This window comes from Artemia sp. Qi Xiang Cuo, chromosome 18, assembly GCF_049724085.1.
Source record: "Artemia sp. Qi Xiang Cuo chromosome 18, ASM4972408v1, whole genome shotgun sequence".
Lineage (NCBI taxonomy): Eukaryota > Metazoa > Arthropoda > Branchiopoda > Anostraca > Artemiidae > Artemia > Artemia sp. Qi Xiang Cuo.
This window is the reverse complement of record NC_142811.1, coordinates 50,320,878-50,392,966: the sequence shown is the minus strand read 5'-3', so window position 1 is coordinate 50,392,966 and position 72,089 is coordinate 50,320,878. Positions and strand designations below refer to the sequence as shown.

The 72,089-nt window shown below is 36.2% G+C and overlaps 1 protein-coding gene across 1 annotated transcript; it reads right to left on the bottom strand.

Annotated features, from left to right (window-relative positions):
- Positions 1 to 19,929: 19,929 nt before the first annotated feature.
- Spase25 (Signal peptidase complex subunit Spase25) lies at positions 19,930 to 48,984 on the bottom strand. The gene is made up of 5 exons (XM_089104545.1): positions 48,932 to 48,984; positions 33,061 to 33,132; positions 30,700 to 30,833; positions 22,092 to 22,253; positions 19,930 to 20,209 (listed from the first exon to the last, which is right to left on the bottom strand). Exons 1-5 carry the CDS (start codon positions 48,944 to 48,946, stop codon positions 20,047 to 20,049), a joined length of 546 nt encoding a protein of 181 aa, XP_088960671.1. The 5' UTR covers positions 48,947 to 48,984; the 3' UTR covers positions 19,930 to 20,046.
- Positions 48,985 to 72,089: the final 23,105 nt, after the last annotated feature.

Sequence of the window (72,089 nt, the reverse complement as noted above, 5' to 3'; positions counted from 1 at the left end):
TCCAATGAGCCCTCCCACGATGTTCTAGGACCACTGGTTTGATACGATAACCCCTGGGAAAAAAAAACAAATAAACAAATAAACACGCATCCGTGATCTTTCTTCTGGCAAAAAACGCAAAATTCCACATTTTTGCAGATAGGAGCTTGAAACTTCTACAGTAGGGTTCTCTGATACGCTGAATAAGATGGTGTGATTTTCATTAAGGTTCTATAGCTTTTAGGGGGTCTTTCCCCCTTTTTTTGAAAATCAGCCAAATTTTCTCAGGCGCCTAACTTTTGATGGGTAAGACTAAACTTGAGGAACTTGAACTAAACTTATATATTTGACATTCTCATTTAAATCGGATTCTTTTGATGTACCTCTTGGTATCATAATTCAATTTTCTGCAGTTTCGGTTACCATTGAGCCGGGTCGCTCCTTACTTACAGTTCGTTACCACGAACTGTTTGATACTGCATTGGTTATAGTTAGATTGTTATACATACAAAGTTGCAGTAGTCTGCTCTATTATTGTCATCTTTTCCTATACCAAATTTACCTAGGCTAGGAAACCATCTTTCCTATTCTACCAACCGTGATATCAAAATCTCCTAATAAAACACCATATTTCTGCCTGGAATCCTGTCTGTTCTTTCCTGTAGCTACAAGTAAAATTCATCTGAGTCATCTCTATCTCCGTCAGTCAGGGCAAGTACTGTTATAACTGACACTCTGTACTTTTTAGTCATAAAATGACCAACTATTATTTTATTAGTAATACCTACCCAACCTAAGCAGGACCTAGCAGCTTCCTTATTCATCATAAACACTACTCCCTGTCTGTGCGCCTTATTCTTGCTGCCTGAGTAAATAAATTTTTATCATCAAATTTCATGCTTCCTACCCCTATGATCTGAGGTTCTGAAACCCCTAGTAAGTCCAATTCGAAGTGTCTGAATTCGTCAGTCTAAACTTCGATACAATAGTTTTTAACGTTGTAAAATTCCAAGTTGCAATTTTCATATTCTTTTAATCATTGAAATTATTTTAGCAGGAAAAGCAATGGTCCCAGAACCAGTGCATGACAGGGATTACCACATCTTCACAAATCTACACGAAGTGCTTAAGCCGACTTAGAACCGGACAGCAAGAAGTCCTTAGGACCTCCAGTGGAATAGAGGTTTTTTGCAATCCTGGGCGCATGTTGGTCACAACATGGTTATTCACACTTAGCGATGCTCTTCTACGAGGGCTATTCAGAAACTAGGGAACGTTTTGATATAAAACAAAAACTAGGTACAGGAAAAAATTTTTATTATATACATCTGAAAGAGTGACTAAAATGCTACTTTTCTACATAGTCACCAAACAAATTAAGGCACTTATCGTAGTGATGGACAGGCTTCGAAATTCCTTCATCATAGAAATCCACCGCCTGCGATCTCAGCCACTCAGTGACGCACGCCCGGAGCTCGTCGTCCTCATCAAAACGCTGTGTCGCTAGCCAGTTCTTCATCTTCGGGAACAAGTGAATATCACTCGCTGCTAGGTCGGAACTGTAGCGTGGACGTGGGAAAATCTCCCATTTGAATGAGTCCCATGAATCCTCTCATCAACTTTGGCGAGAAGATCGTCTGTCACAATGCTCGGGCGCCCACTCCTCTCCTCATCATGCACGTTGGTTCGGCCTTTTTTAAACCGGATACACCATTTTTGCACTAAACTTTCATTCATTACGTCGTTGCCATACACTTCGCTCAGTTGCCGATGAATTTCTATCGATTTTTCGCTACAAAAACCGTATTACGGACCGCACTTCATAACCGGCGGGATTTGAAATTGCAGCGCACATTTTAAATTGGAATATTGGGAAAATGCGCAGTACAAAGATGTTCTCGTTCTCACGGCTGGATGCCGACTGAAACTACGAGCACGCGCATACCAAAACATACGTGATCGCCGCATGTCTAGCGGCGTTAGATGGAAACGTTCCCTAGTTTCTGAATAGCCCTCGTAAAAACAAGAATCGAAATCCTGCACAGACAGTCTCAAGCCTATTAACTCCGACTCATTATATATTCACGCCTATAAATATTATGCTACTACGGCGAGGCAACGCATAATAGATAAATAAGCTAAGAAGAGGTTTTTCAGCCGAAAAGTGCCCCCAAAAACAGACCAAACCCAGAAGAAGTATCCGTTAATCAGAATCCAGTGGAAATGCTGTGTCGTTTACTAGGCTTCGATGGGTACCACTCCTCATGGTCACCCTGCAGTACTGTTATCAGTCACAGTTTTCGTTAGGAAAACTAGTGAGAGGTCCACCCTAATGGCACTATAAGGCGACACAAGCAAGAATTTCCCTGTCGCAGATAGGAACGGAGAAAGGAACTTATGACGGAGAGGAAACCCCAAGCCATTTCGCACCACCGGAAAAGCTGGGGAAAAAAAATTGGCTCTATTTAGTAAGAAAAGAACGGTAGCCTTCTGAAGATTTTTTTTTCGTTTTACTACTACTATTAAAAACTCACTGCAGCACCAAGCCACTTGAGGATACCACAGCTATGCAACCTGCTTCTCCATCCCAATCTATTCAAAGCCTCCCTCTTTACACCCTCCCTGGAAGTTCCCATTTCCCTAAAACCTTTCCTTAAGTCATCCTCCCATCCCAATTGGGGACGACCTACTTTTTGTTAGGCTCTAGACGGTTGGCCAATAAGGACAATCTGTCATCCTTCATCTACATAACGTTCCCCAGCCCTCACAACCTGTCTCTCATTACAGCCTTAGGAAGAACGCTCGAACTACGCTTTTTGTACAGCCTACTGTTTGAGATACGGTTAGGAAGCCGGGTATCTAAAACAATCCGTAGGCAATTTCCCTGGAAAACATCTAGTAAATTTCCCTGGAGCCATACTTGACACTGTCGTCACTGTCGCTTCCAATATTCTAATCTTGGTTCGCAGACTTGTCTTCCTGCTCTTCCGAACTTTTTTCAACTGTGAAAAAACAGCCTAGACCTTGACTATTCTACTTTTAACATCTTCACTGCACCCGCGGTTTTGACTAATAATACTACCAAGATAAGTGAAGCTGAAAAAAATTGGTTTAATTTAATAAGAGAGGAACTCACTATACATCATTTATCTCTTCAATACACAATAGTTATAGATGGCAGCTATGAGCAGTGTTTGTGCTTTGATCTCTGTGTCGTCCTTGAATTTAGGTAAAGATTTAGCTGGGTAATCGCTTTATATGAGGATTTGATTATATCTAAATTTGTAAAAATGGCTATATTTAATTCAAATTAAAAAAAAAGCAACAGTTTTCCTAGCCCCTTATCAGCGAAAGCATGTTTGAAAACTTGCATTATCCTAGCAAAGTACAAGTTCAAAAAGTAAAATACAACTACCCAATAGACCACTGGAAAAAGAACAGGTAAAGTAAAAACTATGATTCAGCGTAAATAGCGGGAAAACGAGGGGAAATGGTAGCTTATTAAAGGCACATCTGCTATCTCTTCAATTTACAGAATTTATAGATGGCAGATATGAAGAGTGTTTTAGATTGTGCCTTCCTTGAGCTTCGATACCGATTCCGCTGGGTATGCACTAAGCGCGAGACGTTGATTATACCTAATTAAAAAAAAAAATGATAATAAATTCCCTAGCCCCTTATCTGCCAAAAAATGTTTTTAACGTGTATTAATCTTAGAGAAGTACAAGTTAAACTTCATCGTAAATTGTAGAATGACTGATATATAGACTAATTTATTTTATTTTTGCTTTTAGTGATTTACTGTCACTCATGGCTTCCACGGGGAAAGCCCTTTTTTCTCTATTTGGTGAAAAACTAATCGCCGCTATACATTTAGTACTACTTTCAATATTTAGTAGTTATACATAGCAGCCGGAGATGGTGACTGTGCTTTGCTTCCTCAGCCTTCTTTGAATTTAAATAAGGCTTTTTAAAAGCTGAAAATGCAATGAAAACTTGCCAACTAGTCAAGTAATTCTTTTCAAAAGCGCAAGTCAATTGAATTTTCAGTCATTGCATAGTTAAATTAATTAGAAAAAGAAAGTGCTAAACTTTGTTTTTTGATAGACCAAAAATAGAGGAAAAAAAATGCTGCGTTGTAAACATGAAACGAGATAAAAAATCAAAACTTGCTAATTAGTCTTGTAAAAGCGCATATTATAAAGGTGTTTAAGTCATATTATAAAGGTATAAAAGTCAGGTAAAATTAAAATTTAATAGACCAAATATATATATATATATATATATATATATATATATATATATATATATATATATATATATATATATATATATATATATATATTCAATTCAAATTCTCTCTTCGTGTCTTCCTCGAGTTTAGATACCGATTTAGTTGGGTATGCACTAAACCGAGAAGTTTTCAGTCAGGTAAAATTAAAATTCCTACCAACTTTTTTTTTTAATAGACCAAAAATAAAGAAAAAAAAATGCCCCGTTGTAAACATGAAACAAGATAAAAACTCAAAACTTGCTAATTAGTCTTGTAAAAGCGCATATTATAAAGGTGTTTGATATTAATAATTAGATTAATGGGAAACACAGGACGTGCTAGGGTGCTGTCTTGAAACAGTATTTAATATTTGTATTCTAAAGTGTGGATTCGTTTAGCTTTACTCGTATTTACTAACAAATTTTCGTGGTAATGTAAATTGGAACCAATCATACTACTACTACTAAAAACTCACTGCGGCACCAAGCAATCTGAGGTCAATACAGCTACGCATACTCCTCCTCCGTCCCATTACATAGGATTATATACCATTCAAAACAAAATTCTGTGCTGCTCCATATACTTCAAGGAAACAGAAAAGGGTAAAACCCTACTTTTTCAATATTTAAAAAAAGATTAGAACAAAAGAAAAAAAAAAATCTTGCTTATAAAAAAAAAAAAAAAAAAAAAAAAAATCAACAACAGAGCCACCTATTTTTTCCTTTCTTTGCAGAATATTATTAATATGCAAAGCTGCCTAATATGAAGCTTCTTATGGTTTTAACTTAAAATAAGCCATATCTTTTCCTTATCTGACGAAGAAGATTACATTTATGAAAGAAACAGAAAGCACCTAACATAAAACGGTCACAAAATAACCTGCTTTTTAGTATGATAGTTTCAGCACAAAAAAAATGTACCAAGCATCAAATACAGAATTATTAAATACGCTGAAATACAAAATGTAATTTAGTACATAGCTTTCATTTGAACATTATAAAAGCACCAATTTGCTTCTTTTTGCCACAACATTCCTGCAAACGTCTCACTACTGACTGGGTACCAATTTTTTATAGTTTTACTTTGTCTACAATTGTGCTCATTCTTTTATTCCTTTTCTGTGTTCTCAATACTCCTACTTTCCCTTAATAGAGGAAATAAATGGATCTAGTAAAGTTAAATATTTGATTTGAGAGCTATGCATCTTAGATTCATAGCTCTACAGACTAATGTCTTGAGTTTGCTTCTCACTACATCCTGCAAGAATATAGGAAGGTTGTTGTGCGAAATCTACAGAAGCTCGTTGCTTAAAAAAGACAAAAATTATAAATATTTTTTTAATTTTCTAGTATGATAATTTCTAGCTTGGCAAAAAATATAATTTTAAATTTTAGACTCTAAATGCAAAAATATAAAATACAAAATATAATATAAAATATAAATATAAAATAATGAAACGCACTAATTTGCTTCTTTTTTGGAAATATAACTTTAAAAAAGTCACACGAGATACTACCTTAGATCCTCCAGTCATTAAAGACGTCAAAGCCTCTCCAGTTGTTCTGCAGTGGTGACATCTTCCCATTCTGGTACTAGGGATGTTTCACCTTGCATTAGATCTTGGTGATAAGTTCAATGTGAGGTGTTTTTTACGGCGTTGTTATCTTTGGCCACCTGTTATCCAAACATAAGCTATTACAGTCTTAATGCTTTCTCATTTGCCACATATGTTCTTCTTCTTTTGAACAGTAGTAATAACAGGCTGGCTCATTCTACCACAAGGCTTACAATTGGTGACTACTTTTTTCTACGTTATATTTAGAATTTTTCTCAGGCATATATATTCAAACGAGGTGATCATATTTTTGAGAGGCTGGTTTATTACCCAGCCCTTACCATGGAGAAGTATGGAGGGTAACCTACTCCTGAAGATCTAACTTCAATTGTAGGGAATATTTCTTGCTGCTTTAAATGCACTTTAATCTTTTGAAGGTTTGAGTTATCTGCCAGATTCTGCATTTTATCTTGGTCATTATTTTGCCATTATAATAAACCCATCAACCCTGGCAGGACCGGGTAAAAGGCTATTAGGACCATTGGTCCCAATCGGGCCCCGCATTTGAAAATGCCCCGGGCTGCCATCAAAATGTTTTTTTTTTCATAATTCTGAAATATTCTCAACAATTCCAGTAAGCGTTGCTTCTGGAGAAAGATCATTTTCCAGGTTAAAACCAATAAAAAAACTATCTGATGTCAACAATGAATCAGGAATAGATTGAAGAATTTAGTAGTTATGTCGATTGAAAGTGAAGACGCAAGGAAATTAGATTTTAAACAGTTTTCGAAGAATTTGTAGAACAAAACTTATAAACATATACATTCATTTATTCATATTCGATTATGTTAATTTCAAAAGACATTTTCAGCAGTTTCATAATATCTAGATGACAAAAACGTAAATTAACGTAAGCTCAAAAATGAGGACAAAAACGTAAGCTCAAAATGAACAAACTGGACCATCAAATGAGACAAGATAAAGAGGACAACCTGAGAGATGTAAATGCACGGGTGAAAATGAACAACCTAGACCATCAAACGTGACAAGACCAATCCAAGGAGCTACGGCAAGGGGCATTGAAAAAATGTCTGAAGCAATGATGAACGAAAATGAAGAATAAAGAAATATGCAATTAGAATACTTGCGAAAACGACAATTACGAGTCAACAACGAAATTGAAGAACAAAGAAATATGCTGTAAAAAGATAAGTGGCAGCGAGAATTACAACGAATCAAAAATGAAAATCAAGAACAAAGAAATGTGTGGTTAGAAGATAAACAACAGCGAAAACAAATAAATACGGAGTTAGAAGATAAGCGGCAATGAGAATTATAAGCAACAGCGGGAATCAGATCGTGTCAAAAATGAAAGTGAAGAAGAAAGAATTGTAGGGTTAACAGAGACGTGAAACCAAGTATCAGAACAAGCAATAGCGGTCAGAATGAGTAAAAAATGAAAGTTAAGAAGAAAGAAATATTATGTTAGAAGAACAACAACGTCGCAATTTTCGACGCCAATAAACTGTGGCGCAAAACCTAGTAAAAACGAACAAAAATGGTGTAAACTGCGCAAATGTTAATTACAAGTCATTGGGACCCTTCAACGTTGTATGTGTCCACTGAGGAGTCCCCCATGTTCCCGCAGGGAAAAGTAGCCAAAAAAGATAATTTATTTGATGGCTGCTGCCTGCTTGGTTGAATTGCATTGCTATCTAAATAATTTCCAAAAGAATTGATTTGGCCTGTTATAGGACATCTTTTGCTCTCTAAAGAGATCCACAAACAAATACGAAACTATAACTCATGTTTTGCTTTAGTTTCATTCAACGTAAGCGATGATAAAATCACAAATAGTCGTAAGTTTTCAGCTTTGAAGTAGCTGGACAAATTTATCACAAAATCAATTTAGTGGGACATCCATCACAAACCTCTGAAACTGATTTTGAACCACCTTCATATTGCCAAATGTACTTTTTAGACCCCAATGAAGCTACTAAAGAGCACCTTGCACATTCTTTAGATCACGAGATCCTTCGTAAACCAATAGATCTTTTGGAAGAAGCATTGCGAGACACAAATAACTAAGCTAAAGGTTACATGAATATGCGAGAAGTGAAAGATGATTTAAATCAACCTGCTGCTTCACAGGGACAACAGCCTCGGACAGAAGACAAATGACAAAGATAGTCAATATTTAAAAGTGGTAATATATATGTATATATATATATATATATATATATATATATATATATATATATATATATATATATATATATATATATATATATATATATATATATGTATATATATACATACATACATATACTAAATTCGAATTTTTCTTAAAAATTTAATATATAGAGGGCCCCGCAAAAATTCCAAACGGGGCTCCCAACTAGTCGATCCGCCCCTTTACGCTGGTACAGGTACTTGAAATCCTGGATCTGCTCAGATTTCTTATTCTTGCAACGCAGAACAAGAGGTGAGACATGTCTACATTAATGGTCAGTTTGGTGTTCACTGAATTTCCAAGGAATGCATAAAGTAGCTGGCACAACCTCTGTTTAGATTCAACAACAAGACTATATCACAAGGACAGTCTAAATCAGAAAGCTGCTTACAAAAATTGCTTACTTTTATACCCTATTCAAAATTGGTTCTCAGTATATAATCTATTATAATCACAGAAAGGAAGAAAGAATGTCTGCATTCCTGATGGACACCAGACATGGTATTTAAAAACCTGATTGAACTTATTATTGGTCTTAATAAAACACTCAGTCCCTTATCTGTAATCATGCTCACTAGTGTTTCTGCTATTAGATATGTATTTGAGGACCCTCCTCAAGCAATCTCAATCAACTGAGTCACATTTTTTTTTTAAGTCAACAAACAGAAGTTGCAGCTAATTGCTCCATTTGTGATTCCTTGACAAGTATTTTCAATGCAAATATAAAATCAGAGCAGAGTGTACCATTCTTGAAATTATGCAGCATTTCTAAAAGATGTCAGTGAAGCGCTTCTTATATTGTGCTTAATATAAAAAAAGCCTGCAGTGATAGTGAGCATGGTAGTGATCGAAGGTTGACATCTATCCAGTTATCACACACCAATATGTCTCCTTTTTTGAAAAGTTTTGCTGATATTTCCTTCACCCATTCACAGGGAACCAGTGGCGTAACTAGAGGGTCACGGGGGCACGGACCACCCCAGGTGGCATTTGCTAGGGGATGACACGGGCAGAAGAGAATAAAAGGAGTGGTGGGTCACTTTGAAATTAAGAAAATTTTAAAGGATGCGGCACTCCAGTGTAGAGTCCAATCAGGCGCTACTGATCTCGGTTTCATGGCCCTTCAGCAAGGAAGTGCAACGAGGGACTGGGAGCCAGCCATCCTGTGTTATTGCACACCTTTCGTGTTTACCTTCCCCAAATTTTTCCAGATATCCATTGACCCCTGGGTCGACTCTGGCTGAGCTTACAGAGTCACGCCACTGACCCCTGTTCCAAACCAAACAGTCAGCGACACTAGGACTCAAATCCCTGTCCTCACAGGGACAGGTTTTCAACTTTACCTCGCTAACCACTCGGCTGGGACGGCTTCAAACACTTCTAAAGAATTTTACTATCAACCAAAATCTATCTCTGATTATTAAAAACGTCCAAACAGCCGTTAAAGACGTTGTGGGGAATAGTTCGCATTTAGAAATTGGAATTGTTGGTACCAACGTTGAATCAGCTACTGTGGAATCCTTGAGCTCTCCTGACCAAGCTTTTCAGCTGAAAGCACCACTCAGAAGTATGAATCCCCAACTAATTCTAATACAACTCTAGGGTTCGAAGCTGAATAAAGCAAAGGACCTTCAAATCTTGAGGGCCTGAATGTTGGACAATGGTCAATAAAAAATCTCAGCAATGGTAGAGCCTGCTCAGGTTGAAATGCGTCACTTAGCTGTCCATAAAGCAAGAAATAACCGACGAACTCCATTTCCAGAGCCTATTCTCCATCGTTAATTTTGGCTACTACTGAGAGCTTAAGGCTTTTGTAGTAGAAGGCTAAAACACAGGAGGAATTCAAAATTTACAAGTATCTAATATCAGCTCCCAACCACCTGCTTAAAGACCAGATACACTTCAAATTCCACGCAATCCGACGCACTAACTCACAGAAAAGAAGAAAAGAAGAGACCAATAGCAACTAAGGCTGACGATGAAGAATACACCTCTAAAACGTTGGTCCCATACTCAGTGAGTCACAATCCAAAATTTCACAGTATTACTTTATTTTCATCTGGAACATCATGGACGTATTCCAACAAATTATTATCCTTTTTATTTGTGTAAATAATTGCTGCCATCTAAGCCTGGAGCTCATCTGTTCTTAAGCTTTTTTTTTGCTGCTACATAATCAACACAGAGTGCGATAGTTCTGTATCGACTTCAAGCTACAAAAAGGGAGCTTTTGATATATTTTCTTGAATCTTGGTCTGTTTATAAGTTTTTTAAAGTAGAAATCCCACCTCGTGTCATTTTTGTCAGGATCTGATCAAAATCACTCCAGTCTGGCCTTTTAAGAGGTTAGTATTGCAGCCTCGTTTCCCAGCCATCTCATTTGTCTGCTGGTAAACAGTTTTAGTATCACCATTTTTAGCATATAACTCAGCTAAAGCAGCTTCATTTTAATGAAATGTCTTTCGTCCTTCCAAGAACCCTCTTTCACTTTTTGTCCTTCTCCTTATATAGTTGTCGCTAACTGTCTGTAGTGCGCCAGTGGATAAGGGGGACTTCTTGAGTACCTTGCAGTTGCCAGTCGCCTTCCATGTTGTGAAAGATATATTTCTTTAGTTTGTTTCTTAAACCAAGAGTTTCTTCTCCAACGGCTTTATTTACGATTTTAACGTTTTCACTTCATTTTAATGTTTTCTGGTTTGCAGCACTTCATTGCTAGGCAGTGCTACCAGACGTCTTCCTTTCGGAGGACATGTCCTCCTTTTTTAGCATTGTGCTCCCTCTTTTCAAAAACAATTGGTGATTCCATGATTCCCCAAAAAACATTTGGCGATTCCCAAATTTGGTGATTCTATGATTCCCAAACAAAATACTAAATAGTTGCGAAGATATACATTTTTAACTAAGATTTAGAACAATTTGCTTATTAGAACAAGGCTTTTTGTCGTGGAATATTTAGAAATGATCTATGGAAAGCGGAGGTGCACCGCAAATAAGTCCCTTACTACCAGCACTGAACTAAATTGGCAGAATATATTTATGGAGCCGTCTTAAATGAATAATTATTTAACTAAGTTTATCTCTGCGTATATTTCTGCAAGTTTGAAGGACATTATATTATCAAAGGTAATTATACCAATATTAATGACACTTGATGTGACTTTTATCTTAATAATACACGTTAACTGCCAGACCTTCAAGGCATGTAGATCTTTCCATCCTTTGCTAAGGTAATTCGAAATGAATTTATACTTGGTCAGTTTAAAAAAAATAGAAATAGGTCAGTTTAGAAATGCCAAATATAGGAAATGTCCTCCTTTTGTTTAAACAGATATCCTCCTTTGAGACTTTTTCAGATAGTAACAATGTTGCTAGGGCTTGGCACTCATCCTAAAGAGTTAGGCGGGAATCCCTCCAAACCTTTTGGTCAAGCACATTATCTGTAATATAAAACTTCTTGAAGGTTGAAGTCGGTTAATGAAGGGTTCAATGTTTGATCCGTATTTGGGGATTCCAAAGCGTATGATCAGACTTTACATCAACTGCTCTATATTAGAATACATGTAAAAGCCTCAAAGGCCACCTTCAGGAGATCAAAAAGTGATCTATCTGGTTTCAACTTGTGCTGTCTGGTGATGTCCATTCCATGTGTACTTAAAAGGTCAAGCAATGACAAGGTCATTGCTTAGTTCATAATGCACAATCTTCAATAATTAGGCCTACACCAAGTCTATGAGGTCCTAAAACTTCAGGACAACCTACTGGCAATCATTTTCCATCTTCTGCCTTTGAATAATCAAAAACACACAGTATATCACGATTAGGGTGTCCTTAGTAGCAGACTGCAATGTTTCATAGGAACTGTCTGTAGTGTCTTCATTAGCCTCATTTGTAGGGGTGTAACATACAATCACTGAGAACTCTGTCGGCTCTGTTGCAAACCTTGCTAGCATAATCCTATCCTTTGCAGGGTCTAATCGAGAACAATTCAATGCCCTTAGGGGTACACGAGTACTTCAACCCATGCCCTGAGGTAAATATCATAATGTCCTTTGTATGTTGCTTAGGATCAGTATACCAATTTTTTACTACTTCATCTCTCCATGGTCATTTTCAGCCTTTGATATCTGACTCATGGCTATTACATTCCGAAACACAATTGTTGTTGGGTGTTTTGCAGTCAAGAATTGTGTTTGGAAGCATGCTGGATTTGTTACAAGGGAGGAGGATGATTTAAGGTTCGTGTTGATATTTCTATTGCCAAGTGTTCTTTACGAGGACAGGTACCAAGCTAAGACAGGTCCCAAGATTAGATAAATGTTGCAAACAAACCTGTACAAGGACTCCTTAATTTTTGTAATACATAAATTAAAATTAACCAAGGAGACAGGTAAAGGATGCAGCTCTAGACTTCATAGTACACATCAGCAGTGGTGATCTTCATTTCTTGGTCCTTCTGCCAGGAAGTGCAATAAATTGCTGGGGGCTGGCCATCCTGTGCTTCCGCACGCCCTTCCTCTTTCTAAATTGTAACTACAGAAATAATAGATAAACAAAAGTATTACCTGGGGCTGTAACAAGTCCTGAAGTAACATCTTAATAGTACTTCTTATTGAATATGTTCAGCAGACTGCTGGGATAGAAATTGCAAAGATGAATAAGCAAGCTACCTCTACCTTTTCTATATAAAAGGATTTATATTTTATTGGGTATGTGCCTCCATGATTAATGATCTGAGTGCACTGCATTCTTGGATCTGTTTTTTTTAGCTGCTCTAATGATACAGTTCTTCTGTTTTACTTGGTTTTCGAACACATGGAAAGTTTTGCTATAAAAAAAAATGCTATTCCCGCCAGCAATTTTGCAGGCAAATTGGGCGTGATTTTTCCCCCTCCCTTAACTCACTCTGCTTGCTACGATGAGCAGTTTGGGTTCATGTTCCTAGCTCCGCTTAAGAAATCATCAATATAGCTCCAGTTTAAAACTGTCAAAAGAACATAAATTATAGTTGAAACAGCACACGATGGGACATTTGCATACACAGACACAAACGCACACCACACACGTGCACACACTATTACGAAAGCACGTGCACATACGCACATTTATAATCACACAGACATAGACAAAGATACAATCACACAAAGACAAACACACACATTTACAGTATTTATGTAAATTGTTCAATTTACTTGTTTTTCTTTTTCTTGTTCCTCCTTTGTTCTTAGGCAAATTTACCAACAGTATCTTCAGAGGAGAAAGTGCGTTTATAGTCTTAACAGCATGAGTCCAATCTTTCATCATCAATATGAACTTCACGGTTTTATAAAGATACAATAACGTGTAATAATACACCCAGTAGCGGCTTTAGGCCTCATAATCTGGGGGGGGGCAAGGTATAGCAGAGGAGTATAAAAATATAATAAAAGGAATTTAATGTCAAATATCAGAAAACTCGGAGGGGGGACAGCGGCCCCTCCTGTCCAGGCTTAGAACCACCACTGCATACACCTTACCACTGTAACGTATAATCATAGTACATTCAGGATAGGGGCTCGTCTGTTTCACTGCCCATATCCTGAATGTAATATGATTATACTTTGTTTCCAGCATCATCAATCTTAATCCAAAACATTAATTAAAATCTATATCTATCTTGAGGAATTTTTAAGAATTGGGTTATCAGCTAAGAAACTCTATAAAGTTTCATGATTTGGTTAGGCCAAGAATGGACATCCGAACTCCTAATTGACTCTAGATAATAATTGTGGAGGATGACAATATAACTAGTCAAGGGAAACTTTGACTGCGACAACTCGCGTCTGTAACTTTGACTATTTGCGATTGTGACTACAGAAGTAACTACCTGTGGCTGCAACTACATGCAACTCCGATAGAAACTACTCGCAACTGCTGCGACCATAATTACTTGCGATAGACTACAACTGTTACAACTGAGACTGCGACTGCTACTACTCCAGTTGCGACTGAGGCTGTTACTGCTATGATGAACAAAAACGAAGCACAAAGAAATATGCAGTTAGAAGACATGCGACAATCTAGACCATCAAACGTGACAAGACCAATCCGAACAGTTAAAGCAAAGGGCATGCAAAAAATTTTTGAGGTAATAATGAACAAAAATGAAGCACAAAGAATTATGCGGTTAGAAGACATGCGACAACCTGGACCACCATACGGGACAAGACCAATAGGAACAATTCAAGCAAAGGGCATGGAAAAAATGTCTGAGGTAATGATGAACAAAAAGAAAGCACAACAAATTATGCGGTAGAAGACATGCGACAATGAGAATCAAAACGGATCAAAAACGAAAATGAAGCCCAAAGAAATGTCCGACTAGAAGATATGTGACAACGAAACAAAAACGAGAATGAATCACAAAGAAATATACGGCTAGGAGAAATGCAATAACGAGTCACAACGAATTAAAAATGAAAATGAAGCACAAAAAAAATATCTTAGATTAGAAGCCAAGCGAAAAAAAAGAAAATGTTGAGTCGCTTCAGTTTTCCAATGTCATTTAATTCAGTTACATCTCTAACTAAAGATGAAAAACCAAAATATCGTATCATCGTTATGACCCCATAAATACAAAGTATATAGGATTAATATTATATTCTATTTTTCTGAAATTATGGAAGAGTGCCAAGAACACAGGGAAGCAAACAGAAGAGGATCTTTGAAGCTTTATTATGAATGGGATAAGAATTAAAAGCGACTAGCGCCAGTGACAGAATTTAGCTAAATTATGAAAGCGAAAATGTCTGCAATAAAACCCCGAAAAGCAGAAATTGTATTATTGACCACTGCGAGATATACTACTGGCACGGTAAAACATCAAAAATTACACACTGGTTAACATATTTTAAGATTTTTTTTCGAAGACTAATTGAGTTTACACTTTTACTAATTATCATACTTTTTCGGGATAGAACATTTTTTTAACGGCTACAATGAGCAATGATACATTGCCTTCTAATTGTTATAATACGATTCTACGAGATATCTGGTTGGCAATTGCCTTGGGTGGTACTATAAACTTCAACCTAACACCTTCAGGAGAGCTCACTTTTTAAAAGGGATACCTTTAGAATTATTTGGTTCATTAACAAGAACACGTATAATTAACACGAAGAAAACATCCTAGAGTTATAATTAGGCTATGATTAGTTCAAGCTCACCTCAAAATTTGGTTCTATTTTTTTTTTTAAACTGTATGAATTTATGAAGCTATAATAATTTTTATGAGTAAAGCTTGTTCTGAATCTTTTAAGTTACAATCAATAATGCTATACATTCTATGTACCTCTTGATTCTTATAGGGCTCCCTTGACTGGCGTTCTTTTTTTGAAACATTGAACGCGTTTTCACATAAAAATTTGAAACTCAAAGAAAACGCAATTTAATAGAAAAAACCTGAACACAGCTCGTTCTGAATTTTTTAAGGTGGGGGACCACTCCCACCTGGGGACACCTTGACGGCAATTAGGAAGAAAGCTGAGGTGCTTTCTAAATGTGGATATGAAGTGATTTGGGTTTACAAAGCTTTTGCCCGGTCTCTAGTATGCCCGTGGGAAGTCACACATAAAACGTGGGAACACGTGGGAAGTATTCCCGTGGGAATTTTCACATAAAAATTCGAAACTTAAAGAAAACGCAATTCAATAGAAAAAAACAGAATACAGCTCGTTCTGAATTTTTTAAGGTCCTATAGGGCCCATTCCCACCTCGGACACCGTGATGGCAATCAGGACGAAAGCTGATGTGCTTTCTAAATACGGATATGAAGTGATTTATGTTTATGAAGCTTTTACCCGGTCTCTAGTATGTCGGTGGAAAGTCAACCACACTAACTCAAAGCGGTGACAACATTCTTTAGCTACACCGCTAGCAAGAGTGGCTAAAATGAAGGGGCGCCGTCAGACTGGTGATCTCTCGGTCAACTTTATTCCTTGATACATCATGAAAAAAGAAGATCAGAGAGCCAATTCATATTTCGGTATTCCCGTAGGCGATGGGCTGGATGGTCTACCAGCGTCTCCACCAGGTCTACCAGGTCTATCAGGCACAGTAACGGCACTATTGAAATCCTTTATCGTACAATAACGGCACAACTGAAAATCCTTTCAGGCACAGTAATAGCATTATTGAAATCCTTTATGGTACAATAATGGCACAATTGAAAATCCTTTAAGGCACAATAACGGCACTGTTGAAATCCTTTGTGGTGCAATAATAGCACAATTGAAAATAGGCACAATAATGGCACTATTGAAATCCTTTATGGTACAATAATGACACAATTGAAAATCCTTTAAGGCACAATAATGGCATTATTGAAATCCTTTATGGTACAATAATGACACAATTGAAAATTCTTTAAGGCACAATAATGGCATTATTAAAATCCTTTATGGTACAACAATGGCACTATTGAAAATCCTCAAATATCAACACCAGATGCAGTGAATACTTTTTTGTTTTGTAACCTAGGACCCAATAATGGCAGTGTTAGTGAATGGGTTGGATTTCTTCTTAGTGTCCATGCGCAGAAACTCTAATGGAGTTACCAACACAAGCTCTAATAGAGTTGGAACCTTGCGAAAGTTGGATTCGAAATTAAACTATTTAATGTTAGTATGCTGTCAGCCTATAAAAGCTCAAAAGTCAGCTCTAAAAAGGCAATAAATATTTTCATGGTAAATATAATAAAGCTGTCAAAACGATAACAAACATTTCATATGGGTAGTGACAGGAGTATACATATGGGCAGAAGATAGGTAAAAGGTGAAAGATGCGAACAATGAACCAGACTGGTTCAAATTTTCGCTCAAGAAATAAACACTGTGGTAGCAAATAAACCTTTCAGTAACAAGCATCGTATATCCCTAACACGGAAGTCTAGAGACAAACCATATTCTCAAAAAGAGTACATACTCATATCTTCCCGCTGAATGAGCTCCACACAATACTGCAAAGATTACACAGGAAGCGATACCGGCTCGAAGTGCGTATCGGACCACACCACAGTTAAATTATCGATTAAAATTAGACAAGCAGCACATTAAAGAAACAAGCCTCCTAGAAAGTTCGAAGTTCAATAATGACCCGACAATAGTATAGCAATTTCGTTTCATGCTCTAAAACCTCTTCAGTGCCTTGGAAGATGAATATTCTAGAAGATCCCAGGCTGAAGACGATTCTAATACAGTGGTTCCCAACCTGTGGTGCGCTTACCCCCGGAGGTACATAGAAGCCCGGGGGGGGGGGAGAAATTACGCGAACAAATATCAGTAATGGCGGATTCAATATCTTGGCAAGATTGCCACAGAGGATACGTTCGCAATATTTTTGTTACGTTTTCAATAAAGCTACTTTTTATCTTGCGGTCTTAAAACGTTAGTTATTGATGTCTTGAATAATCGATACATTTCTCATTTTCTGAGCAATCTTTTTTTCCCATGAATTTTTTTTTACTTTTCCCGGCTTTATTACACTGTCATGAGCATGGATATATTTTCACACTGCGATCGGGTAATATTAACACACAACCATTGAGTTATTAAGATGAGAAAACCCCCGTCTTGCTGCCTCGCACAGTAAATAAAGGTAACATTGTCATTCGTACAATCAATGCTGAGAAAGCAAAACAGAATTCGCAGTCAATGTTTCAGTGTTTCGTTTGTTTTCAAGCAGATAATTTGACTAACTACAACCAGTGGTTAGCTAACCACCGCCAACCACCGGTGTTAGCGAACCGGTGGTTGGCTAACAACAACCAAGTTATTACTTTTATAATTACCACATATTGTGATTTAAATAACTATAACTAAAAAAGTCGTAGCACTTCTCTTTTTTTTATTATGGAGGGGTTGCTGCAACCTAGTAAAGAATAAACCCCAGCCCAGAGTAACCAAAAATTAAAAAAAGATGCTTTTTAATAGAAAACTGGCTACTAATAAAGAACAGCCATTTGTAAGTAATTCAGGAATGGTAACTATTATCTCAATCTGGAACAGTTCTATTAACATTTTCAAGTTATCTGACAAGATTGACTCCATGATAAAGAAATTACAATTTTGGAAATCTTGCATCATTATGAATCACTGTAAAGTGTTCAGCACATTTCATAACTTCTTGATGGAGAACAATTCTAAACTATCAGAGTAAGAGAAATGTAGTATTATATCATAATTATAAGCACTTCAAATGTCATTCAAGAAATACTTCCAGGAGCGTAATAGTGAAGAGAACTTGAAGAGAATTTGTGAAGAGAAAAAAGTGAAGAGAATTTCAAATCCCTTTGGTCAAACCTTTTTTGAGCAAGCAACTAACTTGCCAACGTCACATAAAGAGGCATTAATTTACATTTCAACATATTCTTCTCGGTATTCCGAGTTTAAGCATGCAAATCTTCCCGAGTTCTGGGTACGAACAACGAAAGAATATACAAGCATCGGTGATAAAGCCCTAAGGGGTCTCTTGCACTAACAAAGCTCAGTACTTGTTGAGAGGGCATTTTCGCTTATGCATTAATTAAGGACAAACACAGAAATTAACTTGGTACAACTCCAGATTTAAAGTTTTAACTGTCGTCATTTGGTTTGGATTTAAAAAAAGGTCAGCTCAAATATCCAAGCTCAATGATCTATTTGAGAAGTATCAAGTTTACTGTTCATAAATGTCCATCCATGTCCATACTGTTCATAAATTATGTTAAAAAACGTGTCCAAGTTATGTTTAGTATTGTTTTTAACGTTCTTTTTCTTTTATTTTTTTGTAAAGGGCATTCCAAGATGAAAATCTTTTTTAAGGGAAACGGGATTTGAGAAAAGTTGAGAACCACTCCTCTAATAAAAAAGTCAATAAAGTCTATTTAGATTATTTGGTGAACGCTATTATCCATATCTACACAAATCACCACAAATAAAATGCGTCTAATTGCATTTACTCTAAATAAAACGCGCCTAATTTACTCACAAATAAAACGCGTCTAATTGCGTTGCATTACTGGGTACCATACGATAATTTTCTTTTTCAGTAATTTTGCCTTTCAAGGTTTTCACCCCCTTTTTTCCGTTTTTTTTAGTTTTTTTTCCGGTTCCCCTAACAATCAGTTATTTACTTTCATGACACTGTCCAAAATATCAGCTATTTATAGTGCCCTGAAAAACACGAAAGTTTGAAGGAGTTATAGACATCCTTCTCCAATGATGGCAAATGCCAAATTTACAAAAAAAGCTAAATATTTCATTTTCAGCAACCCCACAGGATTGGCCACCCTGTGCGGTCCGAATACCCCTTGTTATACTACTCTATTAATATAATTGGTTAGTATTTTCAACTCCTAGAAAATCACTAATTTTCCGCTCTCAAACAATTCTGTGACTTTAGACAACAGGTACTTGAACCGTAAGCTAAGCAATTATTTCCTATTATGCATACAACTAGCAACTGTAAGTAAAAAGGGTACGAAGTTAGGTCTACCCTGTTTTGTCTCACGACTTGGGGATCGGGTCCAAACTTTTAGAAAATTTGCAATTGTTTAAACATTTTTTTGGGAGGAGAGCGAAGGGTATAAGAAGAGTTTGATTTTTATGTTAGAGGAAGGGGACATGACAATTTCTATGGTTTTCGCGAAAGACAATATGCTAAAGTTAAATTAGTTACTTTACTTCTTTATTTTGCCTGTTGTCTGACAGAATCTGCAACTAGTAAGAAATAGAAATAGTAATGGTCATAGTAATTTCTAGCAGACGTAATGCTACGCAAGTATCTAAAGATAATATTTTTTTGCATAAAATGAATCATAATGGCATCAATTGGAAGGATACATAGTGGTAGGCTCTGTTGTGAACATGGCAAAACTATAAGACAAGTCAATTTTACTGTGCTCCTTAATGAGTAAATAAATAGCCATAAAGTACAAAACTGTATAGTTTCTTAGAAAAAGAGGAAAAACACCTATAACCTTAATAAACAAATTTATTGGTTTCGCTTCTCCAGCTCCATGTGCATTGTTGTCACTTGCTCCAGAATGGCTGATCGAACGAGCACTCCCTTTGAGTCAAAAAAGTTACCAACAGATGTGACGCGGGTCACCTCCAACTCATCACGCGATATCGTAAGAGAGTACTTATCATCGAACCTGAAAGTGAATAATCCTCACACTTTGCTAAATACAATAACGGCTCTCAATTGCGGCAAAATCTCTTACTTTTAAGTCTGGCTTCGCTCTTCGTTCAAATTTGAATTATAATGTGACCTAATTTCAGCCCATTTTAAGATTTAACTAATCTGTTTTTCATTAAAAATCTTGGAAAACGTTTTTGAAATTAATATGCATTCGTTGTTTAAGTAACATTGTCTTATATTTGTAGGAATGTTTTTTTATTTAAGCTTTTCTGGTTATACTTAGAACCGTTTGATTGCTATTTAGGCTGTGCAAGATTACAATACAGTCAAAATTTTTGATCTGTTATAGGTATGTGGATTAAATTTTCTATTTCATTTTTATAAAATGAGTGGGTGGAGTAGGGTTTTGAATCGTAGAGATTCAAAACCTGTATATTTTGGTCTTCTGCTGGGCTGGAGGCGTCCTGACCCACGTTCTGAGTATATCCTTGAGCACAGAGGAATCTTATTATTATTTCACTAAGATAGCATTTCCATATTCACTTTCTATAAAAACATTGTATACCCCCAGGGCATAACTTACAACCTTAGCCCTGAGGGCTGTGAGGGGGTTTTCTTACTCAAAAACATAATTTCCAGACCTTTCAACTACGTTCAACAAAATGGCTATATCAAAATGTTGATCGAAAGTGCTTCGGAAAACAATTGGCGTGAGGGGAGGGGGCATTCACCCTCTGATCACTTTTGACTATTAACAAGGGCACTAGGCCTCTAAGTTCCCAATTGAATGAGTTTTTTGAAGCTTCTAGCGCGACGCTGGCACAGGCCTAATTTCCAGGGCTTTTAACTACGTTGAACAAAATGCCTGTTTCATGATTTTGATAGGACACGTTTGAGGAAAAGGCGGGCGTGAGAGGGGCGTTAGTTACGCTCTAATCACTTTCAACTATTAAAAAGGTTCGAAGACAGGAATTTTTATTTTAGTTATGCTGATTATAACTTGTTTTATTTAAATTATATTAAAAAATAAACATGCCCAAAATAACAGTGAGAGGGGGTTTAGTTGCCCTCCAATCACTTTCGACTATTAAATAGGGCACTAGTCCTTTCAATTTCCAATCGAATGAGCCCTTTTTCTAGTTTTTACGACAAAGATTTCAACACAAACATTATATACCCCTAGGATATAACTTAAAATAGTAGCCCCCACTGTTCTGGGGGGAGTTCCGCCCTTAAAAATCTTCAATATCAAACTTTCAACAAGTTTTAACAAAATTGCCAGCACGACATTTTGATGTGAAGTGCTATAAGGAACGGCCGGTGTGAGAGGGGTATTGGCTGACGTTTCGTCCCTTTTAATTATTAAAAAGAGCACTAGCCCTCTCAATTTCTAATTAAATGAGCCCCTTTTGAAGTTTCTACGACAACGATATCTACAAAAACCTTATATGCCCCAAGGGCATATAAGGTTTGCCCTGGAGACAAAAAATCATGTAATTCAAGGGTCACAAAAATTGAATAACGGACTTTGAGTCAAATGCAACAGAAGGTAGTGTTAGTGGTCCAACTTCCATGCCACTGAGACGTGCCGTGCCAAGTGCCACTTATAGGTTAGGGAGACTATATTGAGGACTTTGGTTCCTCATATTTACTTTATCTGGATCAAGAAGCCACAAACTAATTTCGGTCAAACAAAAAGAGCCAATTTTAACAATTACCCAAAATACAATAAAATACCCGAACTAAAAGCAACAGGGCAAAATGAAAGACACCTGTGGATAACTGGTAACGCGAGCATACTTAAAAAGATAACCGTCCAGGCTTGTAAAGCCACGGAAAATCTTTTGCTTAAGGTTACGAAAATTCGGTTCCTTTTGTACACTTTGCTTTCTTACCTTTTTAAGCTTGAAGATCCTTTCCATATGATGTCAGGACCAAGACCACCTCTTGCACGTTCTTTGGCGATGCAAAAAATTCCCTTTTCAATATATTTTGAGTAGAGGGTCAAAATACCCATCAGAATAAAATAGCCCAAAACACAGACAATTAGGACAGGCCTGAAAAAAAAAGAATATAAGAGAATTGAAGTCCAAAAAGGTGAAGGAACTTACTTATGAAAGACATTTGTCCGACTCATAAACTGGTCCTAAAAATACCAAAAACCCCTATTAAAAAAGGATAAAAGAAAGTAGGACATTTAGAGTTCCGAATCTTACCTGATGCCGTTAGATAAAGTCCATGAGAGGGTATCTTTTTGGGACTCCACCCTGAACGAAATTCCCGGATGTGGCCCCAGACATAGTTGTACAGTGACCACTTTTAGACCTACTAAACTTCTCTGACCAGAAAAAACAGATAAGCCTAATGGTATATGGATTAAAAACCTAACTGAATTACTAGCAAAATAGTATGAGCCTAAAATGTCCAGATGTGTCTCCTAAATCTGGAATCTCTCCCGAAGTAAAAAAAAACCACGAAAATTCCTAGATTGAGTGAAACCCTAAACTTCCATTTGCACACTAAATCAATTTGAAAAGATGCAAGTCCTTGGTCCCAGATGCCAGGCCATAACTTTAAATCCTTGGGAACTGCCTTATCAGCTATTCCGCAATTTCCTTCAGTCTGATTACAGAACATCTACAGGGCCTGTAAATACACTATCTTTTCTGTGTCTCCACTACCATCTCTTAGTTCTTCTTTTTTTCTTGGAGGGAGGGGGTTTACTATTTTCCCTCTTAAGGGACATACTGTGGTATTTGATAGTTTACTAGATAGTGTATTATCATGATTTTTAGTTAACTTACAAAGTATGAATATATTCCTATTCCTTTTTTTACTTTGTTTTTCAATCTGGCTTACGTAAAACGTGAATTTGGCTTACATAGAACTCGCTATAAATTAAAATCTTATCACAAAGATATTTCAAAATAAAGCTTATAAAGATTAGATGAAGATCTCCACTAAAAAACAGGGATGGAGCTTCAGATGCAAGCTAGTAAACAATAGTAACTATAAATTTAAAAACAAGTTCTGAAAAAAAAAACCAATCAAATGAGGAAAACTCATTATTAGCAGCTGATTCGGGAATGGTAACTGTTAGATAGGTTAATCTTAACGGTAAAAGTTGATTGCGAAAACAAAATTTATGGAGATTAAAAAAAAATAGCCTGAAACCCCACAAAGAGGGTGCCAGACTTAAATAAAAAGTGTACTGGAATCAGCACGGTCGAAAACACTTTTCAAGAAAATTTTAGCCACCACCTTGAACCACAAGAAAAATCACATTTTTGTTTTTATAGGAAACACTGGTGTGGCTCCTTTAGTCTCGTTTTACTGAAAAGAGAAATTGCTAAACGACCAATTTGACTTCATTGGTGAGCGTCAGTGATGTATTTTCACAGGCGGATCATACTATTTTCTTGAATATCGGAAAGGCAAGTTTCCGAATATTGTCTCATCTTAACCCGTGAAGTCTGTTTGATTTTTTGCCTAACGCCATTTAAATATTCCCAAATAGTCTAAATAGTCAAACCAAATAGTCCCACATTTTAAAAACTTGATTGGTTCAAAAGCCAATAAAAAGGAATTTATTTTTTTAAAGCAGTTCCTCTATTTCTTTGCTGTCTAACTTTCTTCTGGTCACAGCAGCATATTTACTTCATGGCAAGTAGGGAAGAACTGAAATGATTGGGTGCGTCTACTAAGCATAATTTGATTTCCTATATACTAAAACAAAACGCGGATTTTCTCGGTTCCTTGAATAAAAAAAAGATAAAAAACCATTCCCGAATAAAGCAAAAAAAAAAGAATTTTTTTACTCTCAAACAAAATTATGAAGACTGGGACATGCAAAATGGTTTTGAGCATGACGAGACACGAGCTTGCCAGATCCTTTATATGTTCTTAAGGGGTATTTTGCAGGAAAATCAATCATCTTTAGCTGGGAAATGGCAAAATTTGTTTTAAAGTTTGCGGTTATTGTCTCATCTTAACCTGTGAAGTCAGTTTAATTTTTTGCCCAGCGTCTTCTAAAAAGCCTTATAGAAGGCCACAGCAACACATTAAATCATATTTCTATCTAATTTGTTCTGCGTTTTACCTCATCATGGGCGGTGACACCGGTTTACGACAATATTGTGGGGAGGGGAGGAGGACGGGGGAAATGTATCTTAAAAATGTTGGGGCAGTTTACATATTTTTTTTTTTAGATAAACATGCCAGAAAATGTATTTTAATAAAAATACAAAAAAAGGTCTTTTTTAACGAAAATACAAAAAGAATGTATTCTTTGAAAGCACAGTTTATATAATTATCCAGTATGATCTTTCCCTATCTCACCCATTATAAAAACCCGGACCGAGGTGTGAGTGCTCCAGAGAACGTTTTTGCAGATATAAACATAAGCGGCATTAGATCTTTTCACGGGTAGACAAAGAATACGGAACAAGGAACAAGTACTGACAAAACCACTTGGCTGGCTGAACCAATCAGTGGACAATAAGTGCACAAATAAGGGGGAGGAACTTTTTGTTCGCACCGAGAATGAAGACCAGAAATGATCTGCGATAAACTTACTGGATAATTCTATAAACTGTGTTTGAAAGCCAGGAGGGGGGGGGGGTGACTGATGACGGCGGTACGTAAAAGAAAGAAAAAACATGTACAATTATGGGTAAAAAGACTGGACCCCAATATTTGCCACGGAGAATGAATTTCCATATACGCTCCTGCAATCCTCCTACAGGAAAATCTGGAAAAAAGCAGCTGGAAAACGAAATATTTACAATTTCGTGAATAAATTCTTGTTCAGTGGGAGACCGACCTTCGCCTCCCAGATAATTATGTAGATATGTTTTGGAGGGCCGAAAATAACAATCATAATGAACAAGGTATTCAGAAAATACGAGGCACAATGGAAAAATAAAATCTTACGAAGATTCAGATTGTATGATTTTAAGATATGTATGATTTTCAGACAATTGAATAAGTATAGTAAAGCAACAGTCACTTTTAAGGGACTAGTTTTATTCATACTTAGTGAGGATTAAAATTTTTTGAATGTTTATCAGGCCATTTGTCATATAGGAGCAATCCTCCTACGGGAAAAATCTCACCCTTAAATCATTTCTCAAAAATATACAAAGTGCACACTTACGCATCACAGATTCTTCAGTATTTAAATTCACACCTAAAATCATCAAGTGGCGAAAATGTGGATATAAACAAGTTAACTGCAGAGTTAGACAGCGGAGAGTTCTCTCTCCTAAAATGTTTAATGCTTCAAATAAAAATGTTTGTCTAGCATGCCCATTTCGAAGCATCATATTTAGCTTATATTGACAGCTTTCTTTTGATTAGCCAAACTATGGTTAGCTCGTCGTTTTTGGTCCGATCACCTCTCCATTTACAAGTCTTGGATTATCACCAAACATTAATACACGTGAATGTCCAATTTCTAATGGAATGGAATCGTCTCGTTCTCTAGATTGTAGTTCAGTTTGCATACCACAAGCAAGGGCAGATCCAGGATTTTTTTTTTTTTGGGGGGGGGGGGGGGGGCAAAATAGGTTGATCCGATAAACTTGCGTTAGGAGCAAGTTTAATTACAGCAAAATTGCGTTAATTAAGTAAATTACACAACAGGGGGGGGGGAAGGTTCAACTTTGTTCTGTTTCTTAAATAAATAGAGGTATATTTACCAAAGGCGTATCCAGAATGTTTGTTCAGAGGGCTGAAGCCCTCCCCCCTGGATACGGCCTTGATATGGGTCAGTGGTGTCACTCTGTAAACTTAACAAGAGCCGACCCACCTCCAAATGGGTAGGCTACCTGTAAAAATCCGGGTAAGGTAAACAGTAAGCGTGTGTGCAAGCACAGGATGGCTGGTCCCAGCTTCTCCATTGCACTTCCTGGCTGAAGGACCAATAAACGGAGATCAGCATCACCGGCAGGGACTGTGAAGTCCACTGCTGTATCCTTTACCTTTTTACCTCAGAAGGGAAAATACTTGAAATAAGGCCTAGCGAAGACGTCCTTTAAAAAATGCAATGTTGAAAGTAACAGCTAAACGCCATAATTAAGTTTATGTTTAATTATTGTGTTTTAGTTAAACACAGTCGTATTCAACCCATTTCCTGCATTTTTAATTTAATTATTGTGAAATTAAACATCAAATCCTGACCAAGACTGAAACTTAGGAGCTTAGAAATAAAGCAAATAAACATATGACGAAAAAATTTGTATACCATTACAGAAGTTTTGAAAAAAATATATTAAATTTTTACCAAAGAATAAGTCTTAAATATCGGGATAAAAAATAATTTATTATTAAGGAAATGGAAGACGATTTTTAAAGCTTTTCTGTTACAAATTACTCAATGGAAGTATTCAGAGGCTTTTTTGACTTTTCCTTTGCACAATTTGGAAAAAATAGGCTCCATTTAATTCTCTGCTTTTACTTATTTACTTGTATCCAGCAGTGGACAAAGACGTACTTAAAAACCCTGGGTACTGCAGTTAAAACATGAATGCCACATGAAATTCTCTCAGGACGAGTAGTGACCCGTAAGATAAATATAGGCAATAAATTGAAATGACTGTAGTTGTGTTAGAAGCAGGCGGGTTTGTGCTGAGATGAATTGCAATTAGCATTAGTCAAACAGTTCATGGTAACGATCTGTATAGTAAGAGCGACCCGGCTCAATAGTAACCGAAACTAAAAAACGGAATTTTTATACTAATAGATACATCAAAAGAATTGGATTTTTATGCTAATTTTAAATATACGAGTTTCATCAAGTTTAATTTTACCCATAAAAAGTTACGAGCGTGAGAAAATTTGCTTTATTTTTGAAAAAAAAAGGGAAACACCCCCTAACATACGTAGTATATTAATGGAAATCACACCATCAGATTCAGCGTATCAGAAAATCTTACTGTAGAGGTTAGCCTACTGTAAAGCTCCTAGTCGCAAAAATGTAGAATTTGGTATTTTTTGCCAGAAGAAAGATTAGGGATGCGTGTTTATTTGTTAGTTTTTTCTTTTTTAGTAGTAAAGGAATCATTCAGTGTGTTAGAAGATAAGTATAAAAAAAAGTAAGTACTATTTTAAATATTTCTTAGGCTGTAAAGCATAAATTCAACTCTTGCGGGGATGAAGAAAGGTCTTCATCAGATTTGAAAAAAAATAATCGTTTCACCACCCAACTGACGGGTCAGCCTATATTTTGAAAAACATTTATTTCTTTTTGTATTTTCGTTAAAAAAAAAGAAAACAACAATATTACCCCACGTAAATTTAAAAAATAAACATTGCTCCGACCCCCCCCCCCCCCACTTTCATTAAATTTTCATGGATTGGCGTCACTTATCCCAACGGCTGTTGATACTATATATTTTTTATTTTTGTTTAGTGTAGAGGCAATGGATCTTTGTGTGTGGGTCTTAACCCTTGAGTCAATTTTATGAGTTCACCCGTAAAATAATAAAATACAATAATTAAAATGATAATGATTTTAATCTAGTTCAAATGAACCGCTCTTCAATGAATTCGACGTGAGTTCTATGAATGAAGTCGATATGAAGATGATTCGATCTAAAAGTTAAGAACATACAAATAACAGTTCAAATAGGGATAAATCCTTTTATTAGACAGTGACAAGATCTTTGAATAGTTCGAAATCATGCCAAGTGATCATCATCAGCAGATAAATTAAACTATAACAATTAAAACAACGATACTTGTACAGGAGAAAATAATTGCATTAGTGCTCTTATTTTTTCCAACACAATTACGGAAGCAACTCTCCTGACTTCCCAGTTCTCAGTTCATTAGCTTGATTTGAATTATCAGGGGGGCAGACATGGGCGTAGGCAGCATTAGGCAGCATATTGTCTAGGGGGGGGGGGCAGTCGATAGTGTGAAGGAGTTTTATCAAATGCTTTTTACAAACCATATGCTTTTTAAGCCATATCTAATGTAAATTTTAAGGTATAGGGGGGGGGGGAGCTGCCCCCCCACCCTACGCCCATGGGGTCAGAGGTCAAATGCATTGGAAGAAATAAACTTTACTTTATCTGACCTAAGTAAATTATCATAAATAAATTTAAGCCAAATTCACTCGCATCTCTATTCAAAACCATGTTTTTTAATAAAATTTTCTTAGTTTATATTGTTTCCACCCCGGTCCCTAGAAATCAAAGAGACATTCTCGAGCATAATAAAATGGCGCGGAAAATTAAAAATGTGTTCCAATAGAGCTAATATGAAACCTTCAGGTTTGGAATTTTGCCTTAAAGCTGATGAAATAGAATATTTTAGTGCTAGTAATCTAATTTTTAAATTCTAGTCTGTGCATCCAACATAGGAGTTTTCGCAAGTGCACGGGATTTGTCTATGCTCCACTGTCCTGCTCCCATGAAGTTCAATCCTTTCCAGAATTTAGAAAACTACCAATGGTATTACTACTCTTTTAAGCTACCTTTAAACCATTACTTTGTAGAATTCTTTTTAGTTTTTCACTCAGCCCTGGAACATGTGGTGAGAACAAAAAACATCTTTCTCTTCAGTAGTCTCAAAACTTCCTTAGAAATCTCAGGAACTTTTTTTCTTTTTTTTGGAAAAGTCTTGTCAATGAACTAGCTTGGATAATGGTTACTTATTAGTTTTTCTTGGAAATGACAACTCCTCCTTAATAATTTTCGGAGAGCAAATACTGAAAATGCGGTCTGTTAAAGTTATGATCAAAACAATTTTTACTTGGCAAGCGTGACCACAGAAAAAAATTACAAAAATCTATTATTCTTAGTTGGTTTTCTATAAATTTTAAAATCCAGACTATTTTAATTCTTTAAAAGAATAACATTTAGAAAAGGAAGTTTCCCGCCCTCTTCTAATTCTACTGTTATTTCTACGTCATGGAAAGGCAGTGTCAAAAATACTTAAAGCTAAGAATGTACGAACAATTCACCGTCTTTTCTAGAGGACAAAAAACACAAAACTTATTTCACCAGCGACATAAGCTGAGACAAACGAAACAATATTAAACCATAAAACTAAAAGGGAAAGAAAAAACAGAACGAAAAAAACAAGTAAAAAGAAAACAATAAAAAAACAACAAAGGAATAAAAAGTAAAAAGGAAGAATACTGTTCTACCCTTCTAATTTAAAAAGTGTGCTGCAACTTAATTATGGTTCTCACACTACACTGGCTATGTTTCTTTTAGAAACTGACGTCACCGGCGGCGTCAGCTGAAACAAATTAAACAATATTAAACCCTAAAACAAAACTATATTTGTGATCACAATGCATGACGTTATTAATATTACTTTGATCCAAAGAAACTTTTTTTTTATTTAATTCAGACAAAAAGTAAAAACAGGGGAAAAACAACAGTAAAAAAAGAGAAAAAGTAAAAAAAGGGAAAAAAGACAACAGTAAAAAGAGAGAAAAAGGTAAAAAGGAGAGAAAAAGTAAAAAAAGGAAAAAAGACAACAGTAATAAAGAGAGAAAAAGGAAAAAAGACAACAGTAAAAAAAAGGTGCAACAGAAAAACAGAAATAATGAAAAAAGAAAGTGAAAAGAGAAAAAGAGATTACTCTACTATCCTTCTATATTAAAAAGTGTATTGCAATTAGTTAGGGTTTCCAGACCACACTGGCTATACAAATGTTACTTCAAACGCAGCTTTTTTTCTTTTGTATAAATGTTATCGCGAATGTCCAAAATTTGGTTAACGTTGACATTCACCAGTGAATGTCCGAAAATCCCTTTTCTCTGGTTGGATTCAATTAGCTTTACGAGTCAGCTATTTCAGTCTCATGCAACCTATGATGGTAAAAATTAAAGTTAGGTTAGATTTTGTCAGTTTATGTTAGATTAAATTTGGTTACCAATATCAAAAATGGGTTAAAAACCTAAGCTAACCCAACCCAACCTATCATCATCAAACCGTGCATGAAACTAAAAAAGTTGACTGGCAACGCTGACTAAATCCAAGGAGAAAAAAGGTATTTCAGACATTCACCAATGAATATCGACTTCTTTTTTATTTTTATTATCTTCTATTTTTCTTTTATTATAACTTATCTTTTATTTGAAGCTCTCTTATTAGAGCTCCGAAGCGTTTAGCGGATGCCTTTGCCAAAATATTTGCTTTTTTTTTTCCGTTTTCTTCTTTTTTTTTACTGGTTAAAAACCACCCTGGTTTGGTTTCTCAATTACTATTTTTCTTTATTTTCTTTGTTTTCTTTTGAGCATTGTACTTTATATTCCTTTAGTTTATGTTTGTTATGCATTTTTTCAAGCCAAATATATAATTTTTTAAGAGTGGGTCATAAAGGGAGGTTAAATAATACTACCTTTTATTTACCGACTGCTGTATTTATCCGTTGTTGATGCTAAATTTTGAAACAGTAAAAAGAACAATAATTTTGTTAGTCACTGCATTTTTTACATATAAACACCCTGTTTCTCCATTTTGTAATGCATATTATTTAACTTACCTAGATTTTGGGAATGGATACAAATAATCCCATCCTAAAGCAAAGCCGGCCAGTCCAACTGCAATGGTACATATCAGTAATCTTCCATCAATGACGTTGAAGTTCTCAGTATACTTATACTGGCCAATAAGTACCTGAAAGTAAATAAGGAAATTATTTATTTCCTTAAAAGTATATATTTCCTATATATAGTAAATAATCATAATATAATTATGATAAAAAAGTATATATATATATATAAAGAATAAGAATAAATAATAAAATTAATTTTTTCCTTATGCCACAGCCATAGGAAAGTGAAACCCATTTGGAGAAAGAGTTAAAGCCGTGATCCTATTCCAAGTCGTGTTTTCGGAATTTCGTTTTTTTTTCAGTGTTGATAATTTAAGATTGATATTTAAACAAATCTTATGAAAATTAGCACAAAGAATATCTAAGCTAATAAACCGGTAAAAAGATCCAAAACTGAATCGTTTTGGCTTTCGATTAAGATAGTTTGACCAACAATCTACCTAGAAAAAAATACCGCATATATTTGAATATGCATAACTTCTATGTAATTAATATTCCCATCTAATTGTAAGTAAAACCCGAAACAGATGGCATTAGTTGATCACTAACCAGTGCCTACTGAAGTAGTTGAAAATTTAATCGCTTCACGTTCTTCCTGGAGTAACGTTAAATCTTATTTTTGCCATCTAATTGTTAGTAAGATCTAAAATAGATGTCGTTAGTTAATCTCTTACCAACAAGCACTTAAACTACTGAAAATGTAATCGCTTTTTTTCTTCCTGGCCTAATGGAAAATATTAGCTTTGCAATCTAAATATTACTAAGACCGAAAATAGATATCGTTAGTAATCACTTACCAGTACCCCTTAAACTACTGAAATGTAATTGCTTTTTGTTCTTCCTGGCCTGACGTAAAATCTTAGTTTTGTCATCTAATTGTTAGTAAGAACCAAATAGATGTCGTTAGTTAACCTCTTACCAGTACCCAGTTAAAACTGCTGAAAATCTAATCACTTCATATCCTTCCCAGTCTAAAGTAAAATCTGAAGTTATCAGTTTAAAACGATTAATTTTACACAATATTTGTATGAGCAAAAACTGTTTCTATGAAGCCAATTGTTTTTTAACAAAACATATTGGCAAAACAGACAAGATACAAACATTATACAGACCATTTATACTGTGCAATAATCAGACATGGCATTACCTAAATTGAAAAGAGCACATTTTTGTGGCCTCAAGAGTTTCACCTGCTGTCCACGCCTAGCATCAGCCCAAATTGGAATAAAAAAACAAATGCTAAGAAACAAGAAAAGTAACAATAAACAAAAACAATCAAGCATTCTAGTGGTAGGTGGCCGGCTAATAAGAAAGTGATGATCAACATCTTACTAGCTCTACCTTATTCTTAAAAAATAAATCTGATGGTTATATAGCCACAGGCCAGAGTTTATCAGCCTTTTTATGCTAGTACAACCCTGAACATCCGAAAGATTTTCTCCAAAAGACATGCCATTAAGCATGTACTCTTGGAGGGAAAGTGTTAAAGTATGGCAAACCAAATAAACACCCCCCCCCCCAAAAAAAAAAATCAGTCTTAATAGAAGTTACTGCATTCCATTGAGAACTATTCTTTTTTTTTGCTTTATTATCTGAATTCTGTTCCAATATGCGTCATGGAAAGACAGTGTCTTGTAGAACCTGTAGGGGCCTTATTGTTGATGTCTTTAAGTTACAGAATACAAAGACACACAGGTCCATTAAGATGGAGGGGGGTCAGAATACTTCTTTTATGGGGGAAAGAAGGGTCAAAATAAGAAAGAGGCCCATTTTACAGGTCTCTACGTTTTTGGTTTCTCTGAAACGATTTTTGACCAATCCCAAGGAGGGGAGGGGCAGGGACCCTGTCTATACATGTATAGGAATATATTGCAGAGAATTTGAGAAAAAAAACATGTATTCATAATATACCTAAAAATATGAATAAATTAAGGTTACTGTTTTGATGTTTTTCTTATCGTAAGCTTGATAAAATTGTTTTTAACAAGAATACAATAATACTTTTACTAATACTGAAAATGATTAAATCAATGAATAAATAGATGGATAAAGAACTTTTAATCGGTATTTATTTGCTTATCAGTGTTGGAAAGTTCAATCACAGGTCAAATCAAAACTAATATCAGTCTGGTAGGTAAGTTTTAAAATTGCTGAAATTCAATAGAAAGAAGAAGAAAATGATGGAATTCTAGGATTTGACAATTTTGGCAACATATGAACTATAACCTACTTTATAACCTATCAGCCTACACCTACTTTAAAAATGTATACAAATATTTTTAATCTTACATCTTTAACTGCGTCATCCAAAGAGTTTTTCAGAGCACTGGCATCCCACTTGTTAATTTTGACTTCTGGTTGCTGCAAAAAAATAAACAATTATTTGAGTAGCAAAATAAGTTTTCAAATTAGTATGCAGTCTAATCGTTGGTGTAACTATGTATACATTAGACCACCCATGCAATGGAATAAAACCCATCTTGGAAAATCCACGTCCAATATAAGTTATTATATATATATATATATAATGGACTGGTTCAAAATCAATGGACCGAGTCCATTGATTTTGAATTGAAGTTATCAAGTATCTTGCAGTAGGTTGCATCAAAACATGGCTAATTGTAGAAAGAGACAAGCCAAGATAGATAGTTCAAGTAATTGAGAGGCAAATGTTTAAATGGCTGCAGCACGGGTAAATATACATATACATATATTATGTAATTGGCCTACACATATATATGTAATACACAGACATTAAGCAAAAAAGATTGTGCTTTTACTATATTTTCAAAATATCTGTTTTGCCACCCATTTTGGACCCAAAACTCTTTTGTGTCTAATTTTCTTTTGCATATTGGTCTGTGTTGTACTTCTTCTATATTTTTTTTATTATGAGTTTAAATAGATCATTCAATTTTTCATTCATTCAGTAAGTTCAATTACATATATTAGAAATCCCAGCCTCTGAAGGCAATGATTCAATTCTTTTGCTAACTACACCAATGGGTGTACTTATTTTTCTTATGATGATTATTAACAGATCATTGTAGTAGCTCCCACAACCCTACCCTGCTCTGCATTTGCAATTTATGGAATACCATAAAGAGTGCTAAAATTAAAAGTTTTTTACCTTAGCTTCCCAGGAAAATATTTTTGGCAATATTTCAACAGGTACACAAAAAATGTAGTTTTTGCATCACCGCCCCTAAAATGGCTTGCTACTGAAGCAGTTGAGAGTAGAGCTACAAAAAAGATCCAGCAAAACAGTTTGCTATTTTACCTTAGACCTTAGTTCCTCCACAGGCACTTAGAGCATCAGTGAGTCTCAAGTAGGATGACGTGTAGATGTCCTCCCACTCTGGGATGAGACTTGTCTGGAGGGCTCTTCTGTCACATTTGTATGTTCTAGAGAGTTCCTGTTCTTTGGTCTTCCTTGGTTACAGGTGCCTTCCACTTGCCAGTGGAGGAGCATTACACAAATTTTATGATCTGACATACAAAGAATACATCACCTTTGTTGCCTCACAAGAGAGGCAATGTCTGGATCACATGTGATCTTGTTGCTGACATGGTCCCTCCAGCTGATCCTTAGGATCCAGTGAAGACACTTATTTTTAAAACAGTAAGATATTTCTCCTGTTATGCAGTTAGCTTTAGGCGTTTCATAAAGTAACTCAGAACAGACAAAACATTGATCTGGATCAGTCTGAGTTTCAGCTTTTGAGGGTATACTCTGGATTTCCAGACTGTTAGAAGTCTCTGAATTGCTGCATTGGCTAGGGCTATTCTGGTGCATAATTCTCTTTCAGAGTTGCCACTGGAAGTTACTGTGCTGCCTAAATACCTGAACTCTGTCACCTGTTCAATGTCTTTATCTCCTAGTTGAATTCCCATGGCTGAACTGCTAATTGGCTTAGGTTTAGCATTTGGAGCATTGATGTGTAGTGTGAACTGTTCAGCTTTCTTTGCAAGCTTGTTTAGGAATACCTGAAGCTTTTGCTCGTTGGCTTCAATTAGCTCTACATTATTGGCAAATTCAATGTCCTATAGAAACTTTCCTATAATTTGGATTCCATGTCTATTTATCTATCTAAACATGTAGTCTAAACTAAGACAAAAAGAAAAGGTACCAGGATACATCCTTGCTTGACACCAGTCATCACTTTAAAGTAGCATATGTTGCATTCAGGTTTTAGCACAGTATTCTACCTCTTTGTAAATGGCAACTATTAGACAGACTAGCTTCTCAGGAATGCCTAAGAACCATAAGACTCTCCACAATGTTTGAAAATCAACTTAATCAAATGCTTTTTTGAAGTCCACAAAGAGTACATACCAGCATTGCTATTTTACCATCTGCTTCATCATTGATTAAAAAAAAAAAGTTCATTTCACCCAAAGTGGCAGCTCAAACACAGGAAGAGAAAGGTTTCACCAAGGCATGTTTCCACATCTTAAGGATTGCTTGCTCAAGCCCCATCAGTGTAGAAGACACAGGATTTTTGCTGGAGGACTCATGATGAAGGAAAAAGCAGTATCTTGCTATTGAAAGATCTACAGCAAGCGATGAGCAGCTTTCAAATTTTTTAAAACAGCTCACCATTACATTTAAGAAAAAAATTGCAGAGAGAGTGCCAAATCAGACAATTCCACTTGTTTAGAATGGATAGATAACCTAAAACACCTTTTGGAAGACTACAATCCATGCAACATATTCAACATTGCTGAAACTGGATTTGTTTTTGTTTTTTTTATAAATGTCTTCCTGGCCACACCCTAACATTCAAAGACAAAAAATGTCATGATAGAAAACTGAGCATGGATAGCATAACTTTCTTTCTGGCCTATAACATGGACAGATCTCAGAAGTTAAAACCAGTAATAATAGGGACATCCTCTCAACCTCAATATGTTAAAGGTAAAACCCCTTCCCACAACTTATTGTTCTACCAGATAACCATGGATGATAATAATATATTTGATGAATGGTTGATCTTGGTAATTAATGACATAAAAAGAAGAAACACAAAAGTTTATTATTACTGAAAAACTGCACCATGCATAACAACCCACCATTATACCACATAAAATTAACTTGTTTTCCTCCCAACACACCATTGCAACCACTGGACCAGGGAGAAGTTGTAGACCTGCTGCAGCTTCTATGCCTGTCTGAAGACAGATACTCATACAGACACCACATCAATAACATAGTGAAGGAAGAGGCCCCAAAACTACCTTTGAGGATGGACGGGACTTAAGTCAAGTAAGTAAGTCACCGGAGAAAGTTTGTTTTGCTTTTGCTGGATAGCACTGATAAAGATGAAAATGTGAAAATAACCATTTTGACCTCCATAATTGTGATTGGTAAGGCCTGAAAAAATGTCAATCCTACCACCCTACATGACTGCTTCAAAAATTGTGGGTTTGCTAACAGAAAATTTGATGGTCATCAGAGTTACAAGAATGAATAAAATTCATTTCTTTAAGAGACATGATGCAGACTTCTACCAAACTGTGGTGAGTCTACTTTAGATGATTTTGTTCACATGGACAATGTCACTACCATTGTTGATCAACAAACCCATGTGCTATTATGAAATTTGAGTTGTGGATTATTGCCTCAAATTGTGAGTCAAAGACATTTTTCCAAAATCTAGCGTGTTATTTTCCCAATTAATAGAAACTAGTGTTGTATTATAGTTGCTTATCTTGGTGTTTCATTCTGTTTATGTGTTTTTCAACTGGTGATATATAAGTTTAATTCCCTTGAGATTTCCAATGTCTCAGATTCCGAAATTTATTTGTTGTTGTTGCTGCTGCAAAGTTGCCAATATAATTTCCTTTGGGCAAACATATTGTGAATGCTGAAATTCTGACACATCTTCTGTCCAACAATATACTGTCACCAGACAAGCACAACTTCTTTCCAGGAAAGTTAGTGGAGTCCAACCTACTTGAAACATACAATATCATCACTGACCTTCTGGAGAGGGGAGTACCTGTTAACCTTATTTTGCTTGACCTCACCAAAGCGTTTAACAAGGTGCCCCAATGACGCCTTAGGGACAAATTATCAGCAGTTGGCATCCACACTGATGTAGTAGAATGGGTGATGCATTTCCTGACAGACCAAAAGCAGCAGGTCCAACTTTTCACTAATAACGGAGATAAAGTATTCTCCAAACCATATGATGTTGTCAGTGGAGCTCTTCAGGGTACCATCCTAAGCCCCACCATCTATCTCATTTACATAAATGATATGACAAAGGAAGCCACAAATAACATCACACTTTACGCCAATGACTCCAAGCTTTTTGGACCAGCCATTCAACAAAGCCTGCAATCAGACCTCCAGAAGTGGACCAGTGAATGGCTGCTTAAGTTCAACATCATTAAATGCAGTGTCCTCTGTTTCAGCAATAACAATCCTCCAACCAGTATACCATGCATGACCAGAAGTCACAGTCTGATATTCAGCTACAAACCAGTCATGAAGAACAAGACTTGGGAGTACTTGTTGATGAGCAACTGAGTTCCATGGCCATTGGCAACAAGCAGTATTGAAAGCTAACTCAAGTCTAGGCCTATTGAAATGCACTATCACCAGCCACTCCTGTACATTATTCCTGAGACTTTACAAGGCTATTGTTAGGCCATTCTTGGATTTTGCAATGTGTCTGACCTCCCCCTCCTACAAGCATGACACCAGAATAACTAAAGGTGTTCAAAGACATGCCACCAAATGCATCACAAGTCTACAAAATATGCCACATGATAAGAAACTGGAGCACCTAAAACTACTAATGCTGGTATGTCACAGATGTGATATGATGCTGACCTACAAATATAATAGTCAACCAAAAAACACCCTCCTCACAAAACATACAGGTCTACACAGCACTAGAGGAGACTTGCAGAAGCTAGCAAATAGTGAAAACCAGAACATGCGAAAACTTTTTTAACAAGCATATTTCCAAGGACTGGAACAACCTTCAAGACACAACTGTGACTGCACCCACGAGTGCCTCCTTCGAGTCAAGACATGACAAAGAATAGAACAACAAGTCATGGAAATATAAGCAGAACAGTCCATTCCTATCAGCTGCCAACTAATGCAACATCACTGAGCCCATAACACAGTGACATTCTGAATTACCATCATTACACAGAGCAGAGCAGATCCAGCATGGACCTTAATTTTGCTCCAAAGTGTGAATTAAGATAATGAAGCAGCTTTCCTTTGATGTTGAATTGTTGACTATTCTACATGACAATGAGGATAAAGAAGAAGAGCAACGTTCTCTAGTCACATTAAGCAAGGCAAGAGAATTCACCATCAACACCTTACACTCCTATACTCTCAGAACAGAAACAAGTGATAACTTCTTTACAGCTCAAACTACTATTGAAAATGAATTGGATAATATAAAATGGAAGTTGTTTCATAGGAAAAAAAAAATCATAGACTACTTTACAAAAAAAGTTAAATATAAGTGTTTATGTGTATGTATGCACATAAATGTGTTTTGTATTTTCAATAAAGCACTTGTTTATTTGAAATTCTTCCTTGTTGCTTCTTGATTATTTAAACTCCTGTTATTTTGAACTGTCAGTAATTTGAGCTTTTCCTCTGGTCTATTGATTTTCAAATTATTAATAGTTGACTGTAAGTGAATCATTGACATTTTCAGGGGAGGGGTATGAATTGACATTACTTTACATTTCCTTGCATTAAAATTCAATTTTACACCTGATTGAATCTGGATGAGAGCATTTCTTCTTGAAGGATTTCTACATCTTCCTGTATTACTATTGGTCTGTAAAGGTAGGCTATCTTATAGAAAGTTCTATGTATACATTTTATGTTCATTCAAAGTTCTATGCGCACATGTTTTCTATCCACACACTTCTAATTTCATTTAACTGATTAGGCATTATACTAATAATACTATGTCTCTATGCAAATCTATTTAGGGGTGTTATCTACAAATAATCATGTCTTAAACAGCAGAAACATACTACTGACATATATCAAACATAAAGTAAAGCCAGCTTTTAAGACTAGTTTGTGAAAATTACTATGTATATTGACTAAATAAATAAGTTTTTTGGAAACTGACCAAGCATCAATTGTCATAGTTGATTTTTCTTGATAAACTAGAGTGGGCCTCAGTAATGACTTTGCAAGGTTAAAAAAACAAAAAAAAAACAAAAGAACATTGACATTAGACATCTCTTGACATTACAAAAGGGAAGAAAAGCCAGAATGATATTTTATAAGGCCAACAAAATACTGGATGAAACAAAACAGACATTGCAAAATTATCTTTATTGTTCTTCATTTCAAAATGCCTGTTAATATTTATTATCTAATTTATCTCAAATTTGATTTTTTAAAAAAATATTGTTATGGAATCCTGAGTGGTTATCAAGGGAGAACTCAAACTGGGAAGCTACTGATCATCCAACTGCACCTGGTGACTAAACAACAATGAAAAAACTTCAAACATCAACTCTGGAGCTTCACAAGGAAACATTCTTAGATTGCTCCAATCTGCAATTTTCAGTATTGATAATATTTGTCAAAATGGAACCTAGCCTATATAAAAAATCAATCTGATTTACAGCACATGTGTTAGATTAAATATGTCTAGGATTGAGTATGTCTGTGATTTAGATGCTTTGAGGCCTCCTGCTAGATTTTACATGAAAAATATGAACTTTATGAACTTTTGATTGCGCTTTTTATGAACCAGTTATGAACCTAAATCTATGATATGTGTACCTCAGAAACTGTCAGTGGAGACAAAAGCAGCAGTTGGTGTTTTCATCACTGATGCACATATTCTTCTTGTTTTTTTGTTGTTGTTTTTTTCATGAGTTTTTTAATACAACAGTACATAATACGCCATTACAAAATAACTCCACTCTACTTGTTCCTTTTGACAAAATATGATGAAATTGAGGACAACTTCCATTTGTTTACCCTGGTCTGTATCAGATCAACCTCTCTGGCTTCCTTATGTTCTATTCACATCTTCTGGCTCAAAGCCTCAATCACACTTTGTGCAAGGCTTATTTCTGCAAAGTTTTTGGCATCTATAGCTTTTTTCAGCTTCTCATTAGCTTCTTGAAGAAACCTTTCTGCTACTTGTCTCTTCCTTTTCAACTGACTTCTTCTCAATAAAATCTTTTTCCAGATGTTCAATGATCTTCTTCTCAGATAACATTCTTTTTTTTTCCTCTTCTTCTTCTTTCCTAATGGATTCCTCTTCAGCCTATCTAGATTGCTCAGCTTCCAGGTACAGTTTATAGCTCAGGAACATATTTTGCCCCAAATTCAACTGTCCTCTGGTAAAAGGGACTAACTTGGGCCTGTTCTCAAACTTCTTTAGAGCATCAGAGACTATCAGTTTAGCATTGAGCATTTTCATTGTCATCAATGATTTTTCCTTGGTCATGATCCATCCTGACCAGGAAAAATCACACTCAATGTCAGCATTTCCATGCAACATGCAGAAAGCTGATTTTACTATCTTTGAAACAAAGGGATATTTTGTCTGTCCTTGATAATTTTTCAGACTAAAAACAATTTCCATAAAATATCAATCCTCAATGAAGCCATGTTTTTAGGCAAACTTGGTTCCAGATTATACAAGTTCTATTCATCACTGGCAGCTTCAGTATTTGCCTGGAAAGGCATAAATCCAATGATTTTCTCAAAGTCACTTGTTCTTGTCTCCAGATTTGAATCATCCGGCCACAGGCACTGGAAATGCTGAAGGGTACTTTGACCTAGTGATTTCTTTTAAATATGGTGGCAAGTGGCCAGGTAAGCAGTTCTGGCACTACTCCTGAAGTTCAGAGCATCAATTTTTTGTACCTTTGACAGGCATTCTTCCACAACATCACTGCATGCCACTTTATTAGATGGAAGAAAATCCCTGCTTGAATGGGAGAGCTCAACAAGTTTTTTTTCCTTCTGAATATCAGTCAAAGCATTTTGCTTGACAAAACATCTGGTGGTCATCATTACTAGTTGATGCATTTCATCATATAGAATGTGGATAGGTGGTTCTTCATGTTGAAATAAATCTATGAACTGAGCAAACAGCTTTCCAAAAGATATGACAAAGAGGACTAATGCTTTGGTTGTGGCCTCTTGAGACAGCTAGATATCTCTTGGTATCTGCTGGACTTCATCAATTCTGGTCTTTTTTTAGGAATGAATTTCAGGAAATACACATCAAGAGCCTCCTATTGCTCATCAAGTCTCTCAGCTGAAACAACAATGGTTAGCCATCAACTTGGAACATGTTTCAGAAAACAATGTGGAGGAATCTCCACATCTTCACAAAACATGCAGTGTTACACTTTGAAACATTTTAAATAAAACTCTTGCACATGTACTTCACTTGTCCTTTATAAAGAAAAAGATGGCAACTGCAAGTGCTTTCCAGCCAATGACAAGAAAAATATGAACTTTATGAACCTTTTTTCTAAATTATGAACCATTACAAACCTAGGTCAATAATATAAACTTTATCCATAATTATGAACCCAGTGGGAGGCCTGTGCTTTGTTCTAACTTTAAGATCCTGTGTCAAATGTATGATGGCATTGTCTAAGATTAGACTCAAACTTTACATGTGTGCTTAAGAATAGGCTCTACTATTGACTATCAGGATAATAGACTCAAAGTTTGAGTCTAACATCACATTTTTTTCAAGAATAGGCTCTGCTATTGACTATCAAGATAATTATAATACCCAGCATTGTTGATGGCTTAAATATTCAAGCTAATCAGCATTTTCATATTTAGATAAAAGAAAGTTTATATTATTTAGATAAAAGAAAATTTATATAAATTCAACAATAAAACAATCTAATTTCTAAATGGCGTGATAGGAATTTAACTGTTGAACTGGTGATTAGCTGCTGGCCCTAGTTTAAGCCTACAAATACTCCTCAGAAAAAAAACCCTACAAAATTCTGAAAACAACTTTAAAATTTTAAAATACTTACTAGCCTATACATTTTCTAATAACAATTCATGTTATCCCACCCCTCTAATATGCATATATATATATATATATATATATATATATATATATATATATATATATATATATATATATATATATATATATATATATATATATATATATATATATATATATATATATATATATATATATATATATATATATATACATACAAATTAGGGCACAGGGTAAAGTAAGATGAACAGCTTTGAGGAATGATATAGGCTAGGTGGTAAATTTGGAGTAGCCCTTATAATTTAGCTAGGATGAAAGTGAAAACATCATTTGATGCTTTTTCATAATTCAATAATTGCTTCTGGGGCTAATTGCATCTTGAACCTTAAAGGGCCCTAAAGGCATTTCATCTTTGTAACCACACAAAGAAGTTATCAACACTAGTTAAGTTATTGAAAAGTGGTTAAAAACATATCACTAGTTTACAAATAGGTTGTTCAAGAGTAATATATTTCAAAAATACTTATTTATAAAAATTCAAACCTCATTTATTAGGCAACTCAAATATAAACTGATTTCCTACCATTTCAATTTTTTTAAATGCTGTCAACAAAATTAGTGCTGAATTTTGCAATTCAAAACTTTGCTGTTGACATTTCAGGGTATATATTTGCACATTAAGGGGGAGGGGTGGGTAAACTTCATGGTAACTTTGCAGTGGACCATATGACTTAGCTAGGATGAAAGTGAATACATCATTTGATGCTTTTTATAAGCTCTTTCATTATTCACATAAAATACCTTCAGGGCCCCTTTAAGGGCTCAAGTGCAATTTGTAAAAGTAGCAATTATTCAATTATAAAAGAACATTAAAAAGGCATTAAGTGAGATTTTCACATTCATCTTAGCTAAATAATAAGGCCCAATGGAAATTTACAGGTTAGACTAAGCAAGGATTTTAGAATATTTTGAAGTTGTTTTCAGATTTTATAGTCTGGCAAAGGAGGAGTAACTGTACACAAGGATGGACATACTTTCTGTTCATTTTAAGTTCTAATGTTGCTCATTACTTTCAGTTAAAAAAACTTGTTTTTTTTTTATTTAATTTCTGAACATTTTGAATTAATGCAGGTTTTAAATTTGGCTCACTGTACATGAATAATTAAAACAAAATTTGCATATTAATTTTACTTTTTTTTTTTAGCTAAATGGCTTTCTTGAAAATTTTAAATTTTTAGTTATGAATTAACTTATGTAATGAACTTCTATATTCATATATTTTTACTATGTATATTAGGGGGTTTGCCCTCTAGTCAATACTTGCTCTTTATGCTAAAATTCAAATTTTGTTCCAATTCTTTAAGAATGACCCCTTAATCACAAAGGCTGTTAATTAGAATAAATAGCTCTGATGATAGTACAAAAACAAAACTTTAGTGTAAAGAACAAGGTATTGACTAGGGGATGAACCCAATCATATAAATAATAATTCCTGTTTGTTTTAAGTTTTGATGTTGCTCCTTACATTCAGTTGAAAAAATTGTTTTTTTTATTTAATTTCTGGTTGTTTTTTAAATAATGCTGGGAAATCCAGTGCCCCCTTCTTAGCAATGTCTGTTCCACCATGAAAACTTCCTTCATAGAAAGATCCTCCTGTGTAAGCCCTGAATAAGCTAATATGGGAGTAAAGTTCATTTGCAATGCAAAACAATGTAATATTTAAATTGAGGATGCAATTCTAGGTATATATTTGCACATTAGGGGGATGGGGGTATATATTATGTGAATATATAGGTTCTAAGAAATTCATAAATTTCCTAGAAAAACTGGAAAAAACAAGGAAAGAAGTGAAGATAGAGGCTCTCTCCCTGCAAAATGTGTTAACTAGGATTATTCTGTGCATCATGGAGTAAGAATTGTTTTCTTAAAATGTTTCTTTATGTCCAGCTGGACTCCTAAAATACTGGTTTGTTGGTTGGCTGATTCAAAGATTTGTATAAATATATACACTGTCAAATTAGCCATCTGGTTGTATCCCCACAAGGACTTAGCTGTCTAAATACAGGGTAACTTACTCTATCTGAGACTATCAAAAGCAAGGGGACACAATGAATTCTCATAAAAGTGACCATCATAATGGGAAAGAGCATAAAATAAGGAATCTAATGATACTCATTTCATTTTAATAAAATGTTCCCTATAGAAATGGTCAACCCTAAAATTGATAATGACAAGCTAACTAGAAGGCATAATAATGTAGGGAAGTCTTAATATGCTGCAAACTGTCATTTGTACCTTAACCTGGGCATATTGAGGCATGGGTTGGAATACAATTCTAGGTAAATTTTTTATTGTTTATATTAGGGTGAACTTGGGTAAGTCCGACACCGGGGTAACTCCGTCACCCCTGTCTTATCTGATTCAGTGAAGACAGAAATCTGTGGTTCTGTACTTCATTTTCGTCCTGTGGCTTAGCACTTGACAACAGTGTTTAGTATTGCCGCCATTTTTAACCCCTCTTGCGGTGACGAACTTTTGAAATTTCGAGGAGGGCTTCTTTGCTGACCACGAGGTGGGTAGTTATTCTTAACTGATAGTGCGGAAAACTTAAGAGAGGATGGACTGATTGTAAATAGCTGATGAGTTAATAGGATAGTTGAAGTATTTACTGTAATTTATTAGTATTTTATCCTCAAGCCAGTCAGGATATACAAGGGGTGTCGGACTTACCCCGGAAAAACCCCCGTTCGGGGTAACTCCGGCATGTCGGACTTGCCCCGTACAGGGTAAATTCCGACACGGGGGCCAGACTTTCCCCGTGTATACGATTGGCTAGTCTTTTGCAGTTCTAGCCTAGATCTCAGTGAATTGTATTTGTCAACTATTCCTTGATCCCAAGATCTTGACAAAAAGGAGCGATATTACCTGAAAAATGGAACTGGAAAAGAAAGATTGTGCCAAAAATATACTTAACGTTATGAGAAAACCTTGAATAAATTCCTTTTTTGATTTTAATTTGATCGAAAATACTTTTTTCAGATTTGAGTGTCTAAATTTTTTGCTTAAGATTTTGCTTTCATATTTTTCACTTTTTATGTAATTTTCTTGCATCTTCCAGTTGTTTATTATGTTTTTTTCCAATAATAAAGGTTTACAGACATGAAAATGATATATACGAATCTTTTTTAGTTTAGTTTATTCACTGTCTTGACCCAAGTCGATAGTGTGATGGAGTTTTATCAACTGCTTTTTCCAAACCATCTGCTTTTTCAGCCATATCTAATGTAAATTTGAAGGTCTAGAGGGGGAGGGCAGCTGCCCCCCTCGCTACACCCATGAAAATCAATACTATTATTAACAGCTAAATCTGTCAAAGCTGAAAGTAATTAGACATTGAAGAATCGCATTGTGCCAAGTTAATATTAAACCTAGTATCGTCGGATTGCTTTCCAATGAAACACTAGATAACATCGGTTTTTGGTTCTAACAGAAAAGCAAATGCATGGTAGACACGTTTAGGAGAATATATTTGAGTGTAAAGAGGGTTGGGGTCGAAAGCACCAAAATACTGACTGTGATTAATATGATTTTTTTCTAAAGTTTGTCAATCAGTAACAATATAGCTGAATCCACGAGTACCCATAGGGAATAAACACAATTTCTGATGTTTTTCTCAGGATGCAAACGCCAACAATTTTCTCATGAGAGAAAATTTGTTGCTCCCCATCATCAAGAGATTTTCCCTCCCCAATGAGGCCATAAGTGGAAAATAAAAATTGTTTTTTTTAATGTGGTTTAGAACAAAAAAAGGGTCACTTGTCTAACAGAGGCTCTAAAATTGTTTTCTGTAGGTTTTGGCTAATAAAAAACCTTGATGAGGATATCTGATAAACTTGTACAGATATTTTAAAAAAAACGTTAAGTCTGGACAGCTTTTCCTTCTTCCAATTTTCCAGAAAACGGAGTCTGGACGCGCTATAAGCTTGAATTTGTCAATATGGCTTTTCGTTTCTTATACAATAGCTACGCTTTACTATTGTTACTATAAACCTGCATTTTTCCCAGATGCCACGCAAGTACAACCGAAAAACCAACAAGGGGGCCGGAGGGCAATATACTGCTGAATAGATTAAAAAAGCCAAAGATGAAGTTCTATCATGTAGAATGTCTTTAAAAAAAGCTGCAAAATTTTATAACAGACCGAGAATAACACTAATGGATCAAACAAAAAAGCAAAGGACTTTCCACGAATCGCCCGCTGTTACTCTCGGGAGAGCTCCGGACCTACCTCCTGATGTTGAGAAGAGTATGGCAAATTCGCTGAAGGTCATGGAAAAGTGGGGCATGGGGCTTACCAAACAACAGTTCCTAGACGAAGTGCAAAAACATGTCAGCATGAACAAAATCAGTACTCGTTTCACGAACAACCGGCCAGGTGAGGACTGGTGGTTTGGGTTTAAGAAAAGACACAACATCTCACTTAAGAAACCTCCATCCAGATGCATATTATTCAGCTACTAAGACAGGATATATGACTGCAGACCTTTTCTATAACTGGTTTAAAGATGTTTTTCTGCCTCAGATGAAACAAAAACCACTTCTTATTCTTGATGGCCATGACTCCCATTTATCCTTGGCTCTTGTGACGCTTGCTTCAGAGACGAACGTTACCATCCTCAAGTTGCCAGCCCATGCATCCCATGTTTTGCAGCCCCTTGACAGGGTTATTTTCCAAGGGCTGAAATCATCCTATGAGAAGAAGCTCGTGAACTGGCAACGAGCACACCCAGGTGACAGCTTGTCACGACCAGGCCTCGTGAAAATTTTATGTCAGATCTGGGAGACTTACTTAACCCCTTCACTGATTCAAAAATCATTTCAAGCGACAGGAATTTACGATTCCGCTATTCCAGCGCGTATCAACCGCGATGTGGTCGACAACGCGAAGTTTGATCCAGCCAAGTTCAAACGATATGTTGAGAGTAAGAAATCGGAGACTCAGAATTTAACAAGAGTGACTGCCAGGGTGAATACTGCAACTGAACAGATTACCATTTCGGTGTTGGTTAGTCCGAAGAAGAATGGTTTTACCCCGTACATAGGAGAAGTCTCTGAGAAAGGTATTTTTTCAAATTGTTTATTGTAAATATGAAAAAGGTAACGACATACTTCAAATAATAGGATAAAAAAAAAAAAAAAGCAGTTTCAATTAGTATCAAAGAGATTCGAGAAAGCAAACTTTTGATCACTTGCAGGCACTAATGTGCTTCTTGTACAGGCTGATGATGTGCCGAATTTGGAATGGTGGTAGAGTGAAGGTACCAGCTCCAGAGAGCCTCAATGGTCCGGCAAAGATGTAGTTTTCTTCAACTTTGTCAATGTCATCTTTTTTCGGCCAATCGTATGAATAGTCGGCTAGGCTCAGGCAGCGAAGATATTTTATACGAACAAGATTTTCATCGGGAAAATCAAGCACCCTTCCAATATACCAGCCTTGTTGATCTCGTTTGGTATCGTATGCTACAGCATAGTACTCATTTAGCTGTATGTTTAGCTTCTTTTCCCCTTTCTCTTCATGCACACTGCCAACAGTATCACAGATATCCATTTCGTCAGTTGAGGAACCCGATGAGACATCAACGTCAGAGTCTTCACTGGAAAGATCATCTTTCTTTTTCTTTTTCAGTTTTGGCTTGAACGTGTTCTTTTTTACTTTCCATTTTTTGTTCTCTAGCTTTTCTTTTTTCTCTTTCTCTCTTTGTTCAAGCACTCTCACAGCCTCTGCAGATGTGATTACTTGAGCTTTCCGGGCAACTCTTTGCCTACTAGATATCCTAGATACTGAGGCATCAAGAGAAGGGTAACGTACTGAGTCCAAGGGAAGTTTTTCTAAGGTGTTGCCATGCGTATGAGCACTGTCGGAGTTACCCCATGATAAGCAGAAAGCTGATGTTCTGCTGTGGCACATACAAACCATTAACGAGAGTTTTTGGTTTGTATGGTTTTTCCGTACATAGAGGGACCCTCTTTCATGTCTTAGTGTGAAATAATTTTTATCTCTACTTACATAAGATTTACCTGGGAGGTGCCTGATTTACCCCCAGACTCGGGGTAAGTTCGGCCTCCCTGAGATGGGTTACTTTGGTGTAGCAACTCATGGAAACAACAAAACTTGGGGACTTTCTGGATTGTGCGGAATATTATTAGTATGATCAACAGCAACATCAAATAGTTTTTATTGTGGCAGAAACTCCAAAACAATCTTGGGACCAGATTAAGCTGAAAAAAACTCGATAAAGGGCCGGACTTACCCAAGTTCACCCTATTGACTTACGAATAAAGTAAACACACCACTTGATGCCTTTTTTATGCTCTTTCCCAATATAATAATAATCATTTTTGAAATGAATTTTATCCCCACCCCTATATATACCAATTCAGGGTATATATCTGCACATTATGGGGGGGGGGTAAATTTTTATCACTGACGTAAATGAGAGGTAAGTTTGAAATTTGGTAAATATCTACCAAATCATATTCTTGACTTATGCATAAAGTGAATATACCACTTGATGCCTTTTTTTATTCTGATTACAAATAAAATAATCATTTCTATCAGAAATGAATTTCAGCCCCCCTCCCTATACATGCCAATTCAGGGTATATATTTCTACATTAGGGGTGGGGGTAAAATTTAAACTTACCTCCCATTTACATCAGAAACAAAATTTGCCCCCACCCACCCTAATGTAGAAATATAGGCCTATACCCTGATTTGGCATATATAGGGGGCTAAAATTCATTTCCGACAAAAATTATTATTAGCCTATATTTGTAAACAGCATAAAAAAAGGCATCACCTAGTATATTCACTTTATGCATAAGTCAATAATATGATTTGGTATATATTTACCTGAAATTCCCCCCTCCCCTCCTAATGTAATGGTTACCCCTAGTGACTATTATACTGAGAAAGGGCAATGAAAAGTATATTGCAAATTAGCAATGGCTATGTGATGTCTTTACTATAAAATGATTAGGTATTCTTAGGTAGGCCTGAGCATACTTTCTAAAGCCTACATTGAGAAAGTAGCTAGTACTACTCTGATCAATATTGAAATACAAGTTATGTTTAGTTGAATAAAATCTGAATTTACTTCTTTCTCAGCCATCTTGGAATAAAAGCATACAACAATGACGTGGCCACTTGTCTTCTACTTCTTCTTTTTCTTAATTGTTTAGAATAAAGTCGCGTTCTAACTAGCTTTAACTCTCTCGGGCAGAAGCTATCGATTTGCGAAATGTTGACATCCTGTCAAAATTTGTAGTTTTTTTATGACAGAAAAAAGCTTTGTTGTGCTCCATGTTAAGGTATGTCTGCCCTGTATCAATTTGCTGTGTAAAATTTCTTTATGCCTGTATTTCGTTGTACTTCAGCGCAAAATTAAGATAGAGATACCATTCAATACCAAAAAATATACTCTTGAGTACCTTGATTTTTCTTTTTTTTTATTTTCCAAAAATGCTAAAAATGTTTTTGAAAATTGTGATCTGATTAAGATTCTTGCGTGTCTTTATTCTGAATTAAAATAAACAATATATATACAAATATTTTCACCACTTCCTGGTCTAGATAATTATGAGGTAAAAATTACAATATTTCTCAAATTGGTCTTTCGCAGTATCAATATTATAAATTCTAGCGGTAAATTCAAAACAAAACGCCAATTGACGGCTGTAGTCATTTTCATGAATGTTTGTTTTTGTTTGTGTTCACAAATGGTGAGGACTTCCCTTAGTAGTGTAATGTTTATAGGGATGAATATATAATGGGTTGGAGGTAATAGGCTTGAGATTACTTGTGCAAGATTAAGATATTTGACTCCTGTCTATAGAAGAGCGTCGTCAAAATTGGAAAACCATATTGTGACTAGGATGGGCCCAGGATCGGAAAAAAACCTCCATTCACACCGGTGGTCCCAGAGATTTCTTGCTGTTCTATTTTAAGCCGGCTTAGGTGTTTCTTGTAGGTTCGAGAATATGTGTTTGTCCACACCCTGCACAGGCTTGGGACCCGTTGCTTTTCCTCAGGTAATAATAATTTTTGTAATTTAAATAATATGAACACAGCAACTTGGAATGTCACAATGTTAAAATAAAAGTATCGTACTGATATTTTGACTGATGAATTAAGAAGTTTTAAACTGGACTTGTTAGGAATTTCAGAAACATATAACCAGGGGTAGGAGATTTGAAAATAGGTGATATAGAATTTATTAACTTAGGCTAAGAGGATAGGGTGCATAAGCAAAGAGTAAAGCTCAAAATGAATAAAAAGTTGCTAAGTGTTGTTAAGGCTGATAAGGTATTAATAATAGAATGTTAGTTGTTTAATCTACGACTAAAAAATGCAAGGCATCAGTCATAGTAACATATACTCTAATAGAGCCGACTAAAGGAGATACTAGTGACTCAGGTAAATTTTACTTACAGCTACAAAAACGAATAAACGGAATCCCAGGTAGAAACTGGGTATATTTTTTAGGGATATTTAATTCCCAGGCTGGTAGGAATAGAGATACATGGAATTCTAGCCTAGGTATATTCGATTTAGGAAAAACAATAGTAGTGGTTATTGATTGGTGCAATGCTGCATGCAAAACGATCTAGTTCTAATCAATGCAGTAGTTGGGCATAAAATGGCCGTAAGTTAGCATGTTACTCAAAGGAGGGTAAGACCTTAATGATTATTGACCTCATTGATTATGTTATTGTAAACAGAAGAATGGCAAGATCGACAGAGGCTACCAGACACCAGAGTATAAAGAGTTCTGTTATTAATGTTAAAAGCAACGATTACCATTTTGTAGCGTCTAGGGTTAATCTAAAGCTGAAGTTTAGGAGGGGTAACTGCCTAGTGAGAAGATATGACCTTGACAGACTCTAGGATGATAATTTGAGAGAAAGTTTCCGGATGCATTTGAATATCAGAACTAAAGAATATAAACTTTGACAATATAGAAGATTGCTGTAGTAGTTTTATAAAAATAGTTTGTGAAGTAGCAGATTTTGTTTTTATAAAGGAAGTTAAGCAGCTAGTAATATTAGTTTTTTGTTTTGTTTTTTTTATGTGAAAATGCTTTAGGTTTAGAAAAGAAGAAGATGACTTTGTACAAAATTTATTTGGGCAATATTTCATAGGAAAATAAGAGAAAGTAGAATGTAAGGATATTAGAGAAAGTTTTGAAATATTAGCTGAGAAGGTGTGAAGCGGGGGCCCCGGATAAAGTTTCTGAAGATTTAGAAGATACAGCCAGACGGCACAATAATAAACTATTGTGTTGGTATGTTAAACACTGAAAGGGAATAAACAACCTGGCCTTAGTGGGCCGCAATTAATGATAAGGTAAGAGCTAAAGAGAGACGGGAAGAACATCTTTAGAACACGCTAAACTATGCTAAAGTATAGGAAAAGATATGGAAAGGCATGAATAAGCTACTAACACTTTGGAAGTGAGGGGATATGAGGAAGATTTAGAGACGGCACTAAAAGGATTAAAAAAATAGTAAGGTCAAAGATGCTGAAAGTGTAGTAAATGAGTTTTTTCAACATGGTGGTTGTAAGGTTAGATATAAATTACAAAAGATTTTGCATATGATTATTGAAAAAGAGGAAGTATCAAACGATTTTAGGAGACTTCAATTTAGCCCCTCTATAAGAAAGGGATAAGAATGACTGTGGTAATTACAGAGGTATTAGCCTTGTTCTTCTGGGAAGTAAATTCTTAGTTTAATGATACTTTTTAGACTAAAAGATACTGTATAAAAGGTTTTAAGCAGTGGTGTCATATTAAGAGGGGCTGGCTGGGGCTATAGCCCCCCTCTGATCTTTGGCGGGGCCACAAATCAGTAGTCACAATTATATTGATTTGATTTTAAGTGTGGAAACAGAATTGTGTTTTCAATTAAAACAAATCCGTTTCTAATAGAGCTGTGCTTTACAAAAATCTATTGTGATGTTCATTTCCAAACATATTTATTTATTATTCCTATTTCATATTTTATCACACATTTTTATTGTCTTGTTGTAAAAGCCACGATATCCGACTTTCATTAAAATTATCTGTAATAAAATTATACATGTCGGTTACGCAATTCTGGGGCAGTGATTCCCTCTACATATATATATACGTATTATGACCTTTTTGTTCCTTTGAGTGTGTTTTTTTTATTCCTTTGAGTTTGTTATACATGTCGGTTAAGCAATTCTGGGGCAGTGATTCCCTCAATATATATATACATATTATGACCTTTTTATTCCTTTGAGTGTGTTTTTGAATCTGGTCTTAATTTTTTCTAAGTCGTATGTTACTCAGGTCTTCTCTTTTTCCGGGCTTTGTAAATAGGAGACAATTTTGTACAACGACCGACTTTTAGCACTCATAGTAGCCATAGACATATTATTTTAATAGACACCAGATCGCTTGGGATTTTGAAAGTTCCTTGCGCTTTTTTAACTCCAGTTAGATTTCATTCAAAATGGTTATTTCATGAATTTTGTTTCTTGAATTGTCTTGAAATTTAACTTCTTGAATTTTGAGACAATCAAGGTGAGAATTTCAGACCAGTTATTAATATATTATATTATAAAGGACAATTCAAAGAATCGATAAAATCTTGAGGGACTGTACCTAATCTTAAATACCCAAGATTACAACAAAATGAGATTATGAAAACAACACAAGATTTGTTTAAAGGGCAGTTAAAAAGAAATTATATCAACCATGAAATACCAGATATTTCTACTTCACAATTGAAAAGCCTTATCAATGGGGGGGGGGGGCTTGGCTCAAACGAACTTATAAAAAATATTAGAAAAACATGAAAAAACAAACAAATAAGAGACTTACCAATTGGTGTCAATTCAAGAAAATTTTGGATGGGGGGGTAAATTTACTGTTTGACATCCAGAAGGGGGTGGTGGTAAATTTGTTGTTATTTTGATTTTTCTGTGAAAATATCAAGTTATTGTCATGAGCAGCCACATTCAGGTATCAAGCTGGTATTAACGCAGTTGCACCGCATGAAATTTACATTCACCGCCTCAACCTTGTGTTGGGTGATTGTATTTAGAACTTCAGACGGATGGCATCTTTCTTCTCCATTCTTCAATAGTTGTATTGTTTTATTGCAAATAGCAATAAACACTACTAACTGTTTGTTAATGCTCAGAAAGCCGCTGGCATAACTGTTCCTCAGTTGGAGAAATTATCTACTATAAGATTGGCATACTGATATATATCGGTGAACAAAAGTATTGAATAGATACAACTTTATCTAATCTGTTTCATCAATTAACAAGACCTGCATCAGATGTAGGCTCAGGCTCACGGACTCGCAACCAGTCTTAAGAAATTTGAATTTATTTTTACAGTCCATCTGGGGGATTTTTTTTCCCACAAAGTCTCTGTTTGAGCAGCTGCAGGTAGTAGACCTAATTTTCTCTATAGCTACTGGTCTTACTGCAGCTACGTGAGATAAAATTACTGACATGTAAACTAAAAAAGCTTTTGATGTAATGTTTCATAAAGCAAAAGAATTGTCTCGTGAGTGTGGCCTCACTGACGACCTTAAGCAAATTTTTCAGAATTCTGGTTCCTTATGAAAAAGACCTAAGCGTGCACAGTAAGTAGCTTCAAGCTTACCTGTTTTTGTAACCGTGTCGAATTTGGCAAAAAGTGACCATACTGAAGTGAAAGAATCAACTAAAAATGCTTTCAGAACGGATTATTTTCTTTTGATAGACAGATTGTGCTGTGTGAGAGCCGCTTCATGAATGCTCTTTCACTGGTAGAGTCAATATCTGCATTAGATCTTGATCCACCGGACTTTCTCAACACGAGCTGACTAGCTAGTGTGGCAGTGCATTACGAAGATGCTTGCATTGACATAACCCTGTTTGCCTCGCAAACGGATCTTATAAGAAGATATATCGACTGTTTAGGTAACAGGCCAAAAGATCTCTTAAACTTCACAATTTTGTGAAGGCAATGTGAATAGCATATTCCAAAGTTTTGAAAATTGTACAAATCTTCATTACTCTGCCTATCACTGCGGCTTGTAATGACATTCTTTTCGACATTAAGCCTGAATAAAACCCATTTATGACTAACAATGGGTGACGAAAATCTTAGTGATCTGATGTTGGTGTTTCGTGAAAAAAGAAATCGTGTGAAATCATTGGATTTCAAGACTTTGGCTGGTATTTTCTGGAAAAATGTGACTTCGTTGGTTCCCAGTTTTGCAATAGAACAGTGAATTACTTTCCAACTTAAGTTCTGTGTATTCGTTAAAAACTTTTATTTTATAAATGAAGTTTATAAATTCATTAAAAGCTTCTCGATATTATTATTTGATTTCAGGAGAGGCTTGTGCTAACCACTTTTAAGGAACGTTGCTCTTAGACAAATGTGAGCCGGCCAATTTGGGAGGCCCACAGAGGTTGTAGCCCCCCTCCCTTATTTCAGAATGAAATGACGCCACCAATGAATTTTTACGTCAACCAATAATTGAGAAGAATATGAGCCATCATGCTCTTTTAGTCCTTAGCCTTATAGATTATGAACAAGCGTTTGATTCAGCCATTAGAAGAGCTTTAGCGGAAATCCTATCCTTGTATATTGTCATCCATCAATAGGATGCAGCTGCCGCTGCCACAACGCCACCAGATAAAAACAATAAAATGATTAGTGCTATGTAATAGAATGCCATTGATGAGGTTAAGGTCAGAAATGATGGTAATAGATGTTTTTTTTGAACTAGTTTAAGAACAACTTCATCTCAGTGACGCATAGGGTCTTTTCCTATGATTTTAATGACAGTTTTTTCAACATTTACAGTTTTCTTCAAAAAGTGTTTTTAACATTTTGGTTACCATGGGCCGTGGTTCGTTTTTTAATAGCTTGCAGCTATCGCTGTAATTATGATTTTATTCAAGCTGTTAGTAAATATAAAAACTTCAGAGTAAAATAGCTACCCTTTGTCTTCCAATAGAAATGGCAATTTTTCTTGCTTGTTAGTTTTTTAAACGCGTTTTTTAAATCACAAACATTGCATGTTCATGGTTCATTCATTACTGGGTTACAACTGCCACTGCAACCACAAACTACGTACTTATCTTTATCAAAGCTAAGGAAGTTCAGGATTCTTAAATTACTTGTAAAACCACATACATATTACTTTGTGTACAAAATTTCTTTCAATCTCGCAATAATTTTTGATATGTAAAGAAGGTAGATTACATTTGAAAAATTAGTAGAAGCTGCACATAAAAAAAAGATATTTTGGGTTTTCGAGATTCTCTAATCGTATTATTGTATTATTCTAAGTGCATTATCAATACAAATATTCCAATTGTCTAATTGTATTATTAATAAGCAGTGTGGGAGTTTCTAAAAGTATTATGATTTCATCGGTATGCTTACTATTTTGATCCGCTACCGTTTTCAAGGGTTTTCAAGCTGTTCCTCAATATCCTTAGAAATTTGTCTTTACTTTTTACTCTCAAGTTTAACATGGACATTCAGTTTTACTATCGTTCCTTACTGTAATTAATTAAAAACAAACTTTCCGAAGAAGAAATTTTTCAAAGAAAAGTAAATGCCATTTTAAACTTAAGATCAGCAGAAATAAAACCTATTACTATTCAAACTCAAAACGACCAGAAATCACTATTAAAGAATAAACAAAACCCAAACGAACAGAAATTAAATGAACAATCATAGGAAACAAACATACATCAGGTACTATAATAAACGATTAAGTAAATCTTAAAACGAGCAAAACTTAAATTGAATATGCAAATCAAGCTTAAAACGAGCAAAAATTACTACAAACAAAAATTTGGCTACTGCCCTGTTCTCTAACTGTAAAAGTCTAAAGCTTACTTCGTCATTGGCACTTTACTGAAAACTATATGCTTCTTGAACAGGCTTGGAAAGAACTAATACTCCCCCCGGTTTTCGAGGGGGGGGGTGTAAACCCGGGAAGCATTGTTAGATAATCTTTGGACTATTTTGAACAAAATGGCTATCTAAAATTTTCGATTGGATGCATTTGGGGAAAAGAGGGTAGCCTAGGATGGGGGCTATTTCCCCAAACACTTTTGACTCTTAAAAAGCAAACTAAAAATTTCAATTTAAAATCAAATGAGAATCTTTCAACGTTTATATGGGCCAGTCCTTGCCGGAGGCTGGGGGAAGGTGTGTCATTCCCGGAGGCATAGCTATTTGACCTTAAAACTATTTTAATGAATGGCCATTACAAAATTTTAATATGATACATTTTGGGGAAGAGGATGTGTGGAAGGAGGCTGATTGCAATTTACTCATTATTGACTCATAACATCTTTGGCATTGTTATATGATCTTTGGACTATTTTGAACAAAATGGCTGTCTAAAAATTTCGATCAGATGCACTTGGGATAAAGAGGGTGTGGGGGGGGACTAGGTTCAATCCGATAACTTTTGTTTCTTTAAAGGGATTGGAAATTATCTGTTGTAAACAAGAGGGTGTTGTTTCTTGGGCGTAATTATGCGATGTATTTTTTTCGACAAATAATAAATCTTATGGAGATGATGCATTTTTAATATGATCAATTAAAAAAAACTTTTTCCACAAAATAAGTTTTTCAAAGAAAAGTAAAGAACTCCATTAAACAAAAAATGAGCAAAAAAAATCAAATAATCTGCCAAGCATGAAACTACCACAAATCAGCATCAATAAATAAATGAAACCCAAAATGAACAGAAATTACAATAAATAACCGAGTCAAACTAAAAAAGAGCAGAAATTAACATAAGTTGGGCGCGAAACCAATCTGCCTTCCCAAGGCGAGAACAAAAATTGCACTTTACTGAAAAAATATAAATGATTTTACTTTTATAACTTTAATAAATCAACTAATATTAACATTTTGATTGCTAAATATCAGTATATGTATATTAAACTGACTATATACATTCATTTCTATTTTTTCAGTAGAGTGTTAGTCGCTATCGAATCACTTTGAACTATTATAAAAGGCATTAGCCCTTTCAATTTCCAATTGAATGAGCCCTTTTGAAGTTTCTACGACAACGCTTTAAATAAAAACTTTATATGCCCCCAGGGCATAACTTACAACCCGTGCCCCGAGGGCTGTGGGGGGGTGGGTTATTATCCTCAAGGATCTAATTTCCAAGACTTTCGTCTACGCTGAACAGAATGAATATCTAAAAAATGCTAATTGATGTGCTTGGAGAAAAGGTGGACGTGAGAGGGAGATCATTTGCTCTCCCATCACTTTCGACTATTAAATAGGGTAATAGCCCTTTCAATTTCAAATCGAATGAGCCCTTTTTCAAGTTTTTACGACGAAGATTTCGATAAAACCTTATATGCCCCCAGGGCATAACTTATAATCCGTACCATGAGGGTTGTGGGGGAGTGTACTCCTCAAAAGTATATATTCTGTCTGCAAATCAACTATGATGAACAAAATGGCTATATTGAAATTTGTATTGGATGTGTTTGGGAGAGTGATGGGCGTAGGGGGGGGGGCAAGTTGCCCTCCAATCACTTTCGACCATTAAAAACAGCACTATCTCTTTGAATTTCCAATCGAATGAGCCTTTTTTGAAGTTTCTACGACAACGCCTATTTTGAAAACCTTATATGCCCCAGGGCATAACTTAAAACTCTTGCCCTGAGGGCTGTGGGGGAGTGTCCTCCTCAAAAACACATTTTTTATGTGGAAATCAACTACGATGAACAAAATGGCTATCTCAAAATTTTGATTGGATGTGGTTGGGGGAATGATGGGCGTGGGGGCGGCTAGTTGCCCTCCAATCACTTTCGACTATTAAAAAGGGCACTAGCCTTTTGAATTTCCAATACAATGAGCCTTTTTTGAAGTTTCTACGACAACACCTTCTATAAAACCTTTTATGCCCAAAGGGCATAACTTAAAAAACTTGCCCTGAGGGTTGTGGGGGAGTTTCCTCCTCAAAAACAAATTTTCTATCTGGAAATCAACTACAGTGAACGAAATGGCTATCTCGAAATTTTGATTGGATTTGTTTGGGGGAATGATGGACGTGGGGGGAGGGGGCTAGTTGGCCTCCAATCACTTTCGACTATTAAAAAGGGCACTAGAACTCTCAATTTCAAATCGAATGAGCTCCTTTTGAAGTTTCTACGACAACTCCTTCTATATGAAGTGCCCTGCTCTAAGAAAAAAAATAATAAATAGTACATTGTGCCAATATCATTCTTATATCCCTTCAGGGCACAACTTAAAACCCTTGCCCTGAGGGTTGTGGGCGAGTGTTCTCCTCAAAAACATATTTTCTATCTGGAAATCAACTACGCTGAACAAAATGGCTATCTCAAAACTTTGATCGGTTGTGTTTGGGGGGATAATTGGGGTGGGGGGGACTAGTTGCCCTCCAATGACTTTCGACTATTAAAAAGGGCACTAAGCACTCGAATTTCCAATCGAATGAGCCCTTTTTGAAGTTTCTACGACAACTCCTTCGATACGAGGTGCCCGGGTATGGAGAAAAAAATAATTGTGCCCACATCGTTCTTTACTTAGGCAGCACTAGAACGCTGCCTATGATTAGTCAGTGTTTTATTTTGGGGATGGAAATTGTGCGTGAGGAGTACCTTTAATAATAGCATACGACAGACACACAGAGACAACACACAGAGACGACACAAACACAGAAACGACACACACAAAGAAACGACAAACACAGAGAGACAACACATACAAAGAGACGACACTCACACAGAGACGACTAACACACACAGACGACACACACAGAGAGACGATACACACACAGCGACGACACAGACACAGAAACGACTAACACACAGAGACGACACACACACAGAGTCGACACACACACAGAGACCACACACACACAGACGAGACACACACAGAGACGACACACAAACAGAGACGACACACACATAAAGACGGCACACACACAAAGACGACTGACAGAAAGAGACGAAACACACAGAGAGACGACACACATACAGAGACGACACACACATAGAGACAACACACACACAGAGACAACACACACACACAGAGTTGACACAAGCACAGAGACGACACACACACAGAGACCACACACACACTGAGACGACACACACACAGAGACGACACACACACACAGATGACACACACACAGAGAGCACACACACACACAGACGACACACACACAGAGACGACACACAAAGAGACGACACACACACAGAGACGACACAAACACAGAGACGACACACACACACAAAGACGACACAAACATAAACATGACACAATCACAAAGATGACACACACAGAGAACACACACAAAGAGAGACGACACATAAAGAGACGACACACACATAGAAACTACAAACACACAGAGAAGACACAGACACACAGACGACACACACAGAGAGACGACACACACACAGTGTTGCAGTTTGATATATAATATGAAGAACGGGAACTCAGTAATAAAAAGGGTGTTTTATATTCCATAAGGGCTCCGTCCATTGAATCAGTGAAACACTGGGTCTGGCTTCCTTACGAGCCTGCCAAAGATTCTGATTGAATTATGCATTTATTTCCCATTAAAAATATAAGTAGGGATTTAAGCGAAGGAAAAAAGGGGAGGTGGACCTGCTATTACTGTCCAATGTGTTTATCTAGATTTTGTAGTGAATTAAAATTAAATAATCACTTGAGACAGTGCAGCCACCATGGTTACCAATCCGTGGAGACAGCTTGGGTGACAAAGCCAGCTTGGGGTTCAAGAGTTCTTAGAACACGCTCCAGCAGAGTAACAAGATGGTATTAGAAATAGAAAATACACTCATGGATGTGTACGATCCATCTAATTTGAATCCTATCGAAGAACATGAAGCCATTTCAGTCTCTTTTGCCCATTTGCGAAGAGACTCTAGTAATACCATACAATGGGTAGATGTAGTTGAGACATTGAGTGGAGAAGATTGTGTAGGCACAGCTATTGTGTCACTTATTAATACAGCTAAGAAGGCAATTGCACGGCTGCGCAACACACATTATCCATTGACTCTATTATCAGAAGACGAGTGGGCTATTAAAAATAGGGATATATGCTGGGTTTGTTAGACAAAATTGTTGAGAATAATGGGGTTGTGAAAGTCCACGATCATGATCATTTGGGTGATCCTAATCAATCTAGGGGAGTAGCTTTCGGGAGGTTGCGCATAAATCGTGTTATGTAAATATTAAGCAACAATACTTTCTACTTGTTTACATTCACAATTCCAACTATGATTTGAAATTCATATTTCCAGCGTTGGTACGATTGCAGAAAGGTGAAGCTGTAGATGACGCATGATTAGATGGTTCTTTTTCATACAATATTATACCCAAATCATCTGAGAAGTTGCTAGTCTTAGAATTTAAATGGAAAACAATTGACGATAATAATATGTACTTGAATAAAATCCGTTTCTTAGATTCATATAGCTTTTCCGCAATTATTTAAGTCAATTTATTCAAGTACAAAAAAGTGATGATTTTAATAGTTTCCCCCTTCTCAATGATGAAATGCAGGATTTATCAACGTGTAAGGGCATATATCCGTCCGAGTACTACAAGTTTGCCTCGACTCTACGATAGGAAAAATTACCACCCATCGAAGCGTTTTATGATTCAATTCGCGATAGTCAATGCACCACTGCCGATTATGAATTTGCCAAAAACGTTGGGGCTAAGGAAGGGTGTAAAAATGGGTGGGATTATTATAAGGTTAGGAAATATTGTAAGGTTAGGATCATTGTAAGGTTAGAATTGTAGAATTTAGTTCCAAGAGCGATTTTCATGGTTATTCGCTCTTTCAAGTATAAAAACGATACATTTCCAGTCGAAAAAATGCAATGTACACCATATCGGACAAATATTATGTACGCGCATGCGCTGTGAGAGAAATACCACACGGTCACTATCTTACTTCAGATCGAGATGATTGTGCAAATTACAGAAAACAACCCGTTATGGTGAAAGCCTTATAGTTGATGGGAGGAGGAGGGGGCCTTTTTTATGTCAGTTGGGGGCGGGGGTCCGTTTTTCCATCTCCAGGTCAGTAGTGTTTATTTTTTACATGCTTTTATTTATATTTATTTATTGATATTTATATATTTTAAATTTTTTTTTGGTTGCGCAAAGCGGTAATTTTAAAGTATCTATTTATTCTTGTTGCGTAAAACGATATTTTAAGGTTTTTTCATGCTACCATCCGGCCCTGCAGTGTGCCCTCACTCCGCCGCGTTGACCTTCTGGCCGCTGGCTGCCGCAGAAGCCGCCCCGCCGTGGGTGCCTACCACCCCATTTTCTACTGCAATTGTAAATACCTTTAATTGCTTTTGTAAATGTACCACTGCCATTGTAAATTTGTGTTTATTTATGAATTAAAGAAAACATGTATATTCTGTTTCTTCTTTGTACTTATTCAACAGATTGAGGCTTGGTTTGGTTAGTTGTGTTATGACATTGGAGGAGTATGTATCAATTTAAAACAATATTCAGATCCTTTCTTTGCGGACCATCAATGTCTGGCAAAATAACGCTATTAACGAAAATAATTCAAAATCGTGATGAAATGTTCTTAGGAAATCCGAAAAACATCTATTATTACTGGAATGCATGGCAAGAGTCCTCTGACAAAACAAATGGCACAGCAACAAGCATCAAATTCACACACGGATTTCGTTTGTTTAACAGTTTTGCACACATCTCATGTTTGGTCTTTGACTAACTAGCTGCATCTATTGAAGAATGGTCCCAGAAAATATTACAATTATTCACGTTCAGGTCACATCATAAGCAAATCTCCGTAACTGTTATCCTCTATAATTTCTTTTATCGGAGCAAATGTATGAGAACACTTGCCTTAATTTGTACTCATTATATTATCTATATAGGATTTAAATTCTCTTTTAATTCTAAACAAAAAAAAATCTACCCTGGCGAACCAAAATTTTTACTTTCCGCTTATAACCAAGCAACAAATAAACCTTATGCATACATATTATTGGATCTTAATAAAAACACTCATGAAGAGTTACGCGTAGTCACTGATATTTTTGATGATGATACTACTGTATATTTACCAGTGAATAGTAAAAACGGCCATTGGTTGCCATCATGAGGCTGAAGAAGCTACACGGAAACAGATATTAATTTTCCGTCCTAGCTAATTCAAAACTAAAGCTTAGGAAAGCTATATTCAAACATTGTATTGACAATAAATTCATTAACCTCTTATCTGAACATTATTTAAATTTAACGGAGGATAATGTTCAACTGTCAGAAGGTGTTAGACAACCGACTAAGCAATATTTTTCACTTGTACGTGCCCTAGCTAGCAAAAGAAAGAAAATGGCAAATGGCAAAAACGACTTTTTCAAGTGGATGGTAGTTTTGTTTATTGTCACTGCCGATAATTGCCGGACTTGTAAACACTATTCTCTAGAAATTCCTAAACCCTATAAATTGACGCCAATTGAACCTGCTCTTTCAAAAAAGAGCACTTTGAAGATAGCTTGATAAATTTGTTAGCAATGAAACTATTGCCGATGATGAAAAATTAACGTTGCTTATAAATACCCTTTGATGTGTCAAAAAACATAAACCTCACAGTGAAAAATCGGTCAAATTAAATTTCATTGATCAGCCTTCTGAAAGTACTACAATTTTTGAAACTTTGAAAAAGCCGAAAAAAGAAGAAGATTTATAAACAATTATTGTAGACATGTCAACCCCGTCCTATCGTGAGCAAAGTAAACGACTCTTGACTTGTCTCGCTGAAAGTGAACAGATTGACGAAAAAAAGAATTAAGGCATAATCCAGGGCAATCCCTACAACTTAATTGATCTGTTATCAGGTTAGATTGCAATCCTTTGATAGTCATTAATTTAAACTTTTAAATTTGTCAAACTTCCACAAAAGTCTTATTGGAAATCAACATTTTTAAAACGATTAAGGGAATTTGAAGAAATATCACAAGATATTTCATTGGATAGCACGCCAAGTGGACCTGGTAAGGGTATTAAACGAACGTGTCTTTCCACCTCATTTAGTACGCAGGGTAGCGTGCGCTACACACTGCGATTACTTTCAAGAATAATTAAAACAAACTTTCCGAAAAATAAGTTTTTCAAAAAAAGTAAAGGTCATTTTAAACTTAAGCTCAGCAGACACAAATAGCTGTTAAAATTCAAACACAAAACGACCAGACATAACTATTAAAGAATAAATGAAACCCAAAACGAACAGAAATTAAATAAACAATCATAGGAAAAAAAATTCAATAAGTAATGATATAAATGAATAAATAGATCTTAAAGCGAGTAATGCTTAGATTGAATATGAAAATCAAGCTTAAAACGAAAAAAATGTTTTGCTATTGAAGTATAAATGAAACCTAAAACGAACAGAAATTAAATAAACAATCAATGCAAACAAATATACAATAGATATTAATTTACATTTTAGACTGAATGACGCAGTAGGTTTTAGACTTACAGTGAGATAAGGAGCCGTTATCCAAACTCTTGTGTATAGTGATTTTTTTTCGTTTCAAGCTTGATTTGCATATTCAATTTAAGTTTCATTCGTTTTAAGATTTATTTATTCATTTACATTAATATCTGTTGTATGTTTGTTTGCATTGACTGTTTATTTAATTTCTGTTCGTTTTAAGTTTCATTTAAACTTCAATAGCAAAATATTTTTTTTGTTTTAAGCTTGATTTTCATATTCAATCTAAGCATTCCCTATGGTTGTTGATTTAATTTCTGTTCGTTTTGGGTTTCACTTATTCTTTAATAGTAATTTCTGGTCGTTTTGAGTTTGAATCTTTAAAGGTATTTGTATCTGCTGAGCTTAAGTTTAAAATGGCCTGTGATTTTTCTTGAAAAACGTATTTTTCGGAAAGTTTTTTTTTAAACTAATTTTTGTTCGTTTTTATTGAAAAAAATTTCAAGTTTTTAAAACTTCCTTATTTCAAAATCAACCTTTAAAAAAAATCGAATCTTAATCGAAGCATCAAAACTGGTATCAAAGTAACAATATCAAAGTGAAAAAAGTTTGCCCCCTTTGAAATAAGCCCCCTTTGAAGTTTATCCAACAACCCCTTTATATAAAGTGCGTCTGGGAAAAATGTAAATGGAGTGTGGGGGGAGGCTAGCTGCCCTCCGATCACTTTTACTCTTAAAATGTGAATTAAAATTTGCAATTTCCAATCAGAAGAGCCCTCTATAAAGTTTATACGAGCATCCCTTCCATGATAACCATTTATGCCCCCAGGGCATAATTTACAACGCCTACCGTCGGGCCCTGGGGGGCTGTGTCGACACCGGACTTTTTGTTATCTGAACTTTGAACTATTTTTAACAAAGTTTCTATCTCAAAATTTTTATCTGATGCATTTAGGGCGTAGAGTGAAGGGGGGAGGGCTAGTTGCCCTCCAATCTCTTTTGAATCTTAAAAAGTGAACGAGGACTTTCAATTTTCAATCAAATGAACCCTCTCCGAAGTTTATACAAACATCCCTTCCATAAGAAAGATATATGCCCCGCGAGCATTACTTACAACGCCTGCCTCCAGGCCCTGGGGCTTGCGTTGACACAGGAGTTTTTCTTATCTGACCTTTGAATTATTTATAATGAAATGGCTATTTTAAAAATTTTATGGGATAAGATCGGTGAAAAGGGTGTATGGGGGGGGGGTTGGGGCTAGTTGCCCTCGTATATCTTTTGACTCTTAAAAATTGAACTAGAATATTCAATTTACAATCAAATGAACCCTCTCTGAAGTTTATACGAGAATCCCTTTGATAAGATCCATACACGCCCCCAGGACAAAACTTACAACGCCTACCCCCTGGCCCCTTGGGGGGTTGTGTTGACACCGAAGTTTTTGTTATCTAATTTTTTAATTTTTTTTTTAAAAACTGGCTATCTCTGAATTTCTAACGGATGGATTTGGAAAAAAAAGGGCATGAGGAGGGGGGGGGGCTAGTTGACCTTAAATCTCTTGACTCTTAAAAAGTGAAAAGAACGTTCAATTTACAACCAAATGAGCCCTCTATGAAGTTTATATGAGCATCCCATACAACACCTTCTACCGGGCCCTGGGGGTTGTATTGACTCCGGAGTTTTTCTTGTCCGACCTTTAAACTATTTTTTTTAACAAAATGTCTATCTCAAAATTTTCATCACATGGGTTTGGAAAAGGAAGGCGTGGAGGGGGGGGGGGGCTAGTTGCCCTCGGATTTCTTTTGACTATTAAAAATTGATTTCGAAGTTTCAATTTCCAATGAAATGAGCCCTCTCTGAAGTTTATACGATTATCCTTTTCATAAGAACCAAGTATGCCCCAGGGTATAACTTACAACACCTGCCCCCGGGCCCTGGCGGGTTATGTCGACACCTGAGTTCTCTTTATCTGACTTTTGAACAATTTTTAACTCAATGGCTATCTCAAAATTGTTATTGGATGCAGTCAGGAAAAAAGGGATGTGGAGGAGGGGGTTGTTGTCTTCCAATCCCTTTTGACTCTCAAAAACTGAACTAGAATTTTCAATTTCAAATCAAATTAGCTCTCTCAGAAGTTTTAGTGAGCATCCCTTCCATAAGATATATTCCTCCAGGGCATAACTTACAACGCCTGCCTTCGGGCCCTGGCTGTGTCGACCCCGGAGTCTTCGTTATATGGTCTTTGGACTATTTTATAAGAAATGGCTATCTCAAAGTTCTTATCAGATGGGTTTGAGAAAAAAGGGCATGGAGGGGGAGAGCTAGGTGCCCTCCAATCTCTTTCAACTATTAATAAGTAAAATAGAACTTTTAATTTCCAATCAAATGAGCCCTCTTTGTAGTTAATACGAGTATCCCTTCCATAAGAACCATATATGCCCCCAGGGCATAACTGACAACGCCTGCTCCCAGGTCCTGGGGGGTTGTGTCGACACCGGAGTTTTTGTTATATGGCCTTTGAATTCTTTTTAACAAAATAGCCATCTCAAATTTTTATCGGATGCATTTGGGAAAAAAGGACGTAGGGGGGGGGGGCTGGTTACCCTCCAATATCTTTTGACGCTTAAAAAGTGAACTAGGAATTTCAATTTCCAATCAAATGAGCCCTCTCTGAAATTTATACGAGCATTCCTTTCGTAAGAACCATATATGCCTCCAGGACATAACTTATAACCCTTGCCCTGAAGACCTTGGGGGAGGGGGGGAGTGTCATGCTAAAAGATATAACTTCCGGAAATTTCAACTACGTTGAACAAAATAGCAATCTAATATTTTTGATTGGATCTCAATACCCCCCCCCCCCCCCTCTGGATACCACCTTGATAGGATGCCGTCTCTGCTTTAAATTAAAAAAAATCAAGTTTTTGGGATCTCTGCTTTCAATAAATAAAATTTCGAGCTATTATTATCTAAATGTAATACCTCCCTACCCCCCCTCTGGATACCACCTTGATCGGATACCGTCTCAGCTTTAATCAGAAAAATAATTTACTTAAGAATTAACTAGGTCACTATATGGTTCAAACAAACACGCAAAATAAGGTTAAACAGCTTAGTGTTCCTTGAAAAAAAAATTAGAGGGTATGAGTAAAGGGGTACAAGGACAACAACAAAAATGTCGAAATTATTCAGATATACCTCAAATTATTGGAAAACTGAGTGATAGATTTGCACACACAAAAGCCAAATAAGGCCAGCAGCCTATTAGAAATCGCAAAATACCCAAGACAATGAACAAGTCCGAATGAGGTGCCCTGGGTCAAAATATTTCAATGGTTTCCCAGGGAATTTGATATCATTTTTTTCTGTCTCCACTTTAAATGTAAAATGTAATTATCTTTTTGGCATCCCTGCTTTCAATAAATAAAAAAAAATGAGGTATTATCATTTAAAAATGATAGCCCCCTATCCCTCCCCCTATAGGCAATTATTTAAAATTTATTTATGAATCATATTTTTGGGGTAACTTCCGGTTCAATCTTTAATTCCCCAACCTTTTACATAGCTTAGTCTATAGCTAAATTTTGCCTCAATCGAAGGTTTTTTTGGGGGGGGGGGGGTAAAAATGTTCCAGAAAGAAGATTATATTTTCTATCGGGCGTTTAATAATTGAGTATTAAACATTAAGAAAATCTTATATAAAAACAGAAAAAAAAAAAAAAATCTGCAAACTTACAATTCAGCTGTAGAAACAATCTGTTGGCTGTCAATTTCAAAATCCAACAAAAGGCTGAAGCTGTATAGTAGTGAATGCGTTCTATAATTCTATTCAACTTGAAAATAAAATTCTTGACCACGAATGATGTAAGAAATAGCGATTGGGAAACTGCATTCGAAATTACTTAAACTCATTTCATAAAGACGATTTTTTTTTGTCAACATATGAAGAACTGTGTATATTGCAATATTTGCAATTGCATATTGCATCTGTCTGGTTTTTATGCAAAGTAACAAAAGAGACGACAATTAATGAACAAGAGAGTTGTGAAGAATTATGGTATGCAAAGCAATATTTGGCAGGGAAAGTCACTGGGAATAAATCGCTAGGGATGACACCGTGATTGCGTGATTTTCGGGGATTGGGGGAACCAATTTGTTTGTCGGGGTGACGTAGGATTTTCTAATGAAACACCAGAAAATTTAGGGAAAGATCAAGCTCTGCTTGATTTCTAACCTACGAAATCAAAGTTATGGACAGCACGAGAAGGAAAATCCCTAGAGGTGCTTTTAGCTATATAAAGACATAACACACAATTATTTCGAACTCGACCTAATACTATCGTCGTTGCTAATGGCGGTGTGCCTGCGGCGTTACGACACTTCGGCGGCGTTTGACCGGGCCTCTCGTCGGCAGCATCCGGTCGATCCGCCGGCGCGGCGCCGGGGTCTAATTGTTTATTTAATTTCTGTTCGTCTTAGGTTTCATTTATTCTTCAATAGTAACTTCTAGTCGTTTTGAGTTTGAATTTTAACAGGTATTCGTATTTGCTGAGCTTAAGTTTAAAATGGCCTTTACCTTTCTTTGAAAAACTTATTTTCGGAAAGTTTTTTTTTTAATTAATTTTTGTTCATTTTTGATTGCAAAAAGTTTCAAGTTTAAAAAAATTCCTTATTTCAAAATCAAACTTTGTAGAAAAAAAAAATCCAATGTTCCTCAAAGTATCAAAACTGGTATCAAAGTAACAATACAAAAGTGAAAAAATGGGTTTGTGTCAAACTCGGAGTTTTATAATCTGATGTTTGAACTATTTTTATCAAAATGGCTATCTCACAATTTTTATCGGATGGGTTTGGGGAGAAGAGGCATGGGGGGAGGGGGCTAATTAACTTTCGGTCTCTATTGAATCTGTAAAAGTGAACTTGAACTTCCTATTTTCAATCAAATCTTCCCTCTCTGAAGTTTATACGAGCATCCCTTCTATAAGAATCATATATATCCCCAGAGTAAAATTACAACGTCTGGCCCTGGGCCCTGGGGGGTCGTGTCGACCCCGAAGTTTTACTTTCTGATGGTTGAACTATTTTTGACAAAATTATCACCTTAAATTTTTATCGGATGGGTTTATCCATCTGATAAACCAAAAGGCGTGGAGGGCGGTAGTGACTAGTTGCCCTCCGATCTTTTTCACTCTGAGGAAATGAACTACAACTTTTAATTTCCGTCCAAATGAACTCTCTCTCTGAAGTTTATACGAGCATCCCTTTCATAAGAACCACATGCAGCTCCAGGACATAGCTTACAATGCCTGCCCCCGGGGCCCTGGGGGGTTGTGTCGACACCGGAGTTTTTGTTATCTGACCTTTAAACTATTTTGAAAAAATGGCTCTCTCAAAGTTCTTATCGGGTGGGTCTGAGGAAAATAGGGCGTAGAGAGGGGGCTAGTTACTCTCCGATCTTTTTTAACTTTTAAAAAGTGAACGAGAACTTTCAATTTCAAATCATATGAGCCCTCTTCGAAGTTTATACATGCATACCTTCCAAAAGAACCATATATGCCAACAGAGCAATACTTACAACGACTGCCCCAGGCCCTGGGGGGGGGGGGTGTTGTCGACACAGGAGTTTTTCTTATCTGAACTTTAAACTATTTTTAACGAAATGGCTACCTCTAACTTTTTATCAGATGTTTCTGGGGAAAAGGGGCTGGAGAGGGGAATAGTTTTCCCCATATCCCTTTTGACTCTAAAAAGGGCACTAGAACTCTCGATCTCCAATCGAATGAGTCCCCTTTGAAGTTTATACGATGACCTCTTCTACATGAAGTGGCTCTGGGCAAAAATAAATGGAGTGTTGGGGGAGGCTAGCTGCCCTCCAATCACTTTTGACTCTTAAAAAGTGAATTACAACTTTCAATTTCTAATCAAATTAGCCCTCTATGAAGTTTATATGAGCATCCCTTCCATAACAACCATATATGCCCCCAGGGCATAACTTACAACGCCTACCCCCGGGCCCTGGGGGGTTGTGTTGCCCCCGGAGTGTTTTGTTATCTAAACTTTGAACTATTTTTAACAAAATATCTATCTTGAAATTTTTATCTGATGTATTTCGGACGTGGAGGGGGGGGGGGGGGGCCACCTAGTTGCCCTCCAATCTCTTTTGACTCAAAAGTGAACAAGAACTTTCAATTTCCAATCAAATGAGCACTCTCCGAAGTTTATAGGATCATCCCTTCCATAAGAACTATATATGCCCCTAGAGCATTATTCATAACGCCAGCCTCTGGGCCCTGGGGGTCTGTGTCGACACAGGAAATTTTATTTTCTGACCTTTGAACTATTTTTAATGAAATGGCTATTCTAAAAATTTCATCGGATGGGCTTAGGGAAAAAAGGATGTGTGGGGGAGGGGGGGGAACAGTTGCCCTCGGATATCTTTTGACTCTTAAAAATTGAACCAGAACTTTCAATTTCCAATCAAATGATAACTCTCTGAAGTTTATACGAGCGTCCCTTTCATAAGAACCATTTACTCCCCCAGGACAACACTTACAACGCCTATCTTTCGGGCCATGGGGAGGGGGGGGGGTTGTTATCTATTTTTTTTTACAATTTCCAAAAAAATGGCTATCTCAAAACTTGTAGCGGATGGGTTCGGGGAAAAAAGGGCGTAGGGAGGCTGGTTGTCCTTAACTCTCTTGACTCTTAAAAAGTAAACTAGAACTTTCAATTTCCAATCAAATGAGCCATCTATGCAGTTTATACGAGCTTCCCTCTCATAAGAGCCATACATGCCCTTACGGCATAACCTAGAACGCCTTCCCATAGGCCCTGGGGGTTGTATTGACACCGGAGTTTTGCTTATCCGATCTTTGAACTATTTTTAACAAAATGTCCATCTCAAAATTTTCTTCAGATGGGTTTGGAAAAAGAGGGCCTGGGGGAGGGGCTAGCTGCCCTCGAATCTCTTTTGACTATTAAAAAGTCAGCTCGAAATTTCAATGTCCAATCAAATAAGCCCTCTCTTAAGTTTATACGAGCATCCTTTTTATAAGAACCATATATGCCCCATGGCATAACTTACAGCTCCTGCCCCCGGACCCTGGGGGGTTGTGACGACACCTGAGTTTTTTGTTATCTTACTTTTGAGCAATTTGTAACTTAATGGCTTTCTCAAAATTTTTATTGGATGCATTTGGGAAAAGGGGTGGGGGGTGGGGGGCTAGCCCTCCAATCTCTTTGACTCTTAAAAAGTGAAGAAGAATTTTCAATTTCCAATCAAATGAGTCCTCTTTCAAGTTAATACGAGAATCCCTTCCATAAGACCTATATATGCCCCAGGGCATACGTTACAACGCCTGCCCCCGTGCCCTAGGGGGTTTTGTCGAAACCGAAATTCTTTTTATGTGATCTTTGAGGTATTTTTAACAAAATAGCTATCTCAAAATTTAATCGGATGCATTTGTGAAAATAGGTTTGGGGGGGGGGGGGGGGCTGGTTACCCACCTAAATCTTTTGACGCTTATAAATTGAACTAGAAATTTCAATTTCCAATCAAATGAGCCCTCTCTGAAGTTTCTACGAGCATTCCTCCCATAAGAACCATGTTTGCCCCCGGGGCATAATTTATAACCATTGTCCTTGAAGACTGTGGGGGGAGCGTCCTGCTCAAAAATATAATTTCCGGAGCTTTCAACTACGTTGAACAAAATGGCAATATCAAAATTTTGATTGGATATGTTTGGGGAAATGGTGGGCGTGGAAGGTTTGTTAGTTGCTTTCAATCACTTTTGATTATTCAAAAAGGGAACTAGCAATTTAAATTTCCAATCCAATGAGCCTGTTCTGTAGTTTCTACGACAACACTTTGTATAAGAACCTTATATGCCCCCAGGGCATAGCTTAAAACCCTTGTCCTGAGGGCTGTGGGGGGGAGGGTTGTTATCCTCAAAGAACTAATTTCCTAAATTTTCAACTACGTTGAACAAAATTGCTATTTAAAAATTTTGATTGGATGTGTTTGGGGAAAAGGTGGGCGTGAGAGGGGGGTTAGTTGCCCTCCAATAGCTTTCGACTATTAAAAAGGGCACTAACCCTTTGAATTTCCAATCGAATTAGTCCTTTTTGAAGTTTCTACGACAAAGCTTTTCTATAAGGACCTTATATTACCCCAGGGCATAACTTACAACCCTGAGGGATGTGGGGGAGTGTCCTCCTCAAAAACATTATTTCTATCTGGAAATCAACCACACTGAACAAAATGGCTATCTCAAAATTTTGATTGGATGTGTTTGGGGAACTGGAGGGCATGGAAGGGGTGTTAGTTGCCTTCCAATCACTTTTGACCCTTAAAAGGGCACTACAACTCTCGATTTCTAAATCTAATGAGCCTCCTTTGAAGTTTCTACGATGGCCCTTCCATATGAAGTGCCCCTGGGGAAAAAAACAACAATAAAACATTGGTACCGTATGGCCTTTACTATAGGCAACGCTATAGCGTCGCCTCTGATATTGGAGAAGTGGGAAGTTTAAGTTGTTCCCACTACACTTGCTCAAGTCGTTGGAGTTAAAAAGTCGTTAGTGACAGATTATTTACAGAAAGAACCCAGTTACACTCTTCATCGAAATCATAGGACCAGAGGTCATGACTATCGAAAAACTAATGTCCTTTTCCCCTTGCATATACTACAAGCAGATCTTTTGGCTCTAGACGCGATTCAAAGACGTTATAACAGACCGTAAAAGT

Excerpts from the sequence above, each read along its gene's own strand:
- Spase25 (XM_089104545.1), bottom strand. Across the intron at positions 30,834-33,060 it reads TGGATGACGCAGTTAAAGAT|GTACTTATTGGCCAGTATAA; the intron begins GTAAGATTAAAA and ends ATTTACTTTCAG. Across the intron at positions 20,210-22,091 it reads GGATCTTCAAGCTTAAAAAG|GTTCGATGATAAGTACTCTC; the intron begins GTAAGAAAGCAA and ends ATTCACTTTCAG.